Genomic DNA, 70,877 nt, shown 5'->3' with positions numbered 1-70,877 from the left:
CAGATGTGTACCAGGGGTTGATGTAGTGTTTCCATGCATGTGCGTGTTTTCTTTTTGGTTGTCATTCTTTTTGTTATGTGTACGAGTGCGACTGTTTGCTTTTGTGTGTGTGTCCCTGGCGACGAGCCACAGCCGCCAGGTGAGGAACGTACCGCCGGCTCTGACTCACCTGCCGCATCCTCCTCTTCTGCACCGTCTGTAGTCTCTTTATCTTCTCTTCTTCTGTTTTCCCACACGTTCATTTCTCCGTGCTGACTAGGAGCCGAGCAGCAACGGTTCTTTCTTTATTTATTTATGTGATTAGATCTCTCGGAAAAATGTAGAAGTGAGTTAGTGGGAACTGGTTTTTCATCTAGACGGTGGCTTTGGTTAAATGTCGACTAGTGACGCCATTTGGTAAGATTTGGGTTTTCTCGCTCTTCAGAGTGAAACTAGAATGGAATTCGGAAAGCACATAACTCGGCCAAGGCCCAACAGTTCCCTAAATGAAACCACATTCAAATTCACCAGATCCGCATTGTTATTTGGATCTGCACCAAATAGCACACACTCATAGATATCAGTCCCCTAAACCTGTCAGATTTTTTTTTTTTTTCATTAAGATCGATGAATTATTCTCTGGGAAATCAATGAGAATGTTGAAAAATTATATATATATTTAATCTGGTCTTATATTAACTTAATTCTTAGTTTATAAGCTATTTTCTTGAATTTCCTTTAACGGTAAATTGACATTGTGTCACTGCCCTTTAACAAACTAGTGAACAATAAAATCATAAAACTTTTATTCCATAAAAATTAAAAATCTTCACCTTTCATGTACTAAACATTAAAGTGGTGTAATGTGAAAAAGGCTTTATCCGTATTGACTCCTTTACCTGTGATATCACAGATGTTTTATTCTTTCCTGTTTTCTGTCAGAATACAGAGATTCCATTTCCCGTTGTGAGGATTCAACCTTTTCTCTCCAGAATTCATTAAAATATTTATAAAAAGAAATCCAATGTTTCAGGGGGAGAAAAAATAAATCATTACCTTGGACAACAGCGAAGCCAAAAGCCCCAACACAGGAGTGAAACTGGGAGAAGAGCCACCTTATTGTCGTAACTGTGCTTCAGCGATTCCCACAGTGAGCGTCTCTCACACACTAATCTCCCCGCGCTGCCTCTCTGTGTGAGGCTGGAAGCGGCAGTAAATCATTCGCTAGCGTGCAGGCATGACCGAGGCTGCCACCGTACACAGATAGGAGGAATGGTTAAAGGGAAGGAGGCAGCCGGAGGAAAAGAAAATGTTGTTTTTTCTCCCTTCTTGTCATCCTCCTTTCTTGTGAGACTCCCTTCCACCTCAGCCTCCCACTCGGAGGTTACAGTAGCAGCGGTGGGATTCTTTTCTCTTTTTTCTTCTTGGAACCAGGAACAAGACGGTTTGGTTGGAGCCAGTCCAGGGTTTCTTAGTTTTCCACACAGATCCAGCTCAGCTTGTCTCATTTCACATCAAACTCAATTCTCTCCTCTAGCTCCTCACGTCTCGTCACCTTTTCTCTGTCTGTCTGACTCGTGCAATCTCCTCTCAGGCCACCCACTGTCTCAGGTCTTTGGAACAAGTCTCTTTATTTACATTCTTCCATCACTGTCCATCTATCTGTGCTAGATGTTTGATTCCCAGGTAAGGGCGCCGCCGCTGCTTGTGCACAACCACTAAAAAAGCGATGTTGGAGAAAGAGCAAAGGGTGGGCTATGGGCGTGTAGAGTGCTGGTGTGAAGGAATGGGGAAACTACCATCCAAGGGAACTGTGCAAAATCTCTTGTCCAAATAACCCCAGTTGGGTCGGACAGAGTTGTTTTCGAATGGAAGTGGTTCTGAACTCATTGAGGAATAAATGTCTTCTCAGGGGGAATGAAAGGAAGGAAAAAGGTGGAGGATGTTATAAGCAACTATCCAGACGTGCCACCGCTCTTTCTTCTCCCCTCTTTTTCCTCTCAATTGTGTCTGTCCTCTGCTCCAGTGGGAGAAAAGTCTTTCAAGAGCAGCCAAGTCTGTCTAAGCTGGCTTTTAAAAAGCTGCCGGGACTCAGGACCCAGCGCAGCTCTCTCTCTCTTTGGTGTCCATTTGTCTGTGCGGAGGCAGGGAGGCGGGCGGGGCTCCAGCCACAGTGTGTCTCTCAGTTTCATATTTCAGAAATCGCATATGGGAAAATGACAGGCAAATGAGTCACTCTGTCAAGTCCTATTGATTCGCTGCGTGATGGGGGGGGGGGGGGGACAGGGCGAGTAATTGTCAGTTTCATGCTCACGCAAAAGACCGGGCGAAAAGATGGACGACGGTTTTCAATTGTGTGGGGGGGGGGGGGGGGGACACAACACTGTGTTTAGGGGGGAAAAGGGGAAGAAAAACCTGACGGACAAGTGTCCAGAATGGTGACGTTCGGACGGATGGACGAAAGACTGATGGACATCACGGGGCAGGGATTGAAAAATTGATCAGAGAAAGAAGGTCTGAGAGTTGGGATGAAAAAGACGGAGATGGATGTTGGTGTGGAGGATTTCAAAGGGAGAACGAGAGAGGACCACAAAGGGGTGAGATAGAGTAGAACGGGTAAATAGAGTAGGTGGGGGGGGTCAGGGCCAATGAAGCGATGCCTCTAATGTCTTTATAAGGCCATAAAACACGGCACTTCCTGGCCTCGGTCTAATTGCTGAGAGGGGAAGGATGGGGGAGACTCGACTCTACCTGCCTACTAAATAAGGCCCCTAAATCCTCACAGCCTGGCCGGGGGGACGCAGAGAGAGAGAGAGAAACCCACGAAGGTTTGAATATTCTTTTTCATCGAGAGAGAGAGACATAGAAAGAAGAAGAGAGAGGGGGAACTTCTGTGCTTTGATAAACCCCTTAGAGTCATTTCGCAAGAAAGTAAGTGAACGGTGAATGACAGAAAGGGAAGTTCGAGGTAAAGTCCAAAAGACAGCACTGAGAGTGAGATTACAATCCACTTAATGGCTCTTCGGCACAATAACCACTTGAAAACAAGGCTGTGAAAGAAAACACAGAGGAGAGAGAGAGAGAGAGAGAGAGGGTTTTATTGACTCAGCGGGAAACAGCCAGGGAAATGGCTTCTCTTCCCAGAGGGGCCGTGTGCTGAAGTCTTAAAAAAACGGGAAAAGTAACGCCTGACATCGTCGGAAAGGAAAACATTTTCATTTCTTAAAGTGCTTGACTAAGGGACCCTGCCCCAACCTCTAACCCTCAAGTCAGCACAGTGAGGAACAGAGCGGTTTGTTTCACACGAAGCTGGAAAAAAAGTGTAAACGTGTCCTTAACTGTTCCTTAGATACCTGCAGATGTAGTTGAATGGAAGAGCCATTAACCACATCGTATATATGATTCATGTTTGAATTCTAAATGAGACAATTTGACGATTGTGAAATTCCTATGACATTTTTTGGAGCATGAATCATAAAACATAGAAGACAAAAATGTAGCCACATAAAAGCCTCTAAGTAAATCCAGACATTTTGCATTCAGGGTAACCACATGTCCACAGACGTCATAGATGCAATGGTGGTAATGTTATTTCTTTTAATCTCTTTGATTAACTTAAAAATGCCTGAATGTGGCAAAGAACGACACAATTCATCCCATAGGCTGTAAGTTAGTTGTGTAACTTCTAGTCATTGTTATTTAGTTTCACTGAAAGGGATATTGAAACTTTCTTTAAAGCCTCCATCCTGATGTTGTTTCCCCTTCCATCCTGTCACACTATTTGTTGTATACTGTAACTGAATAGTGACTTTGGGCGCTAGCTTCTTTTTTTTTTCAAAATGTAAATTCCCGTCTTCAATTTTTTAATCTTTTTCCAGAGAGCTTTTCTGAGTTTGTGAGCTGTGTGCATAACTTTTTTGCTGATTAGGATGACAGGAGTTCAGGGCTGTCTTTTGTCTCAACTTTGCAGGAGCCGTATAGCATTTGCCTTTTTTTGTGTGAGTGTGAGTGTGTGTGTGTGTGTGTGTGTGTGTGTGTGTGTGTGTGTGTGTGTGTGTGTGTGTGTGTGTGTGTGTGTGTGTGTGTGTGTGTGTGTGTGTGTGTGTGTGTGTGTGTGTGTGTGTGTGTGTGTGTGTGTGTGTGTGTGTGTGTGTGTGTGTGTGTGTGTGTGTGTGTGTCTGTGTGCTGGGTTTTATCAGTGGGGGAGAGAATGAGAAGGAGTCACACGCAGCCCCCCTAAGCTTTCCATAATGCGTCCCGAGAGGAGACAAAGGCCCACATTCACTGCAGGGTGTCGATAAGGCCAATCATTAGTCTGCCATTGGAGGTATTACCCCAACACACGCAGATGCACTCACTTATACACACATGCACAGTGCGGTGCAGAAGGTTATTTATTCCTCTATCCATTCTTTTTCTTTCCCCACACACATAATATTCTTATATCTGCCGGAGAAGTGAGCGAGGCGAATTGAATGGAATCAAGGCAGCGGAGTGGACCCCTGCTGCTTTCCCCATTGCAGCAGGATCCACTCAGCCTCACACAGTCGAGGAGTTCTCACTCGGCTATGTACCGAGTCTGTGTGTGTGTGTGTTCGTACATATACAGTATGGCTGCCACTTTAAGTAGCTCCCGCACCGATCCAGCAATAAAGAAACCACAGACCCCTGAAAACAGTATGAAGTGTAACTCTATTATTAATTTAAATGGTGGCACACGTTGCATTTTAAACATTAATGTTATATCTTTGTTGGAATTCTGCTAAGTACTTTGTGAAGTAATGATTAGCAGCAGTAACTGAGGTTTTCATTATTAGGATAAAACCCTTGAGAAAATCTTTTTTGTTTTCCAGGGGGTCCTTCACACAAAACCTCAACACATAAGACAAATAGCAGAAATACACTATTCAAACAGTAGCTCTCCCACACCCAGTCACACCCACTAGTCCCCCAATGATGATGAGTTATAGACAAAAGATATACACAATCCCATGTTGAGCTTCACACGAGCATGCACCTGCACATCTGGAATCAATAACTTTAAATATCTTTGGACACTGAATAGAAGTAGTAGGTTATTAATCAGAAGCAGGAGCAGGAAGGCACGCGGGTTAAAGGACCATCACAATGACAGAACTCCTTGTTTACAGTAATCATACCAATCCCTTAGAATAAATGTGTTATCGATTCGTCGATGATTAAACGCTGCACGTTGTTCATTTACTTAACAAGACAGGAGCAAAATTAGATGCAAGAGGAGAAAAATGGTTGTGTTTCCTTGTAGTGTTCCTGTGTGTGTGTGTGTGCGTGTGTAGACTAAGGGAAGGACGACACTGCTGTCTAGGTCCTAAGTAGATGATGGACTGTAGCTCGTGTTCCCATTCCCTCTCATTAGCCCCCCCCCACACACACACACACACACACACACACACACACACAAAACCCCCCGAGTTCCCAGCCAAACACCGAGTGTCTGCTCAGGGTCATTAGCCTCGCTGCTTGGAACAAATGTGCTTCGATACAATCTCGGCTAATATACAAGAGAAGCAGATTAACCCCATGATCCTTGGAGGGTCTCGTATTGAAAACATTAGGGAGGAAGCAGTGGACGGGAGTGACGACAAATCATTTTCACTTTTATTTTTAGCATTTCCGTTTCAACTTGGGAGCAGATTGGTGGTTCCTGCTTTTAGTACTTTGCGTGCTTGGAATCTCGTTGCACTCGGGCTAAGCATCACAGCTGCCCGACTGAAAACAGCTTTAAAAAATAAAAGGCCTAGCGATAGAGAAGTGGACAGTGGATCAAAGCCTGAGGAGGATTTGTCTGGCAGGTAGTCGCTGGGGGTCCAGCCTGTCCAGAGACTCACTTCTCTCCCTCTCTTTCTTTTCCTCTTCCTCTTCCTGTCTTCATGTCTCAGCTGTGAGTGTCGACGAGTAGGCTGCTCCCTTAGCATTGGCGGCTTGAAAATTACAGATCATGAAAAAGAACAATGCAGTCACAACATCCTCCTCCCTGGAGCACATGCCTCCTTATTACAGTGCACAGTTGTGTGTTTGTGTGTGTGTACGTTCTGTCTTGTCGTTGCCACCCTTTCATCTGAGTGCAGGTTTTGATATTACCGTTTCATCGCACCTCTTTTGATATGGTAAACAATTCTCCGACTTGATTTTCACATCCTGCCGATCTCGCCATCAAAAGAACCTCGACAGGCTCCTCTTTTTGTTGTTTTAAAAAAAAAAAGTCTGGGATCATTTTACGAGTTCAAGGGCACAGGAGGAGATAGTCCAACAATGAACAACTTAAAACCAGATTAGCTTCGGTAACCTCAGTAAAAACAACTTTGAGCTGCGCTGAATAGGTTTATTTCCATCTAAGGTCGGCGAGTTTGCCCAAAAATGTTCTTTCCATAAGGCTCCGGTGAGGTTTGCGGCGTGTTGGTGGCGGGGCGGGTGGGGGGGGGTCGGCTCAGATGTCTGTTTTGAGCAGGACACGCCCAGTGGATGGATATAATTAAGACTTGTGACTTTTCTATAAGGAGAGTGTACGAGTGATGGCTCTGGGTGGTCTAGCTCTACATGTCTGCACTGGTTTTATTATAAACAGGCATAATATGGTAGGAACCCATTCAGACAAAGCACAAAGATCAGCATATACTATAATGTGCTCCGACATAAAGACCAATGAAGTGAAAACTGCCATGTTACTAGTTTCCCAGTTTGGTTGTCTGGACACGGCAGATTAAAAGAAATAATAATAATAATAAAGATTTTATTAAAGCAGTTTGGCAGACCTACCTGACATTCATGGAGGAGCATTAGTAAATGACGGCTTCACTTCACAAAGAACGACTGTGAGTCTGTGCTCTCTGCATTTTATCACAGAACCAGGTTAAGCCGTGTATTTTCACCCAAGCCTTTATTTAGACATTGAATAGCAGATGATCCCAAAGCCTCACATTTATATATATATATAAATCGCTGTGCTTTTAAATACATATATTTTCTGTGTTCACTTATTTTGCTCAACGAACCCGACACAGATCTCCAGGAATTTCCCCTAAACAGTCGAAATCTCTTAGTCATTCAAGTATTCCAACCCTGGGTGGCCCAGAGAGCTGAACTCTTCCCTGATGCAATGTTTGTGTTGTTTTCTACCCACTGAGTTACGCAGGGCCACAAGTACAGAGTTTGCCTCGAACAGCGAGGAGGCATGTTCATTAATAACTTGCGTATTTGCTGGACCCTGCAGCCTCTCTGTCACTCTCTGCAGGAAGAAAAATATCCCCTGGGTCACTGGAAATAAGGTTTTAGCACCTTGTCACTGCTGCTCGGCTTCAGACATGAGGCTCTCAGACGAAATCCCTCCTGTGAAATGAAGACATTTGAAGATCGGGTTATTTTACAAGGAAACTTTCTGGATCTGCAGGATTCCATATCCTCTTCTCAGTTAGTCTTATGAGTTAGGAGTCAATATACAAGTTTTAATACCTCTAATCGTCTCTTTTTTTTTTTTAGAGCGCTATTGAAAACAAACCTGCCGTTTTTACGCAGCTTCCCTCACTTTGCGGGGGGGGAAAGAACAAATCTGATAACAAGGGCCTTTCAAGTATTCAGTCCTGATTAATAGCATCTTCTCGTTAACACATAAACACCCCGTGTAGCATCAAAACGTCTGTTGATTTGGAACTTTTCTTTTTTCTCCCCCTTTCGCGTGAATTGGCTCATTTAGCTGGCAGAGGGAACACAGCTCTTTATTGTTGCATTTTGTTTTGAAGGGGCCTAAACACATGGGTGGTCCCAGGGCTCCCCCCCCCCCCCCCCCTTCTCTTTTTGTAATGTACTGAGCAGCACATGGACCCGTTAATGAGAGTATAAATTGGTGACTCCGTGCCGGGACCCTAATGACGGTGGGGCCCTCCCCGGTCCCGGCAAGTCTGCTTACTGGAGCAGAGCGAGGGATGCAAGAGAGAGACAGAGACAGAGACAGAGAAAAGACAATGAGGTAGAAGTGGAGAGGTTTAAGGGGGGGGGGGGGGGGAGCTGATGTAGGAGGTGGTTAGGATAACATAGTGAATGCATGAAGGGATGCACCGTGGAAAAGAGCAGTAGCTGAAGGACGTATTAGCTCTGCAGGACAAATATTGGCATGCGTTTGAAAGAAACATTGGAAATTTATTATAGGCGGCATTAAAAACGGTTTAATTTCTCCTTCGGCTTCCTGTGCCGCCCTGCGCAACTATATTTAACATCAAAGTGAAGTGTGATCCGGCCAAGGTCAATCATTGTTCTCTATTGTGTGGATGGAGATCCGGCAGAGAGGAACTCACAAGACCCATATTTCACTGGCGAGTCTTATTTTTGGCGAGTCACCTTTCAGCAGCCCTTTTCTATTTCTTTCTTTCTTTCTTTCTGTGTGTTTTCATTTGTAACCAGGTTTTCAGACTGTCGAGTGATTTGTTGGAATCTTCAGGTCCATTAATTACAGCTGGTGTGTTGTTGCTTTCTTAGCATGGCTTTCATTAGTGTGGTCTAGACTACTTACTTACAATATGAAAGAAAAAAGGCCAAAAAGTCAGATTGTGGTGAGCTTAAAATATGAAACACTGCCACATGTAATAAAACGTCAAGTTTAAACCTCAGGCTCTCAACACAGATTTGTAGTTTAGGATCGGGAGCTGTTTCACACTTAAGGTCCAAAACTGGTGATGTTTACATAAACTAAAACGGTCATAAACTGTGCAGAGGTAGAGCTACAGCTACAGATCTTTATTAACCCGTGACATGATTTGGTTTGCACAGCAACCAAAGAAGAAACTAGTCTCAGTAGAACACAGGCCTCCTCCAAAGCCCAAGGGTCCCATTCAATTCAACCAACTGCATCCAATTACACACATTCATAGATATCATTACCCAAAACATGGCTGATTTTTTTGTTTCTACATTTAGAGGATCCACCTCCTGATGCAGATCCACACCAAAGTTTAAAGGGTTCATCCCAGATCCATACTGCATCCTCCAATCAACTTGCATGGCATTCTGTCTAGTAGTTTGTGTGTAAACTTGCTCACAAACACACAAATTAACAAACAAACCAACAAACAAAAGAACACAACCTCCTTGGCGGTGGTAAAAATAACACAACGTACTTACACTGCACAGTTAGACTTGTACATGTTCTTATTAAGCCGTGACACTCACTCAAACCAGGGAAGAAATACGTTAAATCTACAAACGGCAGCGAGCTCAGAGAAATTATTCACGCAGTTTAAGAGGCTTAAAATAAGACGAATATGTCCTCTGTCTTTTTGGATGCAGCAAAACAAGGTATTTTCGAAAAAGAGTTTGTAGGAAATATAACTTTTCCTCATATTCTGACATTTTACAGCCCAAACTATAAAATGAATAATTAAGAAACTAGTCATTGAATCAATCAGTAATGAACATGGTGATTAGTTTCAGTTCAATCCTCCTCTGTGCAGCTCGTGTAGAGAGCGATAGTAACACAGAACCTCTTCTGTTTAAATCTCGTTGAAAACAGGTTGAATACTGTGTATTATATCCAAACACTCTCTTTTTTTTTTAAAAACACATTCAATAATGAATAGCTTTAGTTAAAATACCAGGAAGGCTACATCAGTCAGCGCCCCCCTCACTGCGACTCCAGGTTGTACTCCTGTTTTCCCCCCCCCCCCCCCCCCCCCCCCCTCCATCTGGTCAACCTAAGATGTTGTGCTCAGAAATTCTTTTTGATAATTCATTGTGTCTCAGCCCACATCACTCCCTCCCGGCCTCGTCACACTGCGAGCATGTCAGACGCCCGGCTCTATATAATACATTACAGCCCCGTGCCGCCATTATACTTCAGTTCTTCTGTTTAAGGCACAACGTGAAAGCACATCAGCCACATTCCTGCTTTATTAGACGAGACACACACGACGGCCATCGCATCTCAAAAACAACCAGCGTGTTCTTTTATTTTGATCGAGATCTGATTTAAGAGAAAAGTGTCTTCAGAGGCGGTTTTCAAATGTTTGCGTGAGCGTCTTCTTCTCTTTGTGAAATCTTATTTAAAGATGAATCTTGTGTTAATGTACACACACTGACTTTGGCTGCTTGTCATTGTTTCTCCGGACCACCCGAATGTGTTTATACAAACTGGGTCGTGAGTGGGCTTGTTGTACGTATAAAATGGTGTTTGTGTGTGTGTGTGTGTGTGAGTCCTTTAGAGATGACGAAGTGCCGACGTATGATTGTTTACACTGTTACACATATTAGTGTGTTGGTGAGTCATTTAAGACACAACAAACTTCTTCTAACGTTATTTGGAAATGTAGGAGTTACAAAAATCGCAATGAATTTGGTTATAAACTTTATTTGTCACAAAGTTGTGTTAGTGTGTGTGTCTGTCTTTTAGAGTGAACATGCATGTGCTTCTTTCTTTCTAAATCCCTGTGTGTGTGTGTGTTTTGTGAGTGTGCATTTTTCCATGTATGTGAGTGAGTATGACTTTTTAATAACAAGGTTTACCAAACAGCACCTGAATTTATCTTTTGCTTTTTTTTCCTCTCCTGTTTGTTTCTGCCCAGGTCCAGACATGAAGGAGGCACACGCACACACAGACACACATCCATGGCACCTGGAGTCTGTCTGCGGTCTACCACCAGCCTGCCACACACACCCATGACTGTGACGGTAAGAATCCAAGACCACCGAGTCAGGAGTGAGTGTGTGTGTGTGAGAATGTGAGAAAACAAAGTCATTCTCTGATTAATTTAATGACACTTTAATGATCTGAAATTAAATATTAAAGAAAAAAGAATTGTCTGAATTGAGTTGACGAACATCACATGAAAACTGACTTTCTTTGTGCTGGTCTATAAATTGCCTACTATCATTAAATCCTCAATTCTGGAACAAACCTTAATTTACACAGTGTCATTTTACATCAGGAGTAACTGTCTGCAGACATGCATTCCATTTATAGTGTGTGTGTGTGTGTGTGTGTGTGTGTGTGTGTGTGTGTGTGTGTGTGTGTGTGTGTGTGTGTGTGTGTGTGTGTGTGTGTGTGTGTGTGTGTGTGTGTGTGTGTGTGTGTGTGTGTGTGTGTGTGTGTGTGTGTGTGCACAAAAACCTACCCCATTTTCTTTTCTGTCTCTGTCTCCATCAGTCAAAACCAATCTTCATAAGTCAACTTCAGCAGCTGCACCACATTTCCCACAAACCCCAACAACCTCCCTCCCCTCTCTTACCGACCCAGTGCCCCTCCCTCCCTCCTTCTAAAAAACAATGCGAGCTGAAATTACAGAGTGTTGGTGGGAAACCCATCCCTCTCTTTTATCTGCCCTTCTTCTCATTCTGCCCCTGTTTTGGGTGTGTGTGTGTGTGTGCGGGGGGGAGGAGGGGGGTGTTATCATGAACTTCACCACTGTCTCACAGCTGCTTGTGTACAGCTACAGTAACAACAGGTCAGATTTAGACTAACAAGGTATTAAGCCATCATAAACACCATTAGAGCCTTCGTTTTTATTTCTTGGTCTTTATACTTTCCACGTGAGCTGCTCTTTGATATAAAACTTTATACATTTGTCATTGTTTGTTTTTTACGGTATTTTTTTAAATAGCCAATAAATACTAGTGTGTGTGGCTACCATCACCCAGTAAGACCCACTATTTTATTTACCTTATGCACCTTTCAGATTTGGATACCTGATGCTTTTCCCAGTGAATATATATTACTGACATAAGAGCACATTGTTTTGCAGTGAAAAGAAACATGGGAAGGAAAGAAAACCACGCCGTGAAAAACATTTACAGATTAATCTGTATCGGACAAATACCGTGCAAATGTACCACACCGTGTTTCTTTACAGCATCAAAGACATGGGGGGGGGAAACAAAGCGATAGATAAATAAATCCAGAGGAGAAATCCTAGGATCGCTTCTTGCAGGAAAGCTCCTTCAATCAGAGCGCTGCCCCATCATCCTGGTTTCTAGCTGCAGGTTAACTGATGGCACTCCCCCCCCCCTCGCAGCGAGCGTGGTACTAACCAGCTGTAATGACACACTCCATCAGCTTGGCGTTTGCCTGCGCGTGGCTAGCTTGGTTAACAGTCGTCTGAGGTGCAGCGTGAGAGTGTGCGTTTGTGTGTGTGTGTGTGTGTGTCTGTGTGTGCATGCCGGCTATTAAAGCACTTGAGAATCAGAGAGGAAAGGACTCGCGCTGCTAATGGATGTGTCTATCGATGTTCCCATTTAGCAGCACACTGTAAACGATAGGGCAATGATTGCGTTGAAGACGGGAGGTGGTGGAGGAGGAGGAGGAGCGGTTTTGGCTGGGCGACGATAATGACAAGGAAGGTTGTTATATGGCGCCCTGCAGAGTCTCTCTCTGCTTTGTGTGTTTGTGTGTGTGAGACAGAGAGAGAGAGAGAGACGGAGAGAGAGAGAGGGATGTTCTCTTCCTCCATCTCTCGCTCCTTGTCGCTCCCTCAGCCCACTGGCAGTTATTCACTTCTCCCTTTTTCTGGCCAATCTGCTCCTCTCTCGTGACATTGATCACTGCTGGTCTACATCAGTCATGGACGCCTCCTCGTCCACATCCAACCTCCATTTTTTATTTTCTCAGCGGCTCTCCCTCTTCTTGTCTTTTTTTAATGTACACTGTGGATGTGGTTGTGGATGAAATGGCAGACAAGCCAGTCCAAGACGGAATAATGCATCAGAGGAGGCAAAATAGTTCCTCCTCATACATTTTTTAGAACAGCAGGTTGCCCTTGAAATATTGATTTACTCACGAGTGGATTTCTCTCTCCAACTGTGTCTGCGTGCGAGTGTGTGTGTGTGTGTTCGTGTGTGTTAGTGTGTGTCCTGTCAGTTCCAATCAGTGCATGTGTGATGATTATGAACACAGGCAGCCTGCCTGCAGGTTTGGCAGGAGACCACCTCCAGCTGGACCCAGACCCCTACTCCAGTGTGTCTGTTTGTGTTGTGGTGAGCGTGGTCGTGCATGTCAGCCTGTATCAGTCTGCGCCGTGACAACCCGAGGATAAAATGATGAAAAGTATACAACATAGGAATAGATGAGGAAGAATCCAGGGGGGGGGGGGATTTAACCTCTTGCTCGACTTACTGAGTTGTACAAAGACGCTCTACACATCCAATCGTATTAAAATTGCATGTCCTCAGCAGAGAAATGCCAGTTTTCATCCATTCTGGCAAGTACTCAGATGTTTTATGTCATTTTTCACCGCATGCACCACAGTGTCGGCCACAATTAGAGCTAAAAACCCCATTGTCCCTAAACCATCTTGCCACTGCGTGTGTGAATGTCATTTATTGTTAACTGCCTATTGTGTGGTGGAAGATTAATACTGTTTCAATTTGTAAATATCAGTGCAGTAAAAGTCCGTCTGTCTTTCTCCGTGTGTGTGTTTGTAATCGCAGGTCGGCAGATTAAGTGGGCGACGCCATTCCAGCTGTGAGGAGATGGAAGAAGTCAACACACATGCACACACAGACACACACACAGACGCACGCACACAGACAGACACACAGAGCCGGAGGCGCACGAGCATTAAGTCAGGCAGCTAAACAGATCACGTCGCGGTATGATATCTGCAGACAGGCAGACAGAGGAGGCCGGTTTGTACCTGCAGGCGCAGAGCAACAACTCCCAGCAACCTCGCCAGGAATTTCCTCCCCCTCCTGAGAGACAGAGAGAGAGAGGAGGGGGGGGGGGGGGGAGCAACTGAAGGTGAGAGAAAGACATAAAGTGGGATTTCCACTGTCACGCAAAACACACCATTTGAAAACCTGAACACAATGTGGCTGCTTAATTTAATTTGTTCTGATCTGAAAAGGTTCAAGGTCACACCATCAGATATTTCTACTACTGAGACTCATCCACTAGAAAATGAAGTCTCAGAGGCACATGATGATTTTTAATTTATTTCATAAAAAAGTCTGTATACTTATGTATACTTAATTACTTCTATGTATAAGCCCAGGAGATTTCATTAGAGGCTTTGACACTGAAATTTATATTGAGACCCACAATGCCTACAGGCCTGTGTCCCTCATTAAAAATGCATTAATTACATTATACGAACTGTAATAATTACTGAAATTATATCCACATCCAGTGTTTTATTGTAAGTTTAAAAAAAAAAAAATCTCCTTTTCAGTTTTTATTTTTTAGCCCATTTTATTCTGTTAGCTGTTTTGTTTCATCCAGTGTGTTTTTCCAAGGCAAAGGTTTCCTTTTGAAAGACGAGCTCGATGGAGGGATGATCACACAAAGTTACAGCTGAGGGCAGCAGTGGGGGGGGAGAGATAAAGGGGAGGAATAAAAGTTCCTGCGTCACATTTTTTTGTCCAACGTTCTCCTTTACCTGCGCGGATGAAAGGAAATCCTCTGACATTAAAGAGGAACCACTCATTCACACGCTACTGTGATATCAGGCGCAGGCGGCTCTTTTGTTATTCCGCAGTAATCCGACCACCACCTGTGTGACGTCCCTCCGGATTTACGAGGCGGTTTTGACAGGGGCCCGCTGCACCAATTATTCAAACTTACGCCAGGATCTGTTCAGGGAAACTTGTTGGGCTAGTTTTTTATGTTGTGAACGTCGCTCGGGGCGGCTTCGGCATTTCTGTTTTTGTTGCTTTTCTGTTTCACTCTGCTCAGAGTCCGTGGCCTTCACCTGTAGAGCCCTGGGTCACGATTGTAGTGAGTCACCAGGACAGTTGTGTGTTGATCCAAAGAGCAGATTCATTGAACCCGCTCTGAGTTAAATTAGCTTTAAGTTCACTTCTGTACTGAAAGCACTTAAATTTAAATTCCCCTTAAAGTCAGGATCCTGCTTCTCTCCCCTCTAATCTGCCCTCGTTCTCTTCCCGGGGGTCGCTCCTCTCATTAGGAGCCGTGTTGTGTGATTTCCCCGGCGGAGGTTTGGTTCTGGTCCTTTTTAAAACGCCTCCTGAAATTTTTCCAAGTCACAGCCCTCCGCAGCACATCCACTTATCTAAAAATGATTCAGTGGTTAAATGTCAGAGCTGTCCGTGCCATTAAGGCCAGCCCGTTTGAAGGAAGGACACCCTCGTCCGCCCTCTCCCTCCCTTCTCGTTCCCCTCCTGTCTCCCTTCAGCTCTCTCACCCCCCCCGCCTCCTCCCCTCTCGCCCTCCCCTCCAAACCCGGGCTGGTTGGAGGGCTGATGTGCAGACCTTGTCATTCAGATTAAGGCCACATCGTCAGCTCAGGGCCCTTCTCTTCTCTGCGCGTTGCGTGTTCCCGGATCTTCCTTCCCACTGTCACCCTCCTCCTGCGGGCCAGAGAAGACCTTTATAAAGCAACATTCCTTCTCATCCACTTCTGTCAATTCCAACGCTGTCACTCAAATCGCTGTGCGGTGGAAAGGGGAGAGAGACGAGCCGCCGAGTTAGCCGTGTCCCTCGCAGCTAGGACTGTGCTTTTTCGGTCCGGGCACAGAAAAAACTGTTTTTTTTAGCTAGTGAAGTATTTTGAGTTACAATATAGTTTTTGCTCTTGCTCACAAGTGATAAGCTTACAGAATATATTAAGAGAGATGCACAGGAAACGAGGAAAAGTGGAAGCGGCTCTTGTGATCCAAGGAGAGAAGAGCATCAGTCTGTGGTGGAAAAAGTTTAGAATCCAATTTCTACTTAATGTGATGTGGCTTTATAGTCACAGTGTTATTTTTAACTCTGAGCTTTCTGTGTGAGAAGAAGCGGGAGATATCGTCTTAGTCACCCCCTGATCCTGCCGGCTGAAAGTGTCCCAACACCACATTTATCACCCGGCCACATCTTGACTCGCTGCCACAGCTTCACTGTCATCGTATCTATATAATTGCAGCAGCAGCAGCAGCAGCAGCCCTGTGGCATTTGATTGTTGTGCATCTCACACACTTTGTTGCTCATCGCCTTTCTCATCGTGAGCAACAGTGGATCAGCACGGTGTAATAAAATCCTTTATGCAAGATGGCGGACAGTTCCTTTACTGGTAATAGCAAAGCGAGAGAGAGAAATAAAAAAAAGCCCCAGTGCCACATCATAGCGAAAGCAGCAGACGCCATTGATCAGGGTGAGTCTGCAGTTTCACACCCTGCCTCTTCCTCATCCTCCACCTAGCAGCGCTGTGCCGCTGTGCTTCAACTCAACCAGCTGAGGACCGGCTGCAGCCCACACCCAGGTGCTGTGTTTACTAAAACCCGCGATGAGTCTCGAGTTTCAGGATGACTACCTCTCCTCTAACTGCTACTTGTATAGAAATAAAAAAAATGAGTTCCCAGAATCCGACGGTATCTTTGGTGTCATGATGGCCGTGTGTCATGGAGGTTACTGCACACGGAGCTCATTCTCAGGATTTAAGAAGAGGTTGGTCAAAGGCAGTTCTGCTTTTCTTTTTACAGACTGTGGTTTAGTGGAGAGCACAGGGAGCAGTTGTTTTAATAATAAATTGCATTTAGTGTATAGTTCCTTCATGTTAATTATTCAGTCTCTTATCCTCAGGTACATTGTGTGAATGGCCATCACTACTGAAATAAGGCAGGATTATGTGCGTTTGAATATATATATACATTTTACAACTGTGAATTCAAAAATAAAAGTAAGACATCGGGGGGGGGGGGGGGGTATTGTTCCACGTTGAACACTCATGACTCCTCTTAGTGACCTTGGGATGGGATTGAGTGTGACGCCTCCTCTCCCCCACACTGAAGACACGTCCCCTCTGCCATCATCTCTGGTCACCATCAGGTCTGTGCTCGCACCAGTGAACATTCAACGCTGTCGGTGAGTTTCTACCAAATTGAAAACCATCGACCGTTGATTGTGCCCTGTGGCCAGCCTTTGTCCACGGGTGTCTTGGAAAAAGATGAAGTCAAACTCGTGCAGACACCTGCGTCGCAGCCGAGGCCGACAACTCCTTGAACAATCGCAAGAAGAAGAAGAAGAAGAAGAAGAACATCGTCTCAACAGCAAACGCTAAAGAACTCCTCCAAACCACAGCAAAGGTCACAATCAACATTCATTGCTGTCGGTGGGTTTAGCTGTGTGGTAGAGCTCACTGAACGATGAATGCAACTGTGTCCCAGATTTCATCCGACCGTCACAAGGAATAGCGTCTCAACATGCTGATGATGCCGTTATTTATTTCTCCGCCTGTCACCCTCCCCCCCAACCTCCTCCGCCTCCCACCGACTGCAGACGCACACTGGCGGCGTGAATGTCGAGGCAGTTCAGATTGGATCTAGATCACGCTGGCTGGGGGGGCGGAGGAATCCGAGTCTGGCTACAGCAGCGGGGGGAAGTGGAATAAAGATTCTAGAGATAGTCGGGGAAATGACCTTTAAAGAAAAAAAATATGGTGTGTATCTACAGTTTGATAAATGATTCAGTTGTTGAAAGTATGACACGAAAACCAGCAAGACTCTCTCCAATATGATGAACGACCTTTTAGTCATTGCCAACTGACCCGGAACACAAGGTAAGCCACTGAAGTGCTAACGTTAATGTATTAAAAGTCATGATTTATTAACACTGACATGTCATTATGGAACAAAGCTTATATACCGTGTATTAAAGTATTTACTTTCATGTGTTTTTTTCCGTCGAACCATTAAAGATCCATAAAACAACTTTCCAGTGTTTTCCTGATTGTTTTAATTCCGTGTTCTCTTTGGCCTCATTGACAAATAAGTGGTCACTATAGAGTTCAGTGATGCAGTCAGTTGTTTTTCATATGATTCTCTTATATTGGGTGGAGAAGATGTTGAAATGATGAGGTTGAATTTATCATTCTGAATAATCAGACATTAATCCTATGAATAAACGCAGTGCATTGATCTGATACATATTTAAAGTAGAACATATTTAGTGTTACTAGTCACTATCTGCTATAAATTATTCTGCTATATATTTATTTTAAAAAACAATACCTTTAAATTATTTATGAAATGCTGTTTGTAAATATATTTATTTTCTACAATTGCAGTACTTAAATATAAATGAGAGATAAAGAAAAAAAATACACTTGGAATTACTAAAATAACTAGTACAAGTGGTATTTCACATTTTAAGAATTGTCTTCAAAAGAAAAGAAACCGTATTTATAGAAATGTTTTATTTAATTAATGACCACGTCACGAACAACTTAACAGTTGTGACATTTGTGTTTATAAACCAAAGAGCTGCCTCAGCAGTCAGTACAATTAAAATAAAATAAAAAAATTATGAATCACTGTTACTCTGAATTCCCATAGACCTCGGTTTTTGACTGGGCTACTATGTAAGGACAAGATTCAAATTCTCTATCATTTTATGTTAATAAAATAATACAAATAGTAATAATAATACAAAATATGTATATACTGCTAAACAAATTAACCTACAGCTGGTAAAGCCATAACCTATAGCTGCTTATCCAGCTTTCCCAATTTAAAAACACATTCAGCAAAGGTTCATTTTATAAATGTTTTAATCCTATTAAATCAGGATTTGATTATAATATGAATATAAATGTATGCTGTCCACTAAACTAAGGTTATTTTACACTGTATGAGAAATATACAAATAATTTAGGCAAGACATTAACGTTTGTTTCTAAATGATCTGATTCACACTCTGAATCCTGTGTGTTCATAAAACCCACTTTATCTCTGAAATTTGCTCCTTTCCATGAAAAAGTGTCCAGAAAAGCAACTGCACTGTTTTGTGAACATGAGAAATCAGATTGTGAATCAAAAGCGGGCGCTCGACCAGCGAAGATGAAGAACATTACTGGTGCTACTGGAAAACCCCTTTACTACATGTCCTTTTAGTTTCATTTACTCATAAATGTAAGCTTACACTTTTGAAACAGCCCTGATATAGAGTCAAGAATTAAGTAAAGTATATCAAGTATTTCAAATATACTAGTATTTTTTGCCTCTGAGTCCTAACATTAAATTGGCAAATATAATATGATAAAGATCAGATATGCAGCTCGGCTCAGTCGGGTAATTTAATGTGTCAGTAAAGTCAGAGCAGGTCAGTCCACTCACACTCACACACACAGAGACACACACCTATACTGACACACACACACACACACACACATCAAACCATGATGATGCTTGTAATAAGATTGGCTCATCACTACCGAGAAGCTGTCAATCTATGTAGCCGGATGAGTCATAGCAGTAACTGAAGACCATTGTTCCTAAATTAGATTTGCATCTTTCAAGAAGAGAAGAAGAACTTGCTCTTGCAAACCAACCTCAATGTTCTTAATATATAAATAAAAATGCATTTTATAGGATTCATCTAACTGAAGCCGTTTTTTGGCAAAAGGTAGAGTAAACGTGAAAATAATTATAGTTTAAAAATATTTTATCTTTTTTCAATAAAAGTATTAGAATAAAAACCACATTAAGAACGAAACACCACTATCAATGTATCATATTTCTGCATGAAGATTACTTCGAGATTTCATTACTTCCTATGTCCACTAGAGGGACACCGATGAACAAGACATTCAAAACACCAGAGTCGACCATTTCAAGTTTTTAAGTCTTCTGTATTTCTTTTTTTTTACATAAATCCAAAATAAGGGGAAAATAAACAGGAATTAGAGAGCTGAAGTTACTGTTGATGCTTAACATGAAACAAGAGCAATTTCTAACAATTCATACACAACTGAAAAACAACAAAACATTGATCAAAATTTACTTTTGGACTTTTTACGTTTAACTACAAAAACCTGGAACCTCAAAAGGTGTCTCTACGCCCTTAATTGACATACTATTAAAATAGCTTTAATGTTTATTTAATAAAGGTAATTATTTGCATGAAACTAATTTCATGATGAAAATGTTAATGCTGTAGGTCAGGTGTTTTTACTTAAACAAGGGGATTGAGAATAAAAAAGAAAATTATCTTTCCAAACTACAAGTGTCAGTTTATAATTGTTGCTCTTCAAGCCGTCCCAGTGAGATAATGACTGGGCAACTTCCAGGCAAGTGAACATGAGTTTTAGGATATAATTATCTTGATATCCACAAACCTAGTTGAAATAGACATTAAAAACACATCTGTGGGATTATCCATATTTCATGACAGCATGTGAAATAACACAAACCAGTTTCGCGACTAACTTGGACAACTGAACATTTTTAAGTTGTGATATTGAAAACTTCAGCATCCTGTTTCTACACAAGACTGATCATATTGAAATTCCAAAAAGAATTGTACACATACGAAACACCAATAAGGCTATGACATCAATGGCTTTCTGTAAAAAAAAACATTTAAATATACAAGAAAATAAATGTGAATCCAGTCACATGAACAAATGCTTGTGACAAATATCAAGTTTCTTAAAGTTTAAACTAAGTAGTAAGAGCCAAATGTTGGCCTCGGATTAATTTTACACTACAGTAGTAACACGATAAAGCTTCTTTGGAATTTGGACATAAGATCAGTGCAGCACCAGTTAATTTAAATATGCTACATAAGATATTTGAATTTGGTTGTGGATCAATTTAAAAGTATTATTACAGCAGATGAGATGAAAAGTGTCCCGCTGGGAAGAATGTTTTTGTAAAATATCTTTCCTGACTGATGAAAGAGCTGCAGTTATAAATCTGTATTTTATCATAATGCTCATCTCCACACTCCCACGTTTTTCCTTAATCTTTATACAGTATCAAGCAAGATGATTTTCAAATTCAAAGGGTGTAAATGTCTATTCCAGATAGTGTCACATGTAAAAAAAGAGTGTATTTAACTAAGGGAGCGATCAGAGCTAATATACAGAGGGATCCTGAGGTTCAAACCCATTAAGGATTCCTTTTTTATTCCTAGTGGTATTTCCCTGTGTTGGTGTTTTGTTGCTGTTCATGCCCCTCTCCTGTAGGGGTCGCTACTGCCTGATGTCTGCCGGTCTGAGCTGCCTCTCGCCCTCAGCCAGGAAGATCTGCATGGCCCGGGAGAGCATATGGACGCCCAGCTCCCGTTTACGCTTCACCGGCCAGTTGGACGCCACGCCATAAAAATCACCTCGCTTCTGATTGGTGAGCATCTTCAGACCTGTGGTGTTATCGGAGAATCGATTGGTTATTGACAGGCTGGTCCGGCACAAGATCAATATTGACACGAGAACAACCAATGAGTTGCACTGTTAGTACAATAAGGATGAGGCAGCCTCAGGATAATATAACAGGGATGGCTTACACATTCAATTGACAATAACCTGGTAGAATAAAAGTGCAGTTTATAGAAATCACCATCCTATTGTTAAAAAATAAGATGTACAGCGCATCATTGTGATTATGTCACATTTGATTTCCAAATATGTTGAAAATTTAAATCTAGACCAATTGAATGTAATGAGCCATTGTAATTAATACTACATATTTCATATGGTAAAAGGGAAATGAACTGTATTCATGTAGCACTTATCTACTCTTATCCACCACTCAAGGCTCTTAACACTACAACCCACATTCACCCATTCAAATTCACACAGTGCTACTATAAATTGACACCCTTCCTTTTCTATCACTCGCCATTCACCGTCAGCACAGTCAAGTTGGAGTTCAATACCTTGCCCAAGGACACCCCGGCAAGCATCTCGCTGAGGAGCTTGGGATCAAACCACCGGCCTGACAATAAAGCGACCCCCCCCCCCCCCCCCCGCTAATTATGGGTCAAATGATCAGTAACAGAAGCTGCTGATAAAGAGGAGATGAGAGTTCAACCTGGAGTTCCCCAGTGGATAGCAGCACTGTTTGCCACTTCACAGAGACTCGCGGTGATGTACTCACCGATGGCCTCCACCATACAGGCCTCTCTAGTGAAGGCCTCCACTGGAATAACGTTCTGGAAACAATGCAGAGAGACGACGCCCTGCCCGGCCTCCCACACCTGGAGGATGTGCTGCACTTTGGGGCACAGTTTCTGTCGCAGAGAAGAAAAGGTTTATGTTTTACCAATCCATTTCATATCCGGATTATTTTAATTCTTAAGAATGATCAGCATGTGGCCAGTGTCATACCTTGCAGGTCTTGTCCCCTCTGAAGTACTCTAGAGCCTCGTACAGGTGGCTGTAAGGCCGGGAGCGTTTCCCCTTCCCCACATAAAATATGGCGTTGACAAAAGCCTGGAAACCCTCCTGTGGATTCATGGTGTGGCTGCGGAACGGGAGGTTCTTCGTCACTCTGACAAGTGAGAAGAAACACAAAGATCCATTTCATTATGTTTGAGGATCACAAGGCGAAACGCGAGGTGTGTGGTAAAAATTGTTAATTTGATTTTACAGATTTTAAAGCCGTATGAGCACTAATGAGCAAATAATTCAATAAACCAATTGATCACTGATGTATTAAGTAAAGACTGCGAATATTGTCTATAAGCTTGACTAAATGAAATAGGTGTGTGCGTTACAATGTCCTGTTCTAGTGACTCAGAGTGGACTGTGGAATATTAAAATAAAAATGACACCATCTCATAACATCTGGCAACATAACAGGACAGAAAGCAAAGAAAGTCACGTAACGCAACGTGAGAGACGCTCGAACCTTGGATCGAGCAGCAGGTAGTTGAAGCTGGACTTGATGACGCCCTCCCTCCACTTCCTGTTCTGATCTGGTTGGTCAAACTGCTGACATAGATCCTGCTCGTCAGTCTGACAGTCAGGCAGCTGGAAGGTCTTCAGGGCCCGACACAACTCGGGACTGAAACCGGAATCACCTGTGGGGGGGGAAGCACATGAAAATGAGTGTATGCCAGTGACCGTGATGGTAAGATAAATGATTGTAGTAAATGTGTTAATAGGTCTGATTCATTCAGTAGCTCTGATCTAATCCACCCACAAAGTGACTGATTTACTAATTTGAATGACCAACTCAGTACTTCACTACTTCATAGGACAAACATTTCTATCAGAGCCTATATACTGATATCGGGAAGTAAGAAATTCCTTATAGATTTATCAAGCAATATATGTATGAATAAATGAAATATATGGCAATTCTTAAGACTTTTTTAAACCTTAATGACATATAATAAAACATAAATAAATAATAACTTGAACTAGATAAAAAAATTAAATTTAAAGTTATCGTATTGACACATTTTACTAACATGATTGTAAAAGACTCCTATACCGATATATCCGTCGGGCTCCAACAAGTATCGATTATTATAAAAAATATTATTTAGGTGACATTTATCCTCTTATACTCTCATCCAATCACATCCCCAAAGTGCTCCTATCATGAGCTAAATGTAGACAAACAGTGATCAATAACTGAATCAATAACTAAAAAAGCCTCACCTGTGTGCGGCTGGTCTAATAGCTTCTGGTGATGTGGGGATTGGGCCTCCTGCATCAGGCGGCGCAGCCTCTTCATGTATGTGGGCCGGGTGCGGCTGCTGATCGGACCCGGACTCTCCCCCAGCTCCAGGAGCCTCGATCTCAGATCCTTGTCCGTTAACCCTTTAGTGTCGGGCAAGAAATGACTCTCCCCCTCATCCTGTTTCTCTTTCTTTATCACCGTCGGAGGCTTCTGGTTCTCCTTTCCTCTGCTGCTCGTCAATTCGGTCTGCACCAAGCGCCAGTCATAAAGGATGGTGTCCTCGCTGCTGCTGGCGCTCATGCTGGAGCTGAGCGAGGTGTCCGCAGTCGGTGGGACGTGGGTCTCGATCAATTTGTGGCCCTGTTCTGTATCGGTGTACAGGTACTCCACCGGCTCTTCCAGGTCCTGAATGAGCGGACGGCCTCCGGGTGTGTAAGACAGGTTGGCCAGGTGCTGAGGCCTGCGACAGCCCGACAGTCGGCTGATGCTGTACCTCGGGGTGCATCCTGTGCCTGGGGTGCTCGCCGGGTCAGAGCCGTCCCTGGACCTCCTGGGGGAAAAGTAACTGGAGCTGGATGAAGACGACACAGAGTCCGGCTGAGAGCTGCAGTCCTCAGTGATCCAGACATCTTCGTTTCCTACGCCGTCGCTTCTGGCCTCGTCAGGGTTATCGTGTACGTTCCCCTTCGTTGTTGCCTCATCTGTACTCGTCACATCATCGGTCATAAAATCTAAACCTTTAGCAACATCCCTGTCTTGTCCTCGCATAGCAAGCACAACCTCAGCGAGGTTTAATTCATAAGCATCCATTACAGAGTCCTGGTCTTTACCCAGTAAGACTGTATCTGATAAAGTCTGTGATTCAGTTACACTCTTGGAGAGGATGATGGTGTCCTCTTGGCTGTGGCTAACACCTGAACCAGCTCTCAGGGTGCAGGACTGCGTGTCCTTGCAATCTGCAGGTAAGGAGTCTCCTCCTGTGCTACTCCCCGAATATGATGGCGTATAATGAGTCACATGTGGGGAGCTGTAATAGTCTATACTGCTCCGAGACCTGGGCGTCTGGTGGCGTGTTCGAACTGGCGAAGGCAGGGTTTCCTCAAACAGAGACGAAGTGAGAAGGAGGCTCTCGTGCGTTTTGCTTGTTCTCAGTGAGCAGCGACTCAACCTGGAGCGAGTCCTTCCAGTTACGAAAGGACTCGGTGTGAACGGGAGTTCGGCTACTTCCTCTAAAACCTGAACTACATCAGATTCGGCATCTGTCGTTAGCGTAGTAGCCTCCTCATCAACTCTGCCTTCACTTGAAGTGTCCACAACAGGTCTGTTAGATGCAAATGCTTCATTGTTTGGGGATTTTATGTCACACAGGGACAGTTTATCAAGGATTTTCTGTAAATGGTCTGTAGTGTCAGGTTCTGAATCCATCCGGGGTTTAACGGGTGTGAGATTCCCAGCTCGCCACATACATTCAGTATCAGAGTCTGTAGAAATCTCAGTCTTTTTGCCAGATTCATGCCTGACAGACGCCTCCTCCTCAGCCGGGTGTAAAGCAGACGCATCCAGAGCACTGGTGTAATGGTCACTGTCACAGCTACTGTAATCACTACTAGCCGTGCCGCTGCTATTGCTCCCACAGGGCTGTGCGGGCTGTTCAGCTACATTAACCTGAGCCTCTTTTACACTTTCCCTCTCCTCTTCACCATCACTCTCTTGCAAAGCACAATGTCTGAGGACTGTTTTCTCCATGTCCTCTTCTGTGCTCGTGCTGCTCTCCCTGCTGAAAACATAGACATGATCCGGCGATGTGACGTCGATTCCCTGCTTGTGTAAAACAGTGGCCATGCGTTCTGAATCCAGGAAGCCAGAGTAATCAGAGAGGTCAAAGGTTAAGTTGCTGGTGCACTGGCTGCTGTCGACAGTGTGCTGCTGTTTGGGAGATTCGGGACTAAACACCGGGAAAAATTCATCGACATTCCTGAAGGTCACGCTCTTGCGACTTGTTCGCCGCGAGTGAAGTGCTGGAAGAGTGTCTCTTCGGGAGGGAGAGATTCTATAGTCAGCATGTTCGTTTGCTTTTGACTTGAACACATCATCGTTTGTTAATAAATCATCCTCCTTAAGGATCGGCATTGGAGCTGCCAGGCCCACTGCAGACATGCGAGTGCTTGATAGAATGGAGGGACCCTCAGCTGCCCAGGGTGCAAAGGAATTGTTCCAGTCCTGGTTGTGATATCTCATTGAGTCCACATCAGAAAGTCTGTTATATGAAAATCCTCGGCAGCCTGGCCTCCCGTTCATGTTAGCCAGGTTAAAGAATGATGAGCGCCGAGTGCTGCTCAACAGGGCTTCACTGGAGTCGCTCATCATAGAGGAGTGGGAGCTGAAGCTGGAGTCGGACGCAGGGTAGCTGGACGTGTCGGTTTGGTCTGAATACACAGCTGTGGAGAAAAAACTGGTATAAATTAACAGTGTCAACCAAAGGGTAAAAAAACGATCACGAGCTGGTCTTCAGACACTGTGACAGACAGATGATCGGCCTCGTGTTTGTTTCATTTGACCGGAAAAATTTTGAATGTTACAGGTACATTTTGAAGTAAATTACAGCTGGTACTGGTGGTATTTATTGATTAACTGCCCTGGTTCCTAGTGTTATTTAAGACAAATAATATCCAAAGTCGAGACTTGCATGTCATTGTTAGTATACAATTTAATAAATGTTTTATTATAACGATATGACACACTGCTAGCAAGTTAAGTACAGTATTAAAACTTAAATTAGGTAAATTACCATAGTATATGTCACTACCATTTGTAACACCACTGGTGAAGTATGGCATTCGTTCAATGTAGTTATGGAAATATTACAAGTTAGATTAATACTTGCACTTAAATTATCAGATGAACAACTAAATATCATAACCAACAGAACAAATCTTTCAAAGAGACGATCTTACAGTATTGAAAGTGAGGTAAGTCCTCCTCCTCTGTGTCTACTGAGCTGGCCTGGTGTTCCTGGAGGACCAGGGCACATTTCCGATTCTCCTGTTGCACTGCAAGCTGCCCTGGTGTATTCCCTTCCTGCACGGATAACAGGCAAAAACTTAACAGAATCTCCATTTATAAACAGTGATTTTAGATAAAGCTAAGTGTTTTATGCACAAGCCCCTTTATCTTTATTTTCCATGTCCTGAAAAGGGGCTCATACACTTTCCTTAAGTCTATTCTTACATTGTCTTTGATGTTTGGGTCTCCTCCATTCATCAAGAGCATCTTCAGATTTTGGTAACATCCCCACAGTGCAGCAATGTGAAGAGGAGTCAGGCCCTCGGACGACCTGGGAGAAATCCAAATAAAGACACAAAATATGATATTAGAATTGTGCTCAAGAATTTGAACTGTGAGTCAGGTCTCTATTTTAACATTTTTCTAATTGAAAATAGAAAAATTGTCTGCTCAATAAATTCCTCAACATCATTGACACTTGCATCTGTTGCACTGGTCAAAAGTGATTTCAATTACTGGTTATAAGTTCTGTGCTTATATATGTGTAGAATGTGATATGGAAAAATAACTATTATTCATTATTTTCACTTTTTAGTAACCATACCTAATATTGGGGTCCGATCCAAATTCCAGCATCATTTTCAAGCAACGCATGTTCTTCTCTGTTTCCTTGCCAACAGCCAGGTGTATCGCTGCGACCCCTTTAGAAGCCAACAGGTCGGGACGAGCACCTTGTGAAAGAAGCAGCTGCACCAATCTGCAGAGGAAGAGAAATCTGTTACAACCTGATGTAAACTACATCGCGGAATGCATCAACAGAGTGTTGCTTTATGGCAAACAAGTCTATGGTGACGTCTCATTAAATGTTATTGACAGAGATGTAGCAATACAGATGCCAGCTTTGGAAATGAGTGGCGTGTACCAATCCGATAACACATCTCTAAAGTATATTAGATTCACTCAGATAAAACTGGAAATTTCTCATCCCCAAAAATCTATTATATTTTGACATTCAACAAAACAGCTGTTGTGTTTTCAGAGCAAGGAAGAAGAAGCTATTTCCAGTGGTGTAGAGATCAATATAAACAATATGTCTATATATCACGCAAGAAAGTCACGCAAGTAAAACAGCCACATGACCGTATGATAGGCGTCGGTTTCGAGCTATATAAAGGAGGTAATGTTGCATTTAACCTGGATTCAGTTATGATTGTCAAAATACACAATAAAAGAAGTTCTACTCATTATCTGCACACATCTGTTTTCCAAAGGGTTTAACCTGAGACGGGCCACACAACAATCAGAGCAATCATCACTTCTGTACAGGATAATTAACATACAGCTGTCAGAATAAGTTATTATTCTTGCACTGGTAACAGATTAGTATTTGGTATCGACAAAGATCAAGTATGGAGAGGTGAATAATGATATTGGAACATCTCTAGTTGCTGGACAATAGAGCAGAAATCATTCAACAATAATTCTTAAGTGAGACTGTGACAGGGTCTTCTTGTCTTATCCATTTAGCAGAAACAGTATCTATGTGGTTTATAATTTTACCACGATGTCTATATTTGATCATTTATCCATGAAATATAAGTTGGATGAGTTAAGCTCTGATGAAACAAGCGTTTCACTGCCCCGACTTTATTTACGATCATAGATGACAGCAGCCACTGACACATATAATAAATATATGGCAAATATATATATATATATACTGATATCATATTGTAATGGCTCCACACGGCCCATACTAAGTGTTTGACTTGTATTATCCAGAGTAACATCTCTTAGCCCCAGTAATACTGTTCCGGACTAGACAGACAACATGTCTGGACAAAACACAAACAAAGAGCGAGGAGGGGGGGTCGGGCGATCACCTGGGTTCTCCATCGTTCACAGCTTTACAGAGTTGACCCTCCAGGCTTCTCTTCCTTCGATCCATGATCCCCTATGTCCGCTTACAGATCATCTGTGACCGCGTTCCTGCATCTTCAGCCCCGCGGCCCGAACCCGAGAAGCCCAGACGTGGGTCACTCTCAATGGAGGCTAACGTTAGCTAGCGGGGCTAGCTGCGACTGAGAAGCTGCGGACGCCATCGACCCATTAAACGTTGCGAGCTACTAATGTTTGAACGCATAAAACCAGGAGTTAACTATAAAGTACGTATTTCCGCATCTTCACTCCTCGGAGGGAAGTTGTTGACAAACAATGGAAACTTCCAGCGGTTGTTTATTCTCGTGTTTTGCCTTGATCGATTCTTTGACTTAAACTTCCCTCCAAACACTGAACGCCCCCTCTCCAGCCGGATGTCCCGCCCACTGACGCCTCTCATTGGACAATCGTTTTATTTTTCACCAATCAGGTTACTAGAAAGGGAGGCGCAGATCTAATTGGTGCTCATACGCGTAAGATTGTGTGTAACTGGTTGTTATTGTGTCTTTGTGTTTGAAAAAAATATTATTGTCTCCGGTTAAAAGTTATTTTAATTATAGGTACTGTGAATGTTTTTATATTATATAAATTAATATATATTCAGTTTTTTATAATTTGGTGAATTTTCATTCAACATATATGTGGTTTTGATTGCTGTTCTTTTAATCTCCATTTCGTTTTCTTTCTGTGAAGCAACTTTTTTAAGAAAAGTGCTGCAAAGATATCCATTATTGTAATATATTATATTTAGATATCATTGTCTGGGATACCCTGAAACTATACATACCTTTGCACATACTTTAATGAAGTATGGCCATGGGTCACATGGTTGGAATGACATTTTAAACTTGGAATATTTACTCTCTATTTAAAAAACAGTTTTCATAGAATAATGTCATTGCTGTTAAAGTGTATCATTTATTTTCCATCATAAATTTGTGCAGCTGATTCCCATTGTAGGTTATGTAGTTATGTAGGACATTGTAGAGGTAATGCAAATTACGGTGGCCCTGAAAGCTCAACGAACAGCAACTTAAGAAAACACATGCAAGTTGACAAAACACCAGCAAAGTAAAAAAACATCTTCATCAATTTCACAACACAACACAACACATTACAGCAACGCGCTGCAAAAAGAGAAAAGCGTTGCAAATACCGGAACGAGCTGCAAATAGAGAAACGCGCAGCAAATACCGTAACGCATTGCAAAAAGCCAAACGCGCAGCAAGAAGCCAAACGCGCAGCAAGAAGCCAAACGCGCAGCAAGAAGCCAAACGCGCAGCAAGAAGAGGCCACAACACAACGGAAGTGTTTCCAGGGGACAGCTAAAAGTGATGGACACGGCTGCCACAAAAACGACCGATACACCATAGAAATTCGGTTCCACACAGGGTTCGGCCACCCGCGGCTCTTCGGCCCCTCTGCAGTGGCTGTACAGTACAATGTTGTGCATATGTTTAGCGAACGCTGAATTTAACGAATCAGTTTTCATATTATTAACGTGAACGTAACGATGAACGTGAGTGAACGTCACGTACATTTTTTAAATCATCACCGTATCAGGCCATCATGAAATACCAGGAGCGGGCGAGTGTGTGTGTGTGTGTGTAAGTGTGTGTGTGTGTGTGTGTGTGTGTGTGTGTGTGTGTGTGTGTGTGTGTGTGTGTTTGTGTGTGTGTGTGTGTGTGTGTAGCGAGTGCTCCGGCCCCGGGCATAGACTGTATAGGTCCCGGGTCCCGGGGCTCAGACCCCGCCCACAAGCTCTTTTGATAGTAAAGGTTTCGTACCCCTGCACACTATGGATAATATATTGCCTCACAAACAGGGGCTTGCTTGTTAGCGCTGTTTATTCAGTTTAACAGGAGAAGACGACATGTCTCTAGATCGAACATCTTCCGTGATCAGAGCTCACTGTGGCTCTCTCCGAGTGAGTGGGCGGGGTCGGAGCGCCGGGGGACACACGTACACACACACACACACACACACACACACACACACACACACACACACACACACACACACAGACTCGCCCGCTCCTGGTATTTCATGATGGCCTGATACGGTGATGATTTAAAAAATGTACGTGACGTTCACTCACGTTCATCGTTACGTTCACGTTAATAATATGAAAACTGATTCGTTAAGTTCAGCGTTCGCTAAACATATGCACAACATTGTGCTGTACAGGCACTGCAGAGGGGCCGAAGAGCCGTGGGTGGCCGAACCCTGTGTGGAACCGAATTTCTATGGTGTATTGGACGTTTTTGTGGCAGCAGTGTCCATCACTTTTAGCTGTCCCCTGGAAACACTTCCGTTGTGTTGTGGCCTCTTCTTGCTGCGCGTTTGGCTTCTTGCTGCGCGTTTGGCTTCTTGCTGCGCGTTTGGCTTTTTGCAATGCGTTACGGTATTTGCTGCGCGTTTCTCTATTTGCAGCTCGTTCCGGTATTTGCAGCGCTTTTCTCTTTTTGCAGCGCGTTGCTGTAATGTGTTGTGTTGTGTTGTGAAATTGATGAAGATGTTTTTTTACTTTGCTGGTGTTTTGTCAACTTGCATGTGTTTTCTTAAGTTGCTGTTCGTTGAGCTTTCAGGGCCACCGTAGAAAATCAATTAACACTATAGAATGGTGGAGGAAGAAGAAGAAAATGACTCATTTATATTTTCTTTTTCACAGCAGGTAGATCGTTTTTATTCTAGATTCTTATATACACAACAGAGCAAAGGACTTGTCAAATCATCATAAAACAAGAGAAGACAATCTTTGACTTACATCATAAGGAAATCACTCCTTTATTCAAACATATATAAAAAATTTATAGTATATTTTCATATAAATAAAGAAGTAGGGTGGATAACCCCCCTCTCACTCAATTCTACACAAAGAGTACAATGTGGAGATGATCTATTTTTAAACCAAAATGTCTAATAGCACAGTTAATCCAACTTCAGCACAGTTTCTCCAGAGGCCATCATCTCAGGCTCAGACTGAGTAGGGTGACAGGAGGAGGAGGAGGCCCAGCAGGAGGAGCAGCAGGCTCGGGCTGATGGCTCCGGCGTGGTTGGGTGGGGGCAGCCTGCAGTTGTCGTAGGGCTCCAGACAGGCAGCGTAAGCCATGACATGGGCGATGTAGCTCTGCTCCTGGACACCGTGGAAGAGGTGCGACATTGGACCTTTGGCAAAGATGGCTACATCCTCTATGCCATGGGTCTCTGAATCCAGAGGGACTGTAGCCTGCTGACGGTAATCTTTACCCGCTGAAGTGTAGTGGGACAAAGGAGAACTAGATTAGACAAACTACTAATCTATACCGTGAGTACATCGCGGGCTAAAGAAAATAAAGCCCTGTTATATCAGATGACCTATTAAGATAGAAGGCACAAAACAGTTGAACACGAGAGCAGAAGAATATATAAAGTCATGAATAAGTACACATAGTCTGCCGTGTGATGATAGTATAGCCACCAGAACTACTACATATACAGTATATTTTAAGTATAAGATGATTGAATGATTTAGGTGAGAGAGGTAAATAAGGTAACAAAAGTAACCTTAGAAGTAACCCTGAGTACTGAAGCCAAATATAAATACAGACTTGAAGATAAACAAAGTTGTGCACTAAACTAACATCACCAGAAAAGTATGGTAAAACTCCCATTTTTATGTGTGGCTGAAAAATACATCTGTCATCTCATGTTTTCAAAAAATACTGCATACATATTTTAAACTATTACAACAAAGGATGTAGGTGTAGTTGTTACATTGTCATTGCTGTCAATTCTATTTGTCATTGTCAATTCACTGTCAGAATTTCTACTGTCTGTCTCCTGTTTAGCCACAAGGTGGAGCTGCTCTAGCACATTGTCTCCTTTGGAAACACAATCAAAGTCCACTCACAAGCAAGTGACTCATTCACATCTGGGCGAGTTCCGTTGGCAATCTGGAATCCGGGTCCGTTCCCATAAACAGCAGTAGTGAAGCGCTTCTTGTCTTCCCCCAATGAGCGAGACACCCCTGCAAATCACAGATGAAAATTAAAATCTATATCTTTATCTTTTAACTTGCAACAGTAGACGCTTTTTCTCTTTTTATTACAAAACCTTCCCCAACTTTGCTTGATCAAACAATACAAAGTTTTGGTTGTTTTTTACCTAACACGGAGTTTCCTCTGGCAGAATAGCCTCCGAAGGCAAAGACGTGGGAGTGGTCCGCGGTGACCACAGACAGGGTGTCCAGTTCACTGGTGAGTTCAGCTGCTCGCCCGATCGCCCGGTCCAGCTCCACGGCCTCGGTCAGAGCTCTTATGGCCTTGCCAGCGTGGTGCCCATGGTCAATTCTCCCGCTTAAGGTCCAAAAGAAAGTAATTGACCAATTAGTATATTGTACATTCATTCTTATCTGAATCTGACTCATGACCGGTTTATTTACAGCAGATTATTTTTGATGAATTTATTAAGGTTAAATTAACCTTATCATTTATCTGTGATTTCTTTACAACTAGTTTATGATGTGAAAGTGATGAAGTAATTGAACATTCGATAGTTGGAACAGACAGTTTAACTCCAACCGGACATTTAAGGAGAGTTTCAAGTCTGGTGAAGATCAAGAGGAAACGTTAACACTTATCTTCCACAAAGAGGTAAAAGCCCTTGGGGTTCTTTCTGAGAATCTTTATTGCTTTCTCCATCATCTCAGAGAGCGATGGGTCCATGGAGGGATCCCGCTCCAACTCATAGCGACAGTCTTTGGGCTCAAAAAGACCTAAATGTAGAAGGAAAGAGCAAAGCCTGATTATTAAGATTTGACTCAGCTTGTCAGCTTTTCTGTAAAGAGACAAAGCATCCAAACATTCTTATGAAGATAGTAGATTCACCTCAAGCGCCCAAGTTTAGCTCAGGTTTGTAGCACAAACGTTCAAGAACTTTACTTGGACTTTTTTGGATCTAAAAAAGTATGTAATAGTCAACTGTCAAACCTGTAACCTCACGATCTGATTTTCCCACGGGATTAATAAAGTATCCATCTATCTATCATCTAAACAGTGACTGAAACAAATAGATCGTAAAATATGAAATGAAATTCTGAAAAAGTACAACAGCGCCCTTAAGTCGTTTTTATTTTAAACCCAAACCTGTGATCTCTGATTGTGCAGCTATAGGTTTTGTAATGTTGTCATTTTATATGACCTTTTCTTCATATGATGATTTTTTGTTTGTGTCACGTTAGCTAATAAATGCAAATGCATAAAAATGCATTAAGGTTTAGAAAATCATACAATCATAAAAACTTGTGTATCAAGTTCCTGCAACCTGCTACAATGTTTCTCCGCATTGTTCCGGTCCAATAAACAAACTATTTAATAAGAATTAAACTTGTTACTGATCCATTTTCTGCCGAGTCACAACATTTCAGTTACTCTTGGTTCACATAAAGTCTGTACAATAAACTGGAAATGTATTATATACTGGAAATGAGGGGCACTTCTACTGGTGAATCAAAGCATTCCACTCACCCATCAGGAAGTCTGTTTTGGCAGGTTTGACGGCATCAAATTCAGCTTTGTTCCAAACATATGTAGCTTTCTGTAAAAAGCAATACATCAAGTTGGATATAACTCAACCAAAGAGAAAAATAATATGTGTTTACAATAGCATATTCAGCCATTTACCTTTTTGTCCTTAAGCCACTCACTAACAAGATTCCGTCCGTCCAGTCGGTCTCCTGTATTCGTTGGATACTCTGGGTCTCTCATGTTTTTGGGAAACATGTACCGACGACCTCCACCAAGAATGACCTGGATGGAGACACATGGTGACCATTTAAAAATTATTTCTTACTAATCCACCCTGATGTCTGGTCCTTCAGTTTAGTGTGGATGTCTTTAATCTTATCACATACAGATTGAGTACGACCAAACCATCGTTTGGGATGTAAGTTTAAAAATTCTGTATCAGTAGTTAATGATACAATTGTTCCTTAACAATGGCTGCTGAATAATCTTTAGAATAAATTGACGTGTTGGAGGAACTTCCCGTAAACCAGGTTTATAGAGAATAAGGCAGCAGCAAGTCAAAGACTCAATTGTTTAAAGATATATTTAAATGTTTTGCTACGTTTTGTTTCATTGCACGAGCTCTCTGCTGTTTCGCTACAGCGACATCTTGATATCAAGGCTTACATCTATTTCTACGTTGTTGATCAGCTGATGTGCGATGTCACGACATCCGTTCTGGACGGCCTCTTCCGTGAGTTCGGCGTCAGAGTACCAGCCTCTGTTAGCAGTGTGAGCGTAGTTGGCACCAGGAGAGGCGTGCTGCACTCGAGTTGTTGTGACGATGCCCACAGATTTTCCTGAAAAACAAAAGAACAGAGCATCTTGGTCATAATTAATCCACCGTTTTAGGGACAACATGCAAATTACACCTCATGTATACTGTATATGAATTTTGAATTAGGAAAGAAAGCCAACTGCCAGTCCTGTAAATCACACTGTGTCAGAGTTAATTAGATTGAGCTCTCATAAAACATGTAAAAAAAACTGCAAAAAGTAAGAACACAGCACCACTGTTCTGTCTGTGCAGATGTCCTATATGAAATAAAAGTGTGAATTTAAGCGTTATGGAACTACAGTCTAGACCCACCTGCTTGCTTGGCACGGTACAGAACTGAATTGACTTCATTCCCATAGGTGGCGCTGCAGTTGTACCTCGGGGTGGCGGCGGTGACCCCCAGGGTGCCGTAGTTAGCCTTCACCCCACATAAGTAAGCTGTGGCTGTGCCAGCGCTGTCGGGCATCTGCTGGTCAACATTGTACGTCTGCAGGGACCCAACACAATCACACACATGGACGTGAGCAGTGTGGGCGGATTCAGGGGGAAGGGGTTTCAAACGAACAGGAGGAAACGGCCTGCACATTTTGGATGAAGTCAAGGACTTACATCCTTGATCTACTGATGTGCTACTCCACCATGAATAAATGTAAAACATACAGGTATATTGTCAGCTGTGGCTCAGGAGCTCAGGCGCGCACCAATCAGAAAACTGGTGGTTCAATTCCTGTGTCCTCCAGTCGGCATGCCAAACAATTCCAGGGGGCAAAACACTGAACCCTAAATTGCCCCTGATGGCTGTATCGGCAGTGTGTGACTGGTGTGTGATAGAGACAGCGTTGTGTATAGAAGCTCTGTATGTGTGTGAGTGTTTGAGTCAGTAAATCTGATGATTTCATGTTTTTCAAGGTATAAATACAATAAGAGTACATATTATAATAATACAATAAGTATCCCCATTTTAAAACATTCCATTGTAGCAGTGCATGTGTCGTTCAGAGTGTGCTCACCTTTGACAAGGCCAGGTGAGGAAAGGTATCCATGACCAGGCTGGTCTCCTCCCCTGATTTTCCTGCCAACTGGCCTTTGAGGATCCGAGCAGCCGTCACCGTCGGCATCCCCATACCTGAGATCAGGTGGAAGCACACCTGAGTTTTAGATAACGTCCAACCAGGAACGCACAGAGCTGCCTTTGTGCTCAAAGCGAACCTCATAAGGCTCAGCTGATGTCGGAGTTTAGAGGCCGGTGAAAGACATCCAAGTTATTTACGCTGACAAGCTGGCGGACGATTTGCAAACCAAATACAGGAATATTTCACATTTATTCTTCTCTGCAAACCTGATTATACATTCTTATATGTATCTTTCTCTCTTTGGGAATTTTCACTCCTTATTTTCATATCATAGATTCAGATCGGACAAAGTATTTGTTAACTTTCAGAAACGACACGTAAACCACGTAACTTGATGAGAGTAGATTATTCATTAATGGTCTCACCCTGTATTTCAACACAACTTGGTTTGGGCATCAAAGCCCTGTCAGTGCTTATGGTTTATGGCGTATGGAGAAAGTCCTTAATAGAATCGTTTTGTAATGCCCGAGAACTTTGTCATTTGCTTCCAGTATCATCCCAGTTAACGGGAGGTGATTAAATGTTATGATCCAAAACACTGATAAAGTCGGACTTGAGCTGCTATCAGCGTGTATGGGTTTGGCCTCTCTGACCATAAATCAACAATGTCTCTAAGCAACTGGCATTTGTGGAGTTGTGTTACCAAATCTCGAGCTAGAATCATCGAGGAAAGAGGAAGAAGTTCAGAGCAGTGATCACTTTATCTTTTTTCAAGGGTCATGGCCACGTGTAGTATCTTATATGGGATTATCAGCTCATTTTTTGGGACCATGATGAAATCTTCTGTCCAAACTGGAGTTGGAAAAGTTTAAAGTTTTCCACCAGATCAAAGATTTCAGCAACAATGGTAGATTCAAAAAACAGTTTCAAGACCAGAAACCAAGCTTCAGCTGAGCCTGATGAACTTGTCTCAACTCTTTTCTGCAATTCGACCTTTATTCTGTGTTCGGATCAGTTGAGGACACATGCAGGCATTGTGTGGACTGTGGTTTAGCCTCGGTTCATTTTCTTATGTGTGGCTTTCCAGGCAGCAGTAACTGCTGGTGATCAGATGTCAACCCTCATCTCCTTCTACCCATAAGCCCCGGCTTTTAAGGGTCACGTAGTGCATTCGGTTTAAAGTGGTGGTCTCGTTCTCTGACGGTGAACTCAGCCACAATGAGGACGAGCTTCATTGGCTTCATCTCACCGAACAAACAAATTGGACTTAAAGCCAAAAACTGTTCGTCAACTCGTGTTAAATCGGTGGGAGACTCACCGTCCCCCAGGAAGAGGATGACGTTCTTGGCCTGGTGGTTGTTCGGCTGAACGTTCAGGGCAGTGTGAAGCGCCTCCCTCCCTTTGTTGTTCCAGTAGCTGGCATGGAGCTCTTCTTCTGTGAGTGGCAAAAAACACATGATACGTTGTGATATCAAAGAGGCACCAACAACTCTGAATGACGTGTTACTTCTGCCAAAGAGGTCCTGTTCTCAACAGCGCTTTTGTTTGTTAGTTAGCAGGATTACACAAGAAGAAATGAATCGATCTCCATGAACTTCTGTGGAGGGATTAAGTGGCCTTTGGGGAGGTTTGCAGTCTTTTTTCGAGTGCCATGATTTAATTTAGACTGTAAAACCATTGCGCTGTTTAGTGCGACATCGAAAAAAAGATTTACGAACATTACAGACATTAAAAACTCATTGAAATAAGAACAACAAGCTAAATAATAGGACAGGCAACTTTGAATACATAGTATGACCATGCTACAACGACAAAAAAGCAATAATAGAGACAGTAAATAAGAACCTTGGAGATCATTACATGATATATTATGTGTATGTTACTGTCTATAGCAAGTGGGTTTGTAATTTAAAATATAATATTTTAGTTCACTAAAAGTTTAGTTCACAGTTTTCAAGCAGATTCAGTCAGATTCCTTTCTGTTTTAATTTATACAATTCTAACTGATTAGCTGTCATAAGTCCCTTATGACAGAAGTTGACATTGTAATGTGCTAAGTTTCCTTCCTAAAACACAACTGTGTAATTCCCAATGAGAACTCTAAAGGCAGTTCTGAGAGTTTCTGAAAGAGGATTAACAGCAGTAATGTGCAACTTTACCTAAATCACACCAAGTCCATGGCACCGAGATGAAAATCAATAATCCAGTCAAAAGGAGCTTATGTCTCTGAGCCATGATGTTGACTCTATATAGAAAATTGAAGAATAAGCAAACTGCGTTCAGGAGCACTCGAAGATCCTGTTATAGTTGTATCCAAGGAGCAAAGGTCATATGAAGGGAGAAGACACACCGGCACACACACACACGTGTTGTGACAGGTCACGTTTGGGACAGTAGGTAGACTTGCATTCATTTCCTGGAGCATTTCTTTCAAATAACCTCAACTAACATAACTTGATAAACTGCACTCTGTCATTAAAAATGATCAACGTAGGATTTAAATTCTCTTTGCAGTATTCATATATGTGATGTGTCAGTGGTAAGGTGTCATGTGATAGGAGGAGCCGGTGTTATGAGTCACATGACATCACGTTTGGGGACATATGATGTGCTTTGTCAACGCAATCCTTTTGCTAACAGCAAATGTTTTACCACAACAAATTTGATCTTTAATTGCTTCTAATGGCTTGATCAGAAATGATACCTTCTTCATCTTGGATGTTTCAAGTGTGTGTGTGAGGCCTGTCAATCATTAATCTTAACTGTGATCCAATAAAGCCATTACCTGTTTTCGCCTACACAGCTGGAATGCTATCAGGTTAACCGGCAGCAGCTTTAATCACTATTGTGTTAGGGCGACTATAAATCATATCATATAATTCAGTGATGATGACGATAACAGAGTTTTATTGAAGGGCTCACGTTATTTTACAGTCGTACAAATCTCATCGAGCTCGTATTTGAACTGGCCAGACTTTAGCTCGTGTCTGAGGAGATTTACAACCCACCAACCACTTGTTTGAATTTGTGGCGGCATTAATTGATAACACATGTATCTCTGTGAGTACAGGTGGGTCTGGCTGCACATCTGTGTGGTGTTTTCAGCAGTGTGGTAAAAGAAAGCTCGCAGCACTCTGGCACTGCACGACCTTGTGGTTCAGACAGACCAACACAAGGTCACAACTTCTTTTCAATACTTGCTTTTTTTCTCAATATCAGCATTTTATACTAGGAAAATACTTTGTGTGGAGAGGCCAAACTTAAAAACTAGGTCATTAGACGTCTGTGACATGGAAATGGCATTTGACAGACTGTGTTGCGCAGTTTTCCAGGTCAATTCCGAGAATGTTTTTTTCACTGCTGATCCATTAAACGCTGCATAGATTCTCTTGCGTCAAATTTTGATCCTCAGACCATGAACGTTTGGAGCCAGTTGGTGGTCAGTGGTGATGGTGGTGTGGAGCCAGCGTATCGAGGTCCCACCGATACACATGCTCGACCAATTTCGAGTCAGTCTCAGCTCTCAGTCATGACCTTCTAACACTTTACCAAGAATATGGGGGAAGAGAACTAATCAAAATGACAGAGAAAGTCTTGGAGAAAACTGAACAGGTCTGCTATCACAAGGGAGGAGGTGTTTAATACCTACTCTGCGTCCAGCCACTAGGGGGCGATGCAGGTGATTTGGCTTCACTTTTGGGAAGCAGTTATGTCTTTTCTTCAGAATTACCTGTTATTTTCTTTATTTAAGGGTAGTTAGAGAGTTGTTATTGAATGAACTGGACAACAGACTCATCCATAAAAATTGATTTTTATTCATATATATATATATAACTAACATTTGCAAAAGAAACAGTATAAAAATACATTGACAAGATTTGCATACAAAATACATTCATGTACAATCCTAATAGATTATATCCTGTATCAAGAGGCAGACAATCTGACGGAAAACAGATTTACTCTTTGGAGCCAATGAGGTCAAGATACAAACTTAATTATTTTATTTTTTTAAAGCTACATGTCTTCCCCTCCCGAGAGCGGTTCAGTATCTTGATTAGTTCTTGTAAGGTCTGTTGGTGTCGCAGCTTGGCATGGCATGGGATGATGGAGCTCAATTCAGGTTTCTCCTAACTGCTGTCCACGAGCTGGACACTGAGCCCTCAGTCTGCTGGTTTGTTTCAAGTTATTCTGAGTGAGGCCTAAGATTAATGTGTAAATAGAGAATTACAGCTACACTCAAGAGTCGGACAGTTCCGAGCAGGCAGATCATGCTGAAAAATAGGAACGGGATAAAAACAAGTGAAAGGTAGTAGTCATGTTGCGATTCGAGAAAGTAGAATACTGTGAGCGCTGATGGTTCTGCAGTGGCTCCACAGTTGCATAGACCCTTTCTTGAAGAACCACTTGCATGTGCATTCATGTTAATATTTGCTGTTTATTTTCATAATCTTTGCAAGTTAATCTCACCTACAATGTCTACCTGTCAGTGTGCATTTGGAATGAGATGCTACCTGCATGTTTAAGCCTGCAGTTTGTATGTTTGGTAGATTACACATGTGTTTGAATGCGTAGGGAGTATGTATTTTTCAGTTTTGACATACTGCAAATGTTTATCCCTGCCAGCCTGAGTGTCTACAGCAAATGTGTTTGTGTATTGATGTTTAGTGCACTGTGAATTGCTGCCTGCCTACAACGTGTGTTTGTTTTGACATGTGTGCGTTTCAGGGTCATCTGAAAAACCAGATGAGGCCCAGTAAGCCAAACAGGAAGCTCGAGGGTGCGTTCACACACCCGGCGGAGGTGTGGTTGTGGGGGTGAGGAGGACAGTTCGTGTAGGGCTCCAAACAGGCGGCATAGGCCATGACGTGGGCCACGTAGTTTTGCTCCTTCACCCCGTGGAACAGGTGAGCCATTGGGCCTTTGGCGTAGATGGTAACATCCTCTCCGCCATGAGTCTCCGAGTCCAACGGCACGGCGGCCTGCTGCATGTACTCTTCATCATCTGGAAGGAAACAAGTGGCTGCTTGAATAGACCATATGTTTACCGTAATATCACAACACGTCAATGTGACTGAAACCCAGTACACAATTTACTGAGGTGTAATATATATATTGTAAACAAAGAATACTATAGTAAAAACTGAATATTCTGTCTTCACCACTTCAACGTTGTGTTCTATTCAGCATTGCTCTAAGAAGAGATTACAGTGGATTACCTTTGTTTGTCAACTCAGATGCCACCCACCATTATCTTTGCATTCGGAGCTTTCTGTGACTGTTTTGTGCATGAAATGGTGTTTAGCAAATCTTCTGTAATTTACGCAAATTACAACTGATTACAACAATCTTTAAACCCCCTTAAAGGTAATTTTAAGTCCTTTTGATCAAATTGCAGCATTTAGATGTGAAAGATGCCTGAGTCTTTTCACCACCAAAACAAACATTCAGTTGGAAAACAAGTACAGAAATTTTGTTTATGTATTGTAAATAAATATATTGTAAATATAACATTTTGCAGTATTGTGGACAAATTATTTATTTTTCACTAGTCATACCTAAGTGTACAAACAAGTCTTCATCAGGAGACATGGATGTCGACTGCAGTACTTCATATCTTTACTTCTGTCAAGGGGGTTATGTTTTCACCCCTTCACATATTTTTGTTGGTTTGTATGTATCAATGTTTTAGCAAGATTATGCAAAAAACTAGAAGAATGATATATGAGTCAAGGAAGAACCCATTAATTCCAGAAGCAGATTCAGGAATTTCTTAATTTTTCAACATTTTCACAATTTTTCCAGGGAATAATTAATAGATCCAGATGGAAAAAATCTGGCACATTTATGGGACTAATATCTATGAGTATGTGAAATGTGAGTGGAGCTTGATCGTATTTAAGGGGACTGTTGTGCCTTGGCAGAGGTATGCGCTCCACTGAGTGCCATTCTACTACCAACAGATAAAGTTTTAAAGGTGAGTGTATCTCACTTATGCACATTGACTTAAGGCGCCAAATAGGATGAGTGTGCACTTTTGAGACACAACTAATGGTTCCAAAGACATAAAGTGAGGCCAGTCAAATCAAAAGTACAAAACTCTGGACTTTAAAGGTCAGTGTCTGTGTGTGTGTGTGTGTGTGTGTGTGTGTGTGTGTGTGTGTGTGTGTGTGTGTGTTTGTGTGTGTTGAGGTATTTCCTCTATGCTCCCTCACTGCAATGACTGAAGCAAACAGTGCGGAACAGGAGAAGGAGGAACCAGATCACTGCTGTCCAGTGTTCCACAAAGAAACACAAATAACCTCTAAAGGTTACTTGTTCCCGATGAGGCCTGTGCGTGGAGGTCGAGACAACTCGGGGCCACAGACGTCATATTTCATCTTTGCTTTCAAGAGAAAAACGCAGGCATGAGTCAGCCGTAACCACATCGGTTGACGCTGTAAGTGCACACTTCGAGAGAGACGAGTGCTGCATCTGAAAGACATTAGTTTGAGTGCTTACAGTAATCCACCATTGTGATGTTTCCTCTGGTCCCATTTACATGGACATAACCGGGGCCGTTGGCGTACAGGATGCTGGTGAAAGGCATTTTGTCGTCTGCTCTCTTTGGTGCCAGACCTGAACAGCAAAACATGATAGGACAGTTGACTAATGACAGTTGAAATGTTCGCAATATGGACATTTTGAAGGAACATGCAAATTAAATAATCATAAATATGACAGTATCATCTGCATATATGAGTATCTAAAAAATAAGTCAGTTTTACTTTGAACGTTTCATGATTCTGAGCTTTATTTTTATGCTACTCGCTACATAGCGTCATGCTGTTATCATTCATCCGAAACAACATGCTAGGTTTACCAAAGATGGGATTTCCCCGAGGCGTGTTGCCACCGAAGGTGAAGACGTGGGAGTGGTCGGCGGTAACCACAGTCAGTGTATCAGATTCTCTGGTCAGCTGTGAGGCGCGATGAATGGCTTGGTCGAACATCACTGCCTCTGTCAGGGCAAGCTTCGCAATGCCGTCATGATGACCGTGATCAATTCTCCCTCGTACATAAGACACAATGCAAAGCAAGTGAATTAGACCCGGCCACGAACACTGGATCTCTACGAAAATTCTCTTGACTAATTTTTTACAGTAGCTAAATGGTAAATGCTTCTGATAATAAATAATTGATTAGATGATGACTGCCCTTTATTCGTTATATTCAAGCCATAAAACAAGGGTCAGGAGTCACTCCGGGTATGAATCCTCATATTGACCATGTGGCTATTCAAGGCCACCATTCTTAATGATGCTGATAATGTAATGCTTGGTGAGTTGTTAATAACTCGGAGAAAGGCTGATAATATACATATAAAGTAATACTTATCTTCCACGAACAGGAAGTACCCTTTGGGATTCTTGCTGAGGATTTGTATGGCCTTCTCCGTCATCTCCACGATGGAGGGGTCTCGTGTGTTGTTCCGGAAAACCTCAAATCTCATGTCCTTCGGCTCGAACAGACCTGGACCCACAGAGATGGGAAAAAACAGTTTGAGCTAGTGTTTGCATCAAGAAAAAAAAAGGAATGTTGACAGGAAGATATAGATTGTTCAATAACATACTAATAAAAGCCAAGTGCAAGAGGAAAACAAGGTGAAGGTACTTACATATGTACCTTTTATCTAGTTTAAATGACAATAAACTGCTGTCTATCTTTACCGCGTGTTATTTCAAATATAAGAACACTTTCAAATGTGGGAAAAAATGTCAAACAGAACAAGTCCATTTGTGACATGACTATTCCTACTATATCTGTGTTGTGCACTTTGTTTTATCGCTGTGGTGAAAGGGGATTGTAAACTACCTGTTACTTTACTGTTAACCATAATAAGTTATTCACATGCTTGTAAAAATGAAAAATGAAAAAGCCCTTTATCAGATGTCGTAACTTAGATAAGAGTGAATGCACACACACACACACACACACACACACACACACACACACACACACACACACACACACACACACACACACACACACACACACACACACACGCACATACATGTCTATCAGTCTTGATGTGCATGTTTTCAGTGAGTTTCCACAATGAGTAAGTTCATGTGTGTGTTCACCTGCTCAAACAACCTGATGACCCCTGTGTTCACACGTTTATGAACTCACCCATGAGCCGATCTGTAGTTTCAGCGTTAATCTCGTCAAACTCCTTCCTGTGCCAAACGTAGTGCGACCTCTTGTTCTGAAACACAAAGCAGGGGACACATGAGGCTATGGGTGCTCATCTTTAGAGTGTAGAGAGCTGATAGAAATAAGGAAAGACCCTACTGGCTTAGCCTTCAGCCACACGTCTATGAGGTTCCTCTTGTCTTTGCGATCCCCCTTTCTAGAGTTGGAGGTAGGATACTCCGGGTCCGGGGTTCCCTTCGGTGTCATGTACATCCTCCCTCCGCCCAGAATCACCTTGAAGGAAAACCAAATGCAATGGAATGTCGCATTAATGAAGCAGGTGAATTTTACATTTTTCCAGATGCATAATCAAATCAAAATCAGATGCTTAGACAGTGTGGAAGGGAAAACAGCATCACCATAACAAACTGGAGGTTTTCAGTCGATCACAACATGGAAAGACACACATTTAGTTTCTCTGACTTTATATGTTATTTTGTGTAGTATGTGTATTATTGTATATGTGTATTTAATATTAACAGTGACGGTAACAGTGAGGCTTAAAAGTAAATGTGCCTAAATATTCTATTAAAACTTTTTACAACTTGCGTCTTTTTTAAATTTGAAGTCAAATATATATTTTTTAATTAACTTGTAATAGTCATGTATCTGAACGTGGATATGTTTAGCTGGACTAAATGTAATTGTAATCCTTGTCACATTCCTTATATGCATTCTTTTAAACTCTGAGGCCCTGCCCTGCTCTTGTTTAATATTTTTTATTTTCAGCTGCCTTGTAATGTTTTTAACTATTTGACCAAATCAAAGTCCTCGTGGCACTTTGGAAATTAAATCGTATTCTAATAAAATCCCTCGCTCACTTCAATTATATCCAAGCAATATAAAGTCAGATAAAATCCCACAGCTGTAAACATACAAGCAATAAAAGGACAGCTGGTTGAGATTAGATTGAATATTACACTAACAATAAGATTGTTTCTTAAATTAAATGTATTAATTCAGTTAATTTAAAAAAAGTGCTAAACAGATTGGTTGTGACGTACATCAATGTCAACGTTGGTGACCATTTGCGTGGCGATGTCCACACAGCCCTGTCGGCGAGCACTGTAAGGGAGGTCGGCGTCACTGTACCAGCTGCGGCTGACAGAGTGAGCGTAGGCAGCGGCCGGCGAGGCGTGCTGGACACGGGTGGTGGTGACTATACCCACGGATTTACCTGGAAGGGAAACACACATTTAGATCAGGAATACAACTGTTGACTGTGAAATAATCGTGAAAGAACACGATTATTTTAGGGACTTCGACTATTCTTTACCTCCACCAAGGAGGTTCTGTTTCCATTTCATTTATTTGTCTGTTTGTCAGCAGGATTATTCAAAAACTACAAAACTGATTTCCCTGAAAATTTGTGGAGGAGTGGTGTGTGACCCCAATACGAATCAATACAATGTTGTTCTAGGATCATTAAATGTTCTCTGTCCTTGACATGGGGAGATAGACTGTTATCCTTGGTGGAGCTACGCAATCTCAAACTGTATTCAACACCTCTTGGAGACAAACTGCTCTGGATGAGTAAATGGTGTAGTCACAGTTCTGCCTATTCTGCTCAAGTTGAAGAAGTAGAAACAATAATTGCTTCTAAATCATTAAGTGATTGAGAAAATTAGATAAATAACAATAGTCAGTATTGTCAATCATTATTTAAAAAAATCATTTTATCATCCTCTCTGAAAACATAGTTTTTTTGCTCAAATCATTGAGGTTCAACTCATATTGAGCCTCTATTAAAATATATCAAACTTAATCAAAAAGACTAAACAGATAAAATGAAATAAAATAAACATCAGTTTATCCAGATCCATGAATTATGTTGAAGAAACGTGAAAAACATATCCTGGATCTTCCCCCTGATCCAGATCAGACTGAGGGGAAAACATAACCTCCTTCGTCAGAACACAGAAACATAACACAAATATACTGCAGCAGTATCTTTGTGTAATGGGGCGGCTGTGACTGAGGGGTAGAGTGGTCTTCCTTCAACCTGAAGGTCGGCAGTTCGATCCCCAGTCTGACCCATCTGCATGCCGAAGTGTCCTTGGGCAAGATGCTGAACCCTGAATGGCCCCCCATAGAATATCAAAGTGCTGCGAATAGATGCACTGTATGAATGTGTGTGTGAATGGGTGAATGTAACACTGTACTGTAAAGCGCTTTGAGTGGTCATCAAGACTAGAAAAGCGCTATATAAATACAAAACCATTTACCAGCAGTGAGTATAATATTTCACATAATGGACACTAATGTGCCTTCATAAACATGACTCGACATACGCATAGATATTCCTATGCTAATGATTTGTTGTGAAGGGGGCAGTGTGAAGTAATAATGACACGTCGGCTGTTCTGAACCTTGAGCCATGAGTGTTTATCCTCAGGTAGCAGAGAGCACATTTATCAGAGGATTGTTTTATTCTTGAGATAAGAATGTAATTCAGAACAATTCATCTCTCAATTATACAGCACACCCACTACTTGGCCGAGCCGTTTACTGTCCTCACCCTGCGCCTTTGCCCGTCGTAATACCGAGAAGACCTCATTGCCGAAGGTGGTGTTGCACTCGTAGGCCACCGCATTAGCGCTGAGTCCCACAGTCTTGGCGTTGGCCTTCACGCCGCAGTGGTAGGCTGTGGCCGTGCTCGCGCTGTCGGCGACCTGCTTATCTACACTGTAGGTCTGCGTAGTAGAAAGAGAGACACAAATCAAGACAAGTCAGTTAAAATATTAAGAATATCTCCTTTTAGGATAAATGAAATGTATTTTCGTGTTTGTTGCAAGGCAATGAGCACCTAGGGAGAATCTATAGGTGTCGGGGTAACAAGTTTAAAGTTTTAATTGTTTCAAAGAAACCGCTGTTGCCTTTATTTAATGTCAAACTGGTCTCACACAACAGACGGAGGACATTCCTGGGAAATAACTGTTTTCTCGTGCATTGCTCTTGAATGAAGTAAATGCAAAAATCCTGTTTGATTATAGGTTAGAACACAGAGAAACTCAAGACTCTGGATCCTGCTTGGTCGGGATAACCAATACAACAATTATATGACTGTGATCTGTGTATGGTCTGTTTTCACTGTTTCTACCACAATGTCAGCGTTTTCACTCAAAGTGTTGATTTAGTTAAATCCCCTGAAGCTGGTTTCAGACTAAAAGAGAGGGAGGGAAAGAGGCAAGATCGAACGTGTTCAGAAGACAAAGCGTGTGAAAGATGGGCACGCGCTTGAACCCTGACCCTCCCTTCTTTACGCCAGGTTATTCATCTGCTGTCCTCGCTTTGCCTCTCACTCTTTTTCCACCTCCACGTGTCTCACTTTACTGATTTACCAAACAACCACAGCAATGTCCAAAGACTTCTCTGCATACATGCGTGAGGTCACAGGCTGCAGAGGCAAAGAAATGAGCCTTTGTTGTTTTCGTCTGCTTTCATTTACTTTTCCAGTATTTAGATGAGCAATGTGAAAACTGCAGAATTACTGCTTTGTCATTTCTATCCTTGTATAGTCTAAATAAAAACTTACTGGCTAATGCTAATCCAGTGGTACAGAAAGGTGTGGGTGGGGTGGGGTGGGGGGGGATATGTCCCTGTTCAAAACAAACTGTATTCAGGCCAAGAACATTTTTCTGCTCCCATCCCTAACCCAGAGTGTTACTAAAGGCCGGCGCATGCTTCTGTTTTTAAAATTGGGCGACGCACGTAAGCACATAAGAAGAGATACATAAGCACGTAAGGGGCCCGCAAGCGCAAGAGCCCTTCCGGGCCCCTTACGTGCTTATGTATCTCTTCTTACGTGCTTACGTGCGTCGCCCAATTTTTCTAACTATACAACAAAGTGACGCGAGCCTCACGCAGCCCGCAAGGCTTGTGATTGGTCTGCCTACTACATCCCGTCCGGAGCCTAGTTTTCCGGTTTCATGTCCCATAATACCGGCAGAAACAACGGAAGATTTAGAAGAACGAATATGGACCAAATAGAAGAGCACTTGGCAGAAGAGATCCGGTAGTATGATCGCTTGTATAACCCGTCACTGACTGGCTGATTTGTCCGCCAGAAATAGGCTACGAGGAGCCGGAGTGGCTATGTAAATAAACAATCGACAAAGAAAAAAGAAGGCGTCTCTAAGGTCGTCTTCGACAAAAAACATTACTCCGCTTAGTGTTCTGGCGGGGAATTGCTGTATAAGACGCGCAGCGCTTGGGGAAGGTTGGGGAAGCATGAATGACAAAGAGTCCTGCGACACAGCTGCGTGAAACGCCGCCGACGCAGTTGCAGAAGCATGCTCCGGCCTTAAGTCTTTTCAGGTCGAAAGACAATAAAGTTTAAAGACTTGGATTAAAGACTTTAAATGGTCCCCTAATGCATGGAACAGCTGTATGTAAAGATGCACGACATAAAATTGCCCAAGAGTGAAGCCAAAACCTCTTGATGGCCCCCTGTTGGCTGGACGAAGTATAGGTTGTTAGCCTAGCTTCCTCCATGTTGGTGAATGGGATGCTTCCCTCCTTTGAGGTAGTTCTTATCACGGTGATGTTTGTTCAAGTGTTATTTGTTGTTCTAAGTTTGCTTTTAATAAGCTACTTGATGCAGAGAACATACAGATGCATCGTCCATCTTTACAGTCTGTTATCAGGCCATAACAGGACGGTGATTATAAAATACTCCTGTTGCTGAAAAATGCTAATTAATTCAAAACACACCGAGGTTGTATGATGAAAGCTTACAGGCTCTGTGATGATCAGCCGGTAAGTGTTGTGTTGTCACCTTAGACAAGGCCACATATGGGAAGGTGTCCATGGCCAGCATCGTCTCCTCCCCCGATCCGCCCTCCATCTGACCTCGAAGGATCCGCGCTGCCGTCACAGTGGACACGCCCATCCCTTGGAGAAAATGATTTACAGGTGAAGGTCCCAGATGTGCTTCGATGCACTTTTTTTCAGCAATGCAATCTCAATCTACAGTCAGAGTAGATGATGTATTAGGGATTCAACAGTTCAAACTTCTGTTTGCGTATTTGTGTTTGTGGGTTGTCTGACCCCACAGAGCAGTGACAACCGTTCTCTGTCCTGCCTGTGAATAATAATCCAAACCAGAAATGTAAGCATGTGTTTGTTTGAATAGCTCAGACTGTAACTGAGGTAAACAAACTCAAAGCACGGAAAGGACGTCAACTGAATGTGGACACGGGCAGGACAGTGATGGCAGCTGTTTTGCAGGAGAACCACATTGTCAAACAAAAACATCACACAGGCGAACATTGACTCTTCTCTGCAAATAATCAGACCACTGTTTGAAAACCTACACAAAGATTCTGCTATGTCACTATACCACATTTATTGCAAAGGTTACAAGGTTAAGTACATGCTTTATGATCACTGTCCAAAACATTTTAACAGTTTATTTATTTCTGCGTCCCACAACTTCATCTCACCCCTGACTCTGACAGCCCCTGTGGGAAGCCTCTGCACTTAACTCTTTCCTGTACATCACAGTCACATTCAACTGAGAAAAGGCTCTGTGTAGATTATTACAGAAGTAACGCACAAAGAAAACTCAGCCTCGACCACCCAGGATCATGACTCAGAAGGTCTGAGTTAAAGCAGATATTCTGGTGGTTAACAAGGGGGGGGAGAAAAACACCCTCTGCATTTATACAGTTCCCCCAACAACAATTAGTTTTATGCCTCAGCAGCAGTAAATGTATCACACAAGTGACATTCGATTTGAAACATCTTCCCGTCAATTCCAAATGGAAACCTTCTCTAACCGGCAATCCTCCCTTTGTAGTCAATGAACGCCAGACTCCGTCGTATGAACGGCTGAAAGATGGAGCATGTCAGCATCTTTGCTAATTACTCTCAATTGTCACCCTGATTAATACATTCTCATCATAAACATAATAGAAAACACATGTCTTCTTCACATTAGTATTCATTTGGAGTTGGGTTTCTGGCCACCTGATGAATTCATGTCAAATATTTGCCCAGTTTTCAGTTTTGGTGTGAAATCATAGAATCCTGATGGAAATATCTGGTACTTAAACTGCTTAAGGCTCCACTATATCAACCGTCTGTAGTTGGGTGCTTGTCCGGTGGTGAACAGGGGTTTATCAAAACGTGCTTGGTTCAAAGAGCTGTCCGCTACATTGGAAAATGATTAGAACGTTCAGAGGGACCCATAAAGATAAAACTGAACTACTTCTCTAAGAGCTAAGAACCGCTGAGTCAGCTAATAATCATATGTGTGTTTGTCACTGTGAACCACGCCTTTCAAATTACACTCTTTCATTTAATCTATTATATTAGTTCAGCTTTAAGATCATGATACTTTTATGGTTAAAAGAAGGCTTAGCTTGTCAAATCCATATAGGAGACATATAAAGCTCACATTCAGGTTCATAATTTTAAATCTGGGTTATGAATTGAAAATGTTTACATTGTGTAATGTTCAGAAAACATATCACTTTCCTTAAACTGTCCATTGCTGCAGCTCCTCTTTTCAGCCTCTGTCTGAAACACTTGGTGTTGAGCGCTTGTCTCTTTAAGCACCACCCCCCCCCCCCCATAAAGAAAAAATAAGTATGTAACACAAGAGGAAAGACAAACTGAAAGAGCCTTGCATGTTTCCTTTCACAAAAGAAAAACACAATCCACTGTCAAATCCACTTTCCATTAATCCATCCTGAGCACCGCAGACGCACCACAACTGAGCCATGGTGCATGTCGAGCTGTCACTGCGACCCAAAGGGACTATTTCTGTCCAAACTTCACCCACAGTCGGAGTCTGTGTTGGATGTTTGCTGGAAGAGAATCAGCTGGGATGGCGTGACCTACCGTCGCCCAGGAACAGGATGATGTTCTTGGCCTGGTGATTCCGAGGGTGGAGCTTCAGCGCAGCATCCAGTGTCGCTCTCGCCTGAGCATCCCAATACGCTGGCTCCCTCTCAAGTTCATAGCGTGCTGCTCCATGGAAACACACACACACACGCACGCACACACACACACACACACACACACACACACACACACACACACACACAACACAGAAAGAGGTGTGAGGTGAGTGTGTGGGAGAGCATGTACGGATATGAGTGGATCTCACAGATAATAAGAGGCAGGTAGAGAACAAGCCATGTGTGTGATATTCTGTGCTTGTGCGTGGTGTTTGCATGTGTGTAATGGTAAAACGCCGGTGCACATGAGCATCAATGGAATTCCAGCGTTGTCGGTAAAGGCGCCTGCACGCTCATGCATCTCTTTTTGCCTTTCTCTGTCACTTTGAATAATATGTTTTGCCTTTGGCTAGAAAAGCAAAAAAAGGGTTTTGCCAGAAGTGTCAAAATGACAAACACACAACCGAGAAGACCCATTAGTTTCTGTCCGTTCATGCCCCACTGACTGCAATGGAAGTCAAAGAGGAACATTCCTTCAGCCAAAACAAAATGGAAAGACAAACAGTCGTTTACATAACCAGGTAGACACAGGCAAAAATATACTCACTCACGCTTTTGTGCATCTGTGCAAACACTCTCTCTCCATCGCACCTACACACCTGAGTTCGTGCTCATGGACCAACCCAGCTTCTCAATCACAGCCCTGTCCTCACACACTCACCCATTCCCAGGTTTAGGTCACCTGCTCAAGTCCCTGTGCGCGTCCATCCGTCTGCCCACAAAGTGCTACAAATATCCCCACAGCAGGCGGCAATAATAACCCTTGTCATCTCCTCACCTTGGCTCCCCACGGCAGCCCGGCCCGCGGCCAGCAGGACGGAGCACAGGAAGATGAGCTTGAGATTGGGGGCCCCGCACTGTGGCTTCTGCATCTCTAATCCGAGCAACCGGTGGAGGCTGGAGAGGTCGACGCAGCCGGCTTTCACAGCAGCAAGCCAGAGACCAACAGGCAGGAGGCACAGGCAGAGAGTGTGTGTGTGTGTGTGTGTGTGTGTGTGTGGCTGCTGAGACCTCCAGCCCTTCCTTTTTAAAGCCCCGCTGGGTGTGTAGTAAGGAAGGGCCCACGACAGCTCATAGGCTCAGAGCCACAGGAGAGGGGAAGAGAGAGAGAGTGAGAGAAGGAGGAAGAGCCGCGAGGGGAGAGACACACGAGCGGAAAAGACCACACAAGAGCACTGGAGCATCGCGGCCCCTCCACTCATTTCGACTCCTGAAAGTGCACAACCCTCTTTTTTTATTGTTTTGAAAGGTTCCTTTACTTTAGCTCTTCCTCTTCTGGCTGAAGTGTGCGCAGAAATGTAAATGTCCCTCTGATGTGGTGGAGGAATAATAGGTCTTTTTTTATGCAGCAGCCTCTTTAACAGGGAGAGAGGGGGAAAAATGGCTGCCCAATTTGTGTTGGCATCCGTAGCACACAAATCATAACCATGCCTCTTTCCACTTCTTTCCCCCCATCCACTGGAAAATCAGTCCAAGGGAGGAAATGGAACCAGGTCCAACGTATTCTTGAGGAATATCATGTTTGGGTCTTGATGTGCTCTGCAAATGGTCATATTTCCATTTCTCTCCCCCGCCCCCCTTAGATATTTTTTTGCATTTGAAGGACCCCAATATTTTCTCTCCCTCACCAGATCAACTTGGCTGCTTTTCCACGGGAAGGGAAGCGGGGTTCGCATTTTTCCTCTGTGAGGTAGTGGAGACCGCCTGCAGAATGAAAATGTCTCCCCGCGCAAACACAACACTTAAAGTGTGAAACAAGGTGAGTCGAGCCAACTTCCCTCCACACGACCAGAAGAAGCTAATTCCCGGAGAACCGGCCCTCGCCTCGTGAGCCCGCCTGTCTGAATCCCGTTACCAGCCGCGATCTGGAGGACCTCTGCTTTCCACTGAACCACTCACCCGTTGCCAACGGGGGTTTGCAGTTAGTCACATGTGCCTAATCAAGAGTGCAATAAAATCATAGCAGCAATTCGGGTAAAGAGGCCTCACATGATGTGGCCCACACCACAGGAACTGGAAATACCAGCAGCAAAGTGCTGGGGCAGGAAAACATGTGGAGGCACGACTGCCTGTCCATTTGTTATGGGTTTGCTTCCCAGTGAAGGTCTAACTTCTGCTGGGAAAGTCAAATCAGTTTCCTGCATGACAAGTGTAAACACCTGGTGGTTGTTTTAGGTCTCAGCGTGGATCATCCATCCAGCCAAAAGGTCCTTAGGTGCTTTTGTAGGCTGATTATATGGCAGGCATGGATGCTCATGGGAATATGGCCGACTCCTGGGAATTCAGACGAGGAAACATAAACAAAGTGATGCAAAACAAGGGTTTGAGGAATCTAATCCCAATGTAAACATGTACATTTCACTCACTGAACTTTCAGTAGCCAGAAGTCTGATTCTTGGGTTTATCAGATAAAGGCATGAAGCGTATAGAACTTGATCTTAAAAAACAAACAATCAATTGTTCACGTCTTAATAGTGTTAATTTGACTTTACAAATGGAAGAATACGAATATATATGTGTAGAATCATGAATTATTAGAGTTAAGTTACTTTCAGGAGCTGCCCTACAGTGTGCGGTTGATTTAGAAAGAACCTTAAACACATCTTTAGTCTAAGCTTTTTGTATCATACAGTGGTTTTAACAGTAGCTCTTCACACACTCTGTCTTTCCAGCATCTGGATCCTGAGTCGTCGCTTCTACTGAATGTAAATTACAAACTTTACTCCCCTCCGCGCTGCTCTCCTTACATCCTTTAACCTATGGATTCCGTGAATTACAGTGGTTAGTCATTACCATTCTGGGTCTAGATTACAACTCGTGCAGGGAAATGTTTAGGTTCAGGTTGTCAAAGCGAGGATATACATGTGGGTGGTGCCAGACCACACAGCCACATTTTCAGAGAAGAGAGAAAGAGACTTTTCCTCATGGCTTTTAAAATTGACTTTTGACCGGATTTATTCAGATTGGACCAAGATAGAGGACGTAGAGAACGGGGCTGAGGATATTGATGGTGAAAGTCGTGGATGCTTGGGATGGTATCTTAAGAAAAGAACATCAGACATTGAGTGTGGGAATAAAAAAGAGGGTAAGAGACAGAGAGACTGCCAGATCTTAAAGACAATAAAAACAGAGACAGCTCTGGTAGAACAGAAACTAAGTCTGCAATGATGCCTGTGATCTATTTTAGCCTCAGCGTCAATATGCACCCCCCCTTCCCTCAAAAACACTCTCAGAAGCCGTTTCAGACATGACCTGCGGGTAAAATCCGGAGAATCGGCTCCAGAGTCTAACCAGAGTTTGCTTTTCAAACATGCACAACACGGAAGGTTCTCTGCACGGGCGCGTTCACAACAGCAATGAATTCTCTGCGTCTTTCAGGAATGAGGTGAAGCAGCCGGGAGCAGCAGACAGAGGCAGGAAGTGACGTTTTATCTAAGCTGCAGAGATCACCGACACCTTGGTGGGCTCTTATCACAACAAACTCTGTTTACATCTTTATCTTCTACGTGTGTGTCACCGCTTTTTCACCATGAGATATTTATTTTGTTATTGTTTTATTTATTTTTGCATGTGTCGCATGTTAGAAGCGTCATCAACACTCCCACTCGCGAGGGACCCCCTGCTGTGTTCCTGCTGATTCCTACAGACATTACACTATGAAGCCAGGCAAAGAAAGGGCGCAAAAACTGTGGAGCCTCTCACTCAGACATTTGCTTTCACACATGCACCTCCTCCGGAGAGAATAGGGACAAACTGCAAAGTCCAGTGCAATTCTAAAGGCAACTAAAGTGACTTCCACGAGAAACATGAAGAATGTATCCCGATCAATTTCAGGAGCGTCCATAAATGATGTAAGAGCTCTTTATGTGAAGCGCTGGTAAATAAGATCCCATCTCAGAGCAGTTGGAAGGGCAGTCATAAAAGGGTTTTTACTGGCAGCATGCAACTCAATTGGGGGACAATTAGAAGCGAAGCACCCAGAGACCCACGTCCTGACTCAAGGCAGCGACTCACAGCAGCAGCTTCAGCGAGAGATCGCTGCCTCAACATCAAACAGTCTGGCAGCACTGAGAAGTGGCCCCTCTTTGTACTTAATTAGACCCAGTTTATCCTAATTGGGTTGTGGTGTGTGTGCGTGTGTGTGTGTGTGTGTGTGTGCGCGCGTGTTTGTGTGTGTGTCTGTGTGTGTGTGTGAAATTATAAATTGTAAATTGTAGAGACTGGTTTAGCAAAAAGCAGAGCACATGTGATTATGAGAGGATCGAAAGAAAAGTTTGAATGGGTATAAAATGATATATTGTGTCTTTGGACGAAGAATTCAAGAGAGCTTTTTGTGATGGGGGCCGATGCCGCTGTTGATGTGCTGTAAAACACACATGGTCATCGCATTGGGAGTTATATGTTACATCCTGAGTCTTGCCTCCTGCGCCCCCCCCCCCCCCCTCCCCGCCCCCTCTCACCTGAAAGCTCTGGAGATGTTTGGTCTTGTTGTTGTCAAAAGTCTCCTGCTGCGTTGCCCATATGTGAATGGCAACGGACTTTCATGTCTGACCTAAATAGAAGTACAATTTTTTGTATGTATGTGTGTGCTTGTGTGTGTGTGTGTGTGTGTTTGTGTGTGTGCAAACATGCCTTTCTTGCCTCTCTGTGATGTCTTATAATTGTGCATGGTTTGTTATGTCTGACTTGAAAACCTACAAGTTATGACATGGGAAAAAAAAGCAAATTGCAGTAAACTCATATCCAGGCTCACAGCTCCAGTTTTACTGTGAGCATTGAAGACTATATTCCAATTGACATCATGCCCTAAAAAAATGCTTTCATGGGCACATCGCGACCACATCAAACCGTTGCTTATGGCTGTCGGTGTAACCGTCTCCATTTTTCTCGCTCTGAGCAACTTGGCAAACACACAATTCTGACTCACCTGCGGTGCCACATCCAGTGAGGAGAAGTAAACGCAGCAACGCTATCATCTTGCTTCAAAAACCTCTTCAGCTGCTTCACAACAAGGTTTAGTTTTCTCCTCTTCTTCTTCGTTTTCTTCTTCTCCTGCTTTCCTGAGCCTCCAAACGCTAACAGACTTATTCTTCTTCAAAATCCTTCTGCAAGAGCGGCTGGTGAAGTTTCTCACCTCCAGGTATCTATAGAGCTAATAAATGAATGAGGCTAAACAAAGTTAGGTTCCTTCCACCACTACCATTTTGTAGTCTTGCCTTCGATCTTTTGTCTGAGAGCAGGTGAAACACACACACACACACACACACACACACACACAAACACACACACACACACACACACACACACACACACACACACACACACACACACACACACATACCTGCCCTCACCTTCTTACCAGTTTGCATCAGAAATATCCATCAAATCCTGGAGCATGGCCCCGGTTCCCCTCCCCACACTGTCCATCTGTTTCCTCCACAATCCATCACCTCAAAGTGTTTCTCTCTCTTGACACTTGTCTGTCAGCAGCTCGCGCGGGTTTGAGGCCTTTCAAGTTCGCTGCAGGAAACGTCAGAATTGGTTTCAGAGGAGCCAAAGTGGGACAGAGGGATTTAAGAAATGCAGAGAGAAACACAAGTGTGTACATCGGTTTACATTACAAAGACAGCGACGTGGAAATAAACTTTAAGGGAATAAACCGATGAGTGAAATGTTGCTTGTAAACGGGTTTAGGCGGAGAAACAGGATTATGGAAATCCACAGAGATGCATTCAGGATGGTCGAGCGAGGCCTGACGGGAGAAAACAGTTTTACCTGCCTGGCATTCCTCGCCTTCCACTCAACTAAGCACCCTGCTTACCCCAGATCTCCTCCACATCAAAAAGCCCTCATTACAGAAGCCCTCGCACATGCATGGAGAGATTCAGGGCGGGAGAGCGAGAGAGCCAGGAGGGAGGAAGGAGGTTGGGAGGGGGGGGTCGGGCAGACAGAGGGGTGGGGGAGGGCAACCAAACTCCTATTGCGCACAGGGGTATCATATCATTCAAAACAAATCCATTCCAGCTGCTCTTTGCCTCACCTGGCAAGGTGAGCCAGAAACATGGGAAGTGGCCAAACATTTGGGGAAGGAACATGTATAATACTCCTTAATTCACTTTTTATTGTCGGCAGAGGGGAAGCAAATGTAGGACAAGAAGACTGAAGGTGGTAAAAGAAGGTGTATAAACATGGCCTGTTACTCCTCTTCCTAATAGCTTTAGTTTTCCCTTCCCTCTCCCTGCACGGCCACCCAAGTGTGATGCTCGGGCTTGTGTGAAGACCATCGTGTCAGGTGGCGAGGCGAGGAGCCTCCGCGACTGGCGCTTGAGGTCAGACGTAGGTTTATTTTCCTAAGCAGGCCTCTGTCCAAAAACATCCTCTGCAGCGTCCTCAGTGTCCGCCAGGTGCTGACCAGACAGAGTCCGTCAGCGGTGCAAGGAGTGCAACCACCGGGAGATGGACTGCTTCTCTCTCTCCCAGTGACTCGAGAGACGGTTCATTTCCATTTGCAAACTGGGCATTCAGGTCACATCGTCATGCATGGATTACCAATACACCAGGAACTTGACATTACTCGGGGATGACACATGCACCCAGGGGACTGCATGCACTGTGGATACATGTTACTTTACTAATGGTTCAGTCTTTATCTGCTTCTCTCAGGACCCTTAACACCGGGTTAATACCGGATGCAGAAAACGCACTGCACTTTTAGGAGACCCGTTGACCCAGTAGTATAAAAGAATATACTTACTTGTTGTTTCAACATTAACTGCATCAGCGTCCCAACATTTGTCTTTTTTTATGTTGTCTTTATACAACATGTGCCGAGGATCATACAACTCACTGTACTTCTCGGCTGTTTGCTCCGTTCAATGTCGGGTTTTGAGGGGAAATTATGTATTCTCCACTCAAGCTTATGTTGAGAATACGTACCCCCCCCCCCCCCCGCACACACACACACACACACTCTTTCTATCTATATGACTGCCCTTCGCGCAGCGCATCGCAGCCTATGTGAAACGCACAAAGGTTTAACAGGGGGGTGGATGGGAGGCGCCTGGCTTTCCTTGGTGCTGTGCGGCGTGGTGCTTCAGCGCCCGGTGTAAACCCGGCGTCACTCACCTGATAGTCCCAAAAAACGAATTGGTTCGCTCAACCTTCTTTGTACTGAAATATCTCCACTTGACTGTGATGGATGGTGACATTTTGTACAACTTACCCCCTGAATTATCCTTAAAAGCCTATTTCTGGTGATATACGTCAACAGCTTGATTGCCAATTGGATGAACTGCCATGAGACTGCTTACTGGCTTCAGGGCACTTGTTGTTTATTTCTCATTAGAAATATGAGCATCAAAGATTTCCACATCTTGGTTAAAAACATTCAACAAAAATGTTTTTTTGCTGCTTGGGAACAAAGAAAACAATCCCTCATACCCAAACATCCTGCTTCCCTCAGCCCACTTCTCCACGTGCTTGTTGGGGTAACATGAAACCTGGTGACAACAACATTGAGACGGAGAATAAAAGGTTTGAGGAACCACCAGAGAACTTTGTGTGAGGCAATTGTTTAAATCCTGTCAGCGACATGAACAAGTGAGTGACGAAGATCCTGTGAAAGCTTCAAACGCATGATGTATTTCATTAACATTGGAGCATCCCAGAGGAGGACAGACTGTTTCCAGCTTTTGTTTACAATTGTATTCATACACTCATAGTGAAAACTTTGTTGGAACCATTTGGTAATGATTTGACCCTTGTGTGTAGAGGACATAATTAATCTCAGTTTGATAACGAGTGAGAATAAACCATATCTACCTAATGAACCTTTTATTCACAGTTGAAGGAGTTTTTGTTTTGTGAGTCTTTATGTTGGTCAACAGCTTCAACGTGGTTGTGTAACTAAGTGTCTCTGTCACTGAGGAAGAATTCCTCTCTGTCAAGCCTCTTCGGTGCCAGTGTAATTGTTTTCATTTGAAATGTTTGCATGCAACTAATTACGATTTTAGTATCAAATAAACAGAAAATAAACGTTTCCCTTGAACAGTTCAGTGACTCATGCTGAAGACAATGCTGAAGACAAAAGATTAAACAAAACCTCTGATGAGGTACACAAGTAATCTTCGTTGTTTTTGTCGAGGAACCGGAGGCGAAAGAGAAGACAGACATGTGGCCCGGACAAGAATGAGTGGGAAACAGCAGCAGCATAGCAACTGATGAATGTTTTACTGAGGTCTTATCATTGTCAGGGAGCTTCGTATCATATGTGCAGACAGCCTGTCAGCAGCTCCCAATAAGAGCCCCCCCCCACCCCCAAAAAAGGCACAACCCTTGTTTTTGTGACCATATAGATTTGAAGCATATTCACAGTTCAATTGTTTTAAAATACATATGAGAAATAAGCAGCTTCGTGTTTAAAATAATTCCAATTTAAGGCCTGAGGCTTCAGTCCCAAAGCAAGATTAGTCAGATAACTTTGGATTTGTTTATATGCATCATAACATTTTACTGAGATAGATCATTATCTTTAAAAAAAAAAGAAGAGTTAGCCTACTGTAAAATGACAGGTACTAACTTACAACCAAGCTGAAGTGGACACAAAGATGCAAATGACTAAGGCCAAACCATCTTGATCACCAAGGCTGCAGTAGAGGTCATAATGCCATCCTCCTCCATGTCAGTGGCAGGAAGTGGAGATGCATAGTCCATGTTTATATACAGTCAATGAACCAGAGTCCCTTTGCTGTCCTACATCATTTGATTTAAAGTAACATAGCTACAATGCATCCATTGTATGGTATTTCAGTTCCCTTCTTATTCTAGTCTCAATACTGACATTGGGATTCTATAAGATCCCCCTACCTATTCTGTGAACCGTGCTCACAGCTGAACAAGTAAACCAGGGATAACACGGCCATGCTCACAACTATTTTGACATGAACAAGACAAATGAAATAAAACCTTGTAGACGAATAAATGGAAGCATTGTTTTCCAGTTGGATCATTATATCTGACGTGTGTGTGTGTGTGTGTGTGTGTGTGTGTGTGTGTGTGTGTGTGTGTGTGTGTGTGTGTGTGTGTGTGTGTGTGTGTGTGTGTGTGTGCGTCCGTGTGTGTGTGCGTGTGAGAAAACAGCATGACAGATTTGTGGAAGCACATCTGGAATAACAGTTTGAGATTACACTGCTTTGAATGTAATGTGATATACACAGTGAATTAGCGGCTGGAGCTGGAACCCTCATCGCTCTCAGTCTGGAGGTTTGCATTTCTTCCACTGACAGACTAATGACTGATTATAAACGCTGTTAACTGGCTGAGGGAGTTATGCAGGTTTCTGTCTTGGCTTTGAAACCTACTGTGAATCTCATGTATTAGTGTGTCTTGTATAGATTTCCCTTCTGTGCTGTAGTAGCGGCTGCAGCCTATTTATTTCCACTGATAGTACATTAATGGTAACTGAATAGTCTTCCAATGTTCTATGTCTTTCTTATAAGTGTTCTTTGCACCTTCCAGTGGCTGAAAGGTGAATTTAACATTTCTCTACAGCGAGGAAGTCACAGTGCAGAAGAACTGAACAGGTTTCTAAAAATATCTCCCCTTCACAAACTTAAATAACTTACAGTCCCCCAGAATGGTCACTGGGAGATTTAAATTGAGTGTGTCTGTGTCTGTGTGTCTGTGCCACAGTCACAGACTCGATGATGAGAACATGTCTGGGGGACTCACATCTGTCGCCATTTTCCGTCTCCCCGTCTGACTGTGGCACCCTTACATTAACCCCTGTTGTGCCAGCTCCCACTTAAAAAGAACCAGTTCAAATTTCAGTTCATACAGATGGAAATTAACTAGTTCACTTTAATAGTTTTTTAAAGGTTGATCTAAGTCTCATGCAGCCTCATTAACTCTGGAGCATAATTAGTGGTCATCAATGATTTATTAGAATAAGATGAAGACCCACTTCGTTGCGATTGGTCTGATCTGTCAATATTTCTCCCAAACTGCAATAACAAAATAAAGCCTGAGCTAAAACGTGTTCTGTTATCACACTTTGATTTAAATGTCGTTATTTACTGTTGAAGAGCTGAATGTGTGACTCTGCAGAACCGCTGCCATGTGTGCACAGCTATTTCAGCATTACTGACCTCACATTTATACAGTTGAGTCAAAGTACTTGGTGTACGGATCTCGAGAAATAATAAAGCTTTTTCTCCACTAGTGAAACATCTTCTTAAAACAAATGTCTAAAAGAAAAAGAAGTTAAGTGACTGCTGGACTCAACGAACGTTCACAGGTAAGAAAAGTCTGAGATCAGCTTCATATTTGGAGACAAAGCTGCTGCAGGATGAGATGCTGTGTGGCCACCTCTCCACAGGGTGGCGCCATTGTGAATTCTACCCTTCCATGTTTAAAGGCGGAAAGATTGGAGACTTTGTCTTTGATAATATTTTTACACAATTTTTTTTTAATTTAATACTCACTCCTATCCGTGGAACTCATTGGCTAATGTGCAATGCATTTCACTATATATTCCGTTTCAGTTGTATATATAAAATTCTATTTTATACTTCCTCGCTCTTTTATTGCATGTTTACTTATTTATTACCTTTACCATTGTCAATTTTTTGACTATCCCTATTATAACTGCACCACAGCAAATCTCCCCATTGTGGGAGATTGGGACCTTTAAAGGACGAAAAAGCACTTAAGAATATAAAATGTTTCCCACTGAATTAGATGCCTGACGCTTAACCATATCTGCCCTAGTGTTATCGGCTGGTTATTTATTCATTTATCTTCTTTTATCAATACAAATACATTTCTGTTGTATTAACATGTTTTGTGTATATAAAAATGTGGGGACCAGTGGTTTTTAAAAACAACCAAAATGTATTTAAGTTGTTACTGCAGGAACCCTCGTCTCCAGTCCAATAGGGGGCGGTAAACCCCAGTGATGCGGTTTCCCGCCAGAGGAAAGAAGCGGAAAAAGACTGCGGAACTAAGTAGTTTCTAAGAACAAATGTTTCCGGTCGACGTTGTTTTGTGTGCGTACTGGTGGACGTTCGATTGATTCGCGCTAAGTTTATCACTCCGGCCTCAAACTGGATAACTCAACGACCATTCCCGGTAGGTCCTTTAGTTTGATCATATATTCTAGTTCATAGCTTCAGATTTATCGCCCACATTGTTTACTCTGGAAATCGAATGGAGGAATGATGTGGTCTAAATACAGTAGCATAATGCTAAACGTTATGCTAACACACACCAGACAACTTATAGATGTGTGTGTTCCGTTGTTAACGGCCCACTGTTTCACACCTGGTGTGTTAGTTGTTTCATAGAAGTCTTTACCTGTAGTGTTGAGAGAGAGAGAGAGAGAGAGAGAGAGAGAGAGAGAGAGAGAGAGAGAGAGAGAGAGAGAGAGAGAGAGTGAACAGTATGTGTAGTCCATAAACAGCATTGTGAAAAAAGTTTTAGGTACTATAAGTAGCCTAAATATGGTGCTTCCAAATGTAGTAAGGTAAGTTATGAGTTAATAATAATTTGTGCGTTTATTTGGCACCTTTTAAGTCCCAAGGTGGAGGCAAAAACATTAAAAAGTTAAAATAAATAAAATAAAGCTTTTAAACAGATGAGTCTGAAGAGGTTTAAAAAAATATTCCACTGAGTCGAAAGAAAGTAGATTGAATGGAACAGGTTCCGAGGAGCTGGAACAACAACATGGACTGCCCAGTCTCCTGCAGAGAGGAACCACCGACAGCCCCTGATCTGAGAACTTTGGATTCAGGCTGTGTCGGTGTGTCTTCAGGTAATCAAAGCCCTGCTGGGGTCATTGTCATGATCGAGGATGAACGGGGGACCAGTCAGAAGTATTGTGGCATAGATAAGAATATAAATAGTGCCTGAAACGTTTCCATGTGACCTAAAGATCTTGTTATTGGTCGTCCCTGTACATGTACAGAAACACTGAATTAGTTTACTGATTCCCTCTTGTATATCTTTACTTACAGGTCCTAACAAGGACAACATCAGGGCTGGCTGCAAGAAATGTGGATATCGTAAGTAAAGCTTCGACTCTCAAGTGCCATGAATACTTAAGGATGTGTTGTTATAGAAGTCCCTCTTTAAACCTGGATAACTGTGGGTTTGTTGTAGTCGTGATAGAATCTGTTATTAAGCTCTAATGTACAACTCTTTCAACATATCGGTGAGCAATATGCGTAAAATTATGGTTTGAGCTACATTTTCATGACCCTGTTGCATATCCATTTATAAAGGTTATAAGAGTTGAGGGTTAGGATTAGAAAATGTAAATAATAATAAAAAATGTTCTGCTTTACTGTTGTTGTTCATCCGTTCTCTTCTCTGTGTGGATTTACTCCAGCGGGCCACTTAACGTTTGAATGCCGAAATTTCGTCCGAGTCGATCCCCAGAAAGACATAGTTCTGGATGTGAGCAGCACCAGCACTGAGGAGAGTGAAGAGGATGACCCTCCACCTCAGCGCACTGAGAAGCAGGCGAAAAGTAGCCAGCATCGCAGACGTAAGAAATTAAATCTCACAATTGTTTTTTAATCACTATAAAGCTGGACCTTTCACAGTGTGATTTAGAAGGTAATGTAGATGCAACGATCCTGTTAAACTCATCGGGTGGTTGGTGAATGTACATAGATAAGCAGCCGCCGTAGCCCCAGCAGTGCAAGTGGACTTACTTGTTTTTAATGTCGAGTTACTTGCCTTTATAAATGAATGAGCAGATACTAAGTAAAAAGAATCTCGACTGATCTGACTACGAATGTTACATTTTAGGTCCCAATGATGACGACAGACAAAAGCGGAAGAAGAGCAAAAGCAGAAAGTCAAGAAAAAGGTAACATTATTTTTCAAAATGTCACATTGTTATACTTGTATAGTCTTCTGGCAATAGAAACAACATGGATACACTGACCTGGTCTGACTGCCTTTGCAGATTTAAAGAAAATTTACATTTAGTTAGATTATTTTACTGAAGTTACTTGACTGACTTTTAAATCAAGAATAATCTGAGTAGGAATAAAACATATTTTTGTGCAGGTCTTCACTGCAGTTAATTATTGCCAATTCCTCATTGTGGTCAATGGTATTCATTATTTATTACTAAAGGATTACATATTTTTTATAGTATTTAGATGTAATTGCATTAGTCACAGGTTTTTGTGATCTTTTAATCACCCCCTCCCCCTTTTTACCCCAATACCAAGATCTGTTTCATCGAGTGACGAGGAGACCACGAAGAAGAAAAAGAAACGCGACCAGTCTGACTCCTCGTCTGATAAAGAGGAGAAGAGGAAGAAAAAGAAAATGAAAAGCCACAAGAAGAAAAGCAAAAAGACCAAAAAGGAGCACGCGAAGCAGCCCAAGAAAAGCCAGAAGAGCAGAAAACCAAAGTCCTCGTCATCTTCCTCCTCTTCCTCCAGCTCCAGTGAATCATCAGACGGTGACTGAGTCAATCGTCTGTGCAGCGTCTGGAGCCCTGACATGTTGTGTATATAATGCAGCCAGTAACATACACATATATAGAAAGAATCCAATGCAGAGGGTTCTTTAAGGGAATTGAATATCTCACAAAAGGCACTGTTCACTGCTGTAAAACTGACACATGGAATTATAGCACCGTCATGCTAATGAAAACTTCACCAAGACAGGCATTTTGTATTCGACAGTGTTTGTGCAGACTCATCTCCAGTGACCTGCTGCAGTGTTATTCATTGTGTTCATGCTGAATAAGTTCAGTGTAGTCGATTCTCGTTATAAGTCAAGCTGTGGTCCCAAGCTTCCGGATACTGTTCTTTTGTTTTTATGACTCTTATTCAATTTTCTAGCTTTATTGTTTTTTTTAACTCCACCAAGACATTTTAAAAGGTCAAACATCAAAACACGATTCCAACATCTGTGGTTGACAGGATTATAGTGAAGGATCTCGGTGGCCGACATATTGCTAAACATCAAGCCCATTTTTTTCACCACTTGACAGTTTAACCACGGATAAACATCATGAAAGATCAGAGATTTGTCTTTGTGGAAAGGATTGTTTACATGTTCACACTTTACTTTTGCTCAGATGGTTTTTATAGTACAATTAAACTCTGTAGGTTCCTGGTCAGACATGGTGGCTGCTGTTAATGTGAATGAATTTTGTGATATAAGCAACCATACATTGTAATTATGTGGACAGTTCAAGGTTTCATTCCAAAACACGAATGCTTGGTGATATTGGGATCTTTTCCTGAGTCTCTTTATGCAGCTTGTTTCTTTCCTGTTCACCATCTACAACAATTTGTCCCTTCTTTTTTGGGGGTCCTCCTCAGAAATTCTGCTCTGAATCAATTAAATGTATATTTCTATTAAACTTTTATTTCATTTAAATTGTGAATGAATTCATTATTGTGTTATGATAAGTGGTGACGAGGCAGAATGTCATTGTGGTTATTAGGAAACCAGAGAAGTCTGATGGGACCATTACATGGTTCGGTAGCAGATAGTCTTATATCCAGCAGAGGGCAGCATCACACCTACAGTGTGTGGTAACCTGACTGAGAAGACAATGATGTCATTCTTTTTACAGCATTAGGTTTTGAGAGAATTCTCTTCTCCTCTCAACCAACACTGTTCATCGTCATCTCCAAACTGCTTTTAAAAACAAGCTCAATGAAAGTTATTAAATCTAAATTTCCTCACACTTAAAATAGAAAGTAGTGATTTGACCTTATTTTTTATATAAAGTTATTCAACAGCTTGAAGCAACAATATAATACAGCCTCACTGTAAATATCGTTACTCCACCTAGTGGTCACAGTGTGAACATTCAGGTGGCTGAACGTCTCACGTTGCTGCCTTCATCTTCAATGATGATGTGGAATGAAAAGAGACCGAAACCTCCTGACACTAGTTTGATTTTGACAGGTAAACACAAATAGAAGAAGTCTCTGAGCAACACGACTTTTTGACTCAACTCATAACAGAGGCACCTGAGTCAGACATTAATCTCACTTATTCTGAAGGTTGTGTTTCATATCACGTCCTCGCAGGCAGAGGCACATAATCATCATCATGGATCAGCCCATTGTCTTCTTCACATTTTGGATGAAGTGGCTGCAGATCTCACAGGTCAGTCTCTCCTGTGCTATTAGATCATCTCTGTCAGAGAGAGTTTACTGATGATGTGCTAGTTAACTAACCAGACTCAGTTTAAACAGACAGGGAAAAATGTATTTATTATTAACTTCTGTCTGACAACTGTAGATCATCTACATCTCTTTGGTTTATCTTTTTCTTTTAATTTAGGAAGACCCAAAAAGCACATCTACCTCATTTAGAGAACTTTAATGACCGCTCCAGATTACCAGCATTTAAATCATGTTTGATAAAGTGAAACAACAAAAAAATGTTTGAAAAAAACAACAACTCAATGCATATTTTGTTGCTTGAAAACATCACACACACATTTAGATACCAGTTAGGAACTTTGTCTTATAAATGACTGATTCATATCTTTAACATTTATCTTCTCAGAATCTTATGTCACTGACCTTGTCTAACAATTCCAATGGGGAGCTTCTGATTGACACTTGCCCCGCCCCTTTTGGTGATATCAACCCCATGAAGTCATGTGATTTGAGTCACATGATGTCCATGTTAAACCTACAGGAAAAGTCCTGTTGCCTCGACTTGTTAGAACAGGTAATAAACAGACTGGAGTTTAGATGTCCCATACTTTAAATGAGTCCAAGCTACACATGAAAACCTGCATCTCAGCTCAGGTCTGCCGGCAGAGCACTGGCCCAAAGGCAGGAGCCACAACCAGTATGAAGCTTCAGTTCGATCTCTGCTCTCATCCCGCTACCTCCACGCCGTCAGAATCCATCCCAGCCAAGACATGAAACAGCAAAAAAAAGAACCTTTTGGAAGCCCCTGTGCTTTGTTGGATCTGGGCTGTGTGACAGGTGTTTATAATAGCGCCATTAATTTCACTTTGCCTTGGGGAAGGGGAAATCTCTTAAAGCATCTGCAACATCTTGACAGCTACATGCATGGCTGCCGATCAGAGCCTGGCATCATGACAAGACACGTCCCGCTCCTTCATATCTTCAAGGTCCGGAGGGGAGATCATTCTTTTTCCATTATTGAACAAAACAAAAGTTAGATAGATGTATATAAACTGTCGCTTCCCCCCGTGAAGCCCACCCAGTCATGAAATCACATTTAAATCCACTTCATCCATTTTTTCATCAGCACCAAATTGAACAAACTTTCAACAATATCTCATAATGTTAAAGAAATCCTGGATCTCCCCCTTCCCCCAATCCAGGCCAATGGCCCATCCTTCTAACAAGTTTCATAGAATAGTATAGTTTTTGTGTAATCCGACTGTCAAACACTCACACAGACAAACCGGTAAACAAACTGACTAACAAATGGTGGAGGTAACAAAATTAGATGAGATAATAGTGCAATAATAAACTTTAAATCAATGCAAAATAAATCAAAAGATGAAGAGAGATCGAACAAACATGCTCAGCACTCGAGAAGTCGATAGGTGAAGACCATCAAGCAGCTATTTGAGTTTGTGATGTCTGATCACTGCAGGAGCCGCTGAGGTGGTAGATTCACAGTGAGGGGACGTCAAACCTCAAAAAGAGAGACTTGGTTTGTTTGAAGGAGATCTCATTAGTAACCAAGAGCCATACTGGCCCCCAGTACTCCAAACTAACTCAGAGGATCTCCCACTGCTGAGCTGAGCGAATAGCATCAGATGCACTAACGTCAATTTACAGCAACTAAGGAAATGTTGCCACATGTACACATTGTTGAATGTTTTTGTCAACTTGCTCTAATCAGGTGGGAATCGAACCCTGGCCACTGTAGAGGACTGTTGGCTCGGAGCCCTTCGATAAATACAACTCTGATGTTTGTACGCTAAATGTCAAACTCCTGCATTAAGACTGTTGAGGCCAAAGCAGAAAAGAAGTTTCCAAATTAATTAATCAAGTCTTGAGCAGATATTTGTTCATCATTGAAATGTGTTTTCTTGTAAACATGTTAACTGTAAAGTGTATATAATATTTATATGAGCTTTCATGGTTTTCATACTGAAATAACAGGCCCATTACCTGCTTGCTGCACATCCTATCAACACTGTGCACATGTGTGATTCCCCTTTTTATCAGGCTCCTGTAAAGTGTTGACAAAAGAAACTTGGGAGAGTGTGAAACTTCATAATTGCCCAGATGGCGAGAGGACAACTCGATACAGAGGAGCAAATGAAGTCGAAGGATTGCCGTCATGTGCAGCCGCGCCGAGCGAACCATATGCTGTTTGTGTACGACAGCAGCGAGGTTTTCCTCCCGTCGCCAGCTCATTGGCTTTTATTGAGCCTGTCGAGCCGCCGGAGAACCGAGCGCAAATGGTTCCCCGCTGAGCCATTTAGATGAAAATGAGACGGTCAAAGTCGTCGTTCAGAGAGATGAGCGGCAGCGAGGAGGCGATTCAGCCTCATCGCCAGCTTCTCCGAGGCACTGATCGCAAACTTAGTGCAAATCCGTTTTTCAAAATGGCCGACCACAATGACTATACCATACGGGTAAATGATCTCTCATTAACACAAGGTGTGTTTCTTAATTTGTTCCCATTCTTCAGCAGCTCAGTTCCAGGCCGCCTGGATTCCTCTGCAGTGACGCCTGCTTTTAACATTTCTTCTGGGTTTTAACTCACACAAGCCATTTTTATCAGCGTCATATTCACACAGATGCCTTCAATCATTGTACATATATTCACATATTTTATATTTTAATATTTTTATTGGATAGATTTGGTTTTTTACCCTTAAAAAACCCTGAATTCATAGTGGATTGCAATGGTAGAATATCGTTGTAAAGGACTGTATATATGACAATAAACGCTTTGAGCTTGAATTTCAACCTGGGAGCGGCCCAGTGCGACCCACAGCTCTGACGTAGATGCAGGTAAATGCTTGGCTCAAAGGCGCCTCAAACCTGCAACCTTTTCCTCATGAACCTACCTCTTAACCTACAGGGCCATCACCAACACCACACAGCAAAGCAGAATATCTTCCCAGAAACAAAAATGAAAACCACTTATGCTGCACTTTGGTGGGGAACAACCCAAGCTGAGCGATGGCGCCGGTTTTTGAGTCTGTAACCACTGTTGAAATATTATTTCAGAGGCAAGCCGTCCCCGCATCTTGGAGCACGTTGAGCGGAGCACTTGAGAAACGCATTAGGGCCAAGGGGCAAGTCGGAGGCTATACATTTGCTACCAATTTAACTCCTGCATCTTAGATTTCGCCCGTTTCTTCCTCTCCTGGCCCTGAAACTAGGCCTAATGTAGTAAATAACCTCTAGGATAAATAGACAGCAGGCTACATGACCTCAGCCATCAAAAACGGAGGATGTAATAAATACGACACAGCTTCACAGGAAACGTGTTCGACATTCTCCCAAAACCTGCAGGGAAAGAAAAACGAGGGGGCGAACGGGGTGAGTCTCTGTTCAGCGCTCTCTCTTTGGTCGAAAGCTTTTTTCCTGAGGTCTGTTATTACCGGCCTAGTTCCTGTGTTCTCATTCAGAGTGGAGCTTGTTCATATAAACCTTGAGGTTTTGAGGCATCGCTGGACTGGCTGGGTGGCTTTCACCGGGGAATTAGCGCAGGGTCGCATTGGATCACGATCAGTTGGCCCTCGGCAGCTAACCTGTGTTGGACCGGGCTGCTTGTGGAGGTGGTGGTGGTGAGGACAAGTTTCCTGGCTCTGGAATATGGGTCAGTCCGAACCCAGGATGTGTCCGACCCCGATCCTGTAAATCATGATGCCTGATGCTTACTGCACAACTTCTAAATCATGTGATTCAACCAACATTTTCCAGATTAGTCTCGAGATTTGAGAATCAGTTCTATTTAAAGACGCAGCTTTTTAGAGGAGCGTGGAGACGGCTGAAAAGACAGAACAGTTTGAGGCCAGAGAAAACTTAAAAAAAACATAAAAATATGATTCAAATTCTAGATCTTAATCTTTGATGAGAAAGAAAAAAGTGGTTTAATTTTCTTCTACATTTATTTGCATAGAAATGATTCACTTAGATTATCCAATCAATCAAACACAGGCTGGAATGAAACAGACTGTTAGTGAACCATTTCATTGGGTTTTATTGCTTCTTCAGCACCGTGCCTCAGTGGATATCTCTCTTCACACAACAGAAGAGATTTAATCTTGCTTTTCTAACGGCCTTACAGACTGTTCAAGCCAAAATTGAATTAGTAGATAAATAACAAATTCTGAAAGTTCATGTTGCTTTAAACTCCATTCAATTTTGAAACTATTGAATGCAAATGTGGCAAAGTTGCATAGTTGGGACACAGGTGTTATCTATATGATATATTATTATTGATAGTTGGTAAATTTGTCATGGACGAGATGGTTTTCATCACAGTTACACAGCAGTCCTTATTTTGTGTTTACATTCTTTTTTTTACTGACTCCCTGCAAATTCTACCTCTTCAAATTGCTGCTGGTGGCTCAGGGGGAAAGGAAGCTTGTCCACTCACAAGATGGTCGGTGGTTCGATCCCAGATTCATTCCAATGCACATTTTGAAGTGTCCTTTGGCAACACAAGCTGCACATGGCATCGCAGTATGAATGTATACGTGAACGGGTGAGCGACATCTGTAATGTAAAGTGCTTTGAGTGATTACTAAGACAAGTGCGAGTGAAGTCCACTTTCCTCCCTTTCTAGCAACACCTCAGTTGTAAATATTTTCTGTTAATCTTTATTATTTTTCCTTTCATGGAAGATAAGCAAAATTCAAGCAATGGAAACACCCCACTCACACTTATATCTGTACCTTTAAGTTTAGCTCTATTGTACAGATCACACAATGAGGCTGTTGACTTCTGTCGTTTCTTCTTCCTCCTCCTCGTCTGACCCAATCCACTCGTCCCACAGAGAT

General features: G+C 42.6%; 4 protein-coding genes and 1 long non-coding RNA gene across 5 annotated transcripts in view; 2 read left to right on the top strand and 3 right to left on the bottom strand.

Annotated features, from left to right (window-relative positions):
- LOC128448697 (uncharacterized) overlaps positions 1 to 13,711 on the top strand; it is a 14,005-nt gene extending 294 nt beyond the window's left edge. Inside the window, exons 2-3 of the long non-coding RNA XR_008339790.1 lie at positions 10,566 to 10,671; positions 13,423 to 13,711. This is a non-coding gene — a long non-coding RNA (uncharacterized LOC128448697). The remainder of the gene's footprint in view (positions 1 to 10,565; positions 10,672 to 13,422) is intronic.
- A 5,824-nt stretch (positions 13,712 to 19,535) lies between these two features.
- Positions 19,536 to 28,629, bottom strand: ankle1 (ankyrin repeat and LEM domain containing 1). Its single transcript, XM_053430760.1, has 9 exons — positions 28,224 to 28,629; positions 26,945 to 27,097; positions 26,566 to 26,671; positions 26,292 to 26,415; positions 23,316 to 25,775; positions 22,558 to 22,729; positions 22,035 to 22,197; positions 21,805 to 21,937; positions 19,536 to 21,067 (listed from the first exon to the last, which is right to left on the bottom strand). Exons 1-9 carry the CDS (start codon positions 28,286 to 28,288, stop codon positions 20,901 to 20,903), a joined length of 3,543 nt encoding a protein of 1,180 aa, XP_053286735.1. The 5' UTR covers positions 28,289 to 28,629; the 3' UTR covers positions 19,536 to 20,900.
- Positions 28,630 to 31,255: 2,626 nt separating this feature from the next.
- alpi.2 (alkaline phosphatase, intestinal, tandem duplicate 2) lies at positions 31,256 to 37,913 on the bottom strand. The gene is made up of 11 exons (XM_053431469.1): positions 37,835 to 37,913; positions 36,994 to 37,110; positions 35,613 to 35,728; positions 34,915 to 35,089; positions 34,452 to 34,624; positions 33,942 to 34,067; positions 33,786 to 33,855; positions 32,896 to 33,034; positions 32,425 to 32,615; positions 32,171 to 32,287; positions 31,256 to 31,530 (listed from the first exon to the last, which is right to left on the bottom strand). Exons 1-11 carry the CDS (start codon positions 37,908 to 37,910, stop codon positions 31,256 to 31,258), a joined length of 1,575 nt encoding a protein of 524 aa, XP_053287444.1. The 5' UTR covers positions 37,911 to 37,913.
- A 2,492-nt stretch (positions 37,914 to 40,405) lies between these two features.
- alpi.1 (alkaline phosphatase, intestinal, tandem duplicate 1) lies at positions 40,406 to 51,747 on the bottom strand. Its single transcript, XM_053430907.1, has 11 exons — positions 51,654 to 51,747; positions 50,757 to 50,882; positions 48,688 to 48,803; positions 46,429 to 46,603; positions 44,915 to 45,087; positions 44,010 to 44,144; positions 43,848 to 43,923; positions 43,053 to 43,187; positions 42,538 to 42,729; positions 42,177 to 42,293; positions 40,406 to 40,680 (listed from the first exon to the last, which is right to left on the bottom strand). The coding sequence occupies exons 1-11, from the start codon at positions 51,745 to 51,747 to the stop codon at positions 40,406 to 40,408; spliced, it is 1,614 nt and encodes a 537-aa protein (XP_053286882.1).
- Positions 51,748 to 62,596: 10,849 nt separating this feature from the next.
- On the top strand, positions 62,597 to 65,281 carry srek1ip1 (SREK1-interacting protein 1). Its single transcript, XM_053430759.1, has 5 exons — positions 62,597 to 62,738; positions 62,887 to 62,934; positions 63,261 to 63,419; positions 63,686 to 63,746; positions 64,117 to 65,281. Exons 1-5 carry the CDS (start codon positions 62,597 to 62,599, stop codon positions 64,358 to 64,360), a joined length of 654 nt encoding a protein of 217 aa, XP_053286734.1. The 3' UTR covers positions 64,361 to 65,281.
- The last annotated feature ends 5,596 nt before the right edge of the window (positions 65,282 to 70,877 follow it).

The sequence above is a fragment of the Pleuronectes platessa genome, chromosome 9 (genome assembly GCF_947347685.1).
Source record: "Pleuronectes platessa chromosome 9, fPlePla1.1, whole genome shotgun sequence".
NCBI classification, from domain to species: domain Eukaryota; kingdom Metazoa; phylum Chordata; class Actinopteri; order Pleuronectiformes; family Pleuronectidae; genus Pleuronectes; species Pleuronectes platessa.
This window is presented reverse-complemented; position numbering and strand designations above follow the sequence as displayed.

What these genes read in the sequence shown, in the direction of transcription:
- ankle1 (XM_053430760.1), bottom strand. Translation starts at nt 28,288, where the DNA reads ATGGATCGAAGGAAGAGAAGCCTGGAGGGTCAACTCTGTAAAGCTGTG. An exon ending in GTGAACGATGGAGAACCCAG is followed by an intron (nt 27,098 to 28,223) that starts GTGATCGCCCGA and finishes CTTCCTCTGCAG; the next exon opens with ATTGGTGCAGCTGCTTCTTT. An exon ending in CTTACCTCACTTTCAATACT is followed by an intron (nt 25,776 to 26,291) that starts GTAAGATCGTCT and finishes TTTTCTCCACAG; the next exon opens with CTGTGTATTCAGACCAAACC.
- alpi.2 (XM_053431469.1), bottom strand. Translation starts at nt 37,910, where the DNA reads ATGGCTCAGAGACATAAGCTCCTTTTGACTGGATTATTGATTTTCATC. An exon ending in GTACCGTGCCAAGCAAGCAG is followed by an intron (nt 34,625 to 34,914) that starts GTGGGTCTAGAC and finishes TTTGTTTTTCAG; the next exon opens with GAAAATCTGTGGGCATCGTC. An exon ending in TGTGAATGAGTCACTTGCTT is followed by an intron (nt 31,531 to 32,170) that starts GTGAGTGGACTT and finishes ACTACACTTCAG; the next exon opens with CGGGTAAAGATTACCGTCAG.
- alpi.1 (XM_053430907.1), bottom strand. Translation starts at nt 51,747, where the DNA reads ATGCAGAAGCCACAGTGCGGGGCCCCCAATCTCAAGCTCATCTTCCTG. An exon ending in CATATGTGGCCTTGTCTAAG is followed by an intron (nt 46,604 to 48,687) that starts GTGACAACACAA and finishes TCTACTACGCAG; the next exon opens with ACCTACAGTGTAGATAAGCA. An exon ending in TCGGGGAAATCCCATCTTTG is followed by an intron (nt 42,294 to 42,537) that starts GTAAACCTAGCA and finishes TTTGCTGTTCAG; the next exon opens with GTCTGGCACCAAAGAGAGCA.
- srek1ip1 (XM_053430759.1), top strand. Translation starts at nt 62,597, where the DNA reads ATGGACTGCCCAGTCTCCTGCAGAGAGGAACCACCGACAGCCCCTGAT. An exon ending in CGAGGATGAACGGGGGACCA is followed by an intron (nt 62,739 to 62,886) that starts GTCAGAAGTATT and finishes CTTTACTTACAG; the next exon opens with GTCCTAACAAGGACAACATC. An exon ending in AGCAGAAAGTCAAGAAAAAG is followed by an intron (nt 63,747 to 64,116) that starts GTAACATTATTT and finishes CCCAATACCAAG; the next exon opens with ATCTGTTTCATCGAGTGACG.